At 44.5% G+C, this 72,089-nt stretch overlaps 1 long non-coding RNA gene across 2 annotated transcripts; it reads right to left on the bottom strand.

Annotated features, from left to right (window-relative positions):
- Nucleotides 1–17,470: 17,470 nt before the first annotated feature.
- On the bottom strand, nucleotides 17,471–63,084 carry LOC119509298. Of its 2 annotated transcripts, none has more exons than XR_005211672.1 (5): nucleotides 62,894–63,084; nucleotides 52,677–52,852; nucleotides 32,673–32,860; nucleotides 19,773–19,888; nucleotides 17,471–18,249 (listed from the first exon to the last, which is right to left on the bottom strand). It is a non-coding gene; the product is annotated as an uncharacterized LOC119509298 (long non-coding RNA). The 2 variants fall into 2 exon arrangements; XR_005211671.1 differs by lacking the exon at nucleotides 62,894–63,084 and adding an exon at nucleotides 61,575–61,646.
- Between the last annotated feature and the right edge of the window lie 9,005 nt (nucleotides 63,085–72,089).

The raw sequence follows: 72,089 nt of genomic DNA, 5'->3' as shown, positions 1-72,089 counted from the left end.
TAGAGATGCATTAAAATAATAATGACAATGGTAATGACTATGAGGAAGTGTGTAAGGCAGAGTGCAAGGGGGAGAGACGAGACACAAGAAAGTTCATTGGAGGATTTTTTTAATGGCTGCCTCAGAGACTTGGAGATGCACCCCAAGCCAGGGACATATGCCTCAGAAGTGGACTCCCTGTCTCAGGGATGTTCCCGCTGGGCTAACACCAACCCCTAAGACCTCCCCAAATACTTCACGAATGTTCTGGATTCTATTGGGAGAGTTCGATTACTGTGAAAGGTCAAAGGCCATCCCAAAGGGTCCTGGACCAAACCTGACCCCTGTTTTGACTTGGTGGAAAACCTGACGAGGTCTGTTATTGCATCTTGGGCTGGAATTTACCATTGGAAATGCAGCCTTTGTCACGGGCACAAGGAGAACTGCTTTGCATTTGATGACATTTTCAAAATGGTGTGAAAAAACCTTGACGTTTTTATTAGAAAATCTATAAAGCCCAAACAAATGGTTTCATGCTGCTTCGCCTCATTCTTCACAGGTTCTTCGGCAATCCATCATCCCTTCCACTTCTCCCCTGCCCTCCCACTCCCCTTGAACCCAAGAGCAACAACGTCTTGCCGGTGAACAAAAGGACCACTCAGGGAAGCCCTTTCAACCTTCGTTGTCCTTCGCCTCTCAACTTTTACCCCTTAAATCAACGACAATCCTTCTATTTTCACCGGCTCCCCTCCTGAAAGGCTAAACAATGTTGCCGTCTTCTTCTAGAAACCCTGTCCTTTACCTCTCGTGACACTGAATTACAGAAGCTTGACCTGCCTTCTCTTTAGTAAGGCTGGAACTCTGATCTCCCCTACATTTGCTTTAATTGGATTCAGAGCAAAGCAGCGAATGTGTTCTCTCTTGAAAAAAAAAGAAAAAAAATGAGCTGATGCTCCTTCCTTGGATGGCCACTTTGAATAAAGATCTCATCTATCACCAATTTCAAATAAGGTAACCTTCCTCATTCTTCAAATATAGCATTTCTTCAATTTCAACTCCAGACCATCCAAAACTACTCCATCTTTCTCATTTTGCAACTTCCCACCTATTCCTTCAGTCTTCCCCACACAGACTTTTGACTTTCTCTCACCCACGTCTGCCCCTGTGGTTTCTTCCCTGCTAATTCCTCTCCCCCACCTGCCTCCCACTCAGCCACCCACACAGTAGCTGCCACTCGAGGCTCCCACAGCGTGTGCCTTGCTGCACAAACACTCAACCCTGTCACTCTTTTTGCCATTTTTGAATGAGTCTGGCGCCTCCGCCAACGTCATCGCCGTTTGGTACTTTCTCACTTCTGTGCCTAGCTTCCTCTTGCTTACTTTGATCAATCCTCTTTCTTTTCTCTATTTTCCATTTTATGCTCACCTATGTATTTATTTTTATTCACCCAAGTTTGTTAAGTGGTCATGGTTGGCCACGCAGTGTGTTAACATGGGTTTCGGGCTTTGGGGTCGATAAGGTGCTCGTTCAATTCTTACAATATCTTTGTGAGGTAGGGATGGTGGAAATGGCCTGGCCACTGGCTCCATTTTATGGATGTGCAAATAGAGTCTCAAAGAGGGCAAATTGCTTTCCAAAGGCTCCCCAGCTCATAAAGGGCAGAGGTGAGACCCAGCTCTTCTCATCCACACCCCAACGCCTTTCTACCATATCCCACTGATTCAGATTCTCATAGGCTGCTCTTCTGTATGTTCATTTCTGATTTTTCTGATGTTTTTCTGCTCTTCTGTATGTTCATTTCTGATTTTTGTCTCCTCGTATCTCTCCTCGGGCCTCTGCTTGGCTTGGCTTCACCCACAAAGCTTCCTGTCCTCTTTGTCTTCTGCCCCTGTTCCTTTTGCACGGTAGCTACCAACCAGTAGCACTGCACACAAAGCCAAGAGGGACAAATCAGCCTGGGGAAGTGTGCCATCTCAGGGCCAAATACCCATGAGGCCATGAGCCGCCTTTAGAACTAGATTTTGAGCAGAAACACTGGTGTCAAGAGCCCCCCATCTGCCCTCCACCTTCCCCCCTCCCACCTCCATCCCCACACATACCCATCACACCCCGAGACACTGGCTGCTTGACAGCAGGACCGTCCCTGTGTTCCCAGACTGCCACAGGCTATAAAATCTTGGAGGCTCATCTGTGTTTTGTCTCATCCTCAGTGTGTTCTGTAGCACTCCCTGGGGGCAAATAGATCCTGAAAAGGGGAGAAAATACCCAGCCAGCAGAATTTCTGGCAGCACAAGTGCCTTTACCTGTGCCAATGGCACTGACACCATGTGAGGCAGTCAACAAACGTGCCTTACAGGTGACGGGGAAAGCTGCAAAATAAATTTAAAAAAAAAAAAAACTACTTTGTTATGGGTTTTTTCTTTTGAAATGGAGACTTTCGAGGCCATATTTACAGATTCCCCCTCCAAGAACCAGGACTAGCAGGAAATGCAGCATTGCTGTAAAGGCACAAACTAGCCAGAGGCAGGGGGCAGGCAACGGAATTCCTACAGCCCCTGGGGCCTGGCGGGAGTCCTGTTTGTCCCGTAATCCATCTTCTGTGCCTCCAAGTGTGACAGTCACCAAACATCAGAGCCATGGAGGAAAAGGGGTGCCTCGGCCACCATTGTGGAGCTCCGTGGCCATAGCTGCAAGCGCTCGTGTCTTCTAGGGTAACTTAAGCCAGATATTTGGCTGTTATATTCCGGTTATGGAGTCAGGGTCAAATCAGTCCATCAAACAAGGCTGAGGGGTCCAAGCTGGAAGATGACACTGGGGTAGGAGAGAAGTGGGTAAGCAGGTGGGTCGGGGACTAGCTAGCCAGCTCTCCCGGCACTGAAGCAGCACCCCTCTCTTCCCTCCCAAATCTCTGATGACTAACAGCCTCAACACTGTCAGTAAAAGAGAAAGCCTGGCCCCTTTCTCCTCTTGTCTTCTGCCCTCCCTGAGAGAGCACTCAACTAGGAGTCCACCACAACTGGTTCCTTTCTAGTGGGAGACCACCGGCAAATCACAAACTTTCAGTGCCCCATTTTTCTAAAAAAAAAAAAAAAAAAAGAGGATAATGGTGCCTTCCTCCCAACCTATTCTCCACCTTACCACCACCCTCCATACACACACACTCAAACACACACTCACAAACACACACCCAGAGGCAGCTCAAGAGCTAATGAGAATGCCGAGAGGGCTGTGAACAGCTCTCAGATGAACTGAACCTGAATGTTCGAACACCTTCTGACAATGATCTCCCAGCTATTTAAGGTGATCCTCTACCATCAAAATAAGAAAAAAGTCTCAGGCTCTTCTTGGCTCAAATAAGGGACAGCTTGGCTGCAGCGTGAGTGATGGTGACAGTCTCACCTTTCCTTGGTGGTACAGCTTCCAGGGAAGGAAGTGAGTCAGGCTGCGCATTGTCAGAAGGTGTTCTCTTCCCAGATCGGCCGCCGGTGGGGTCTTGTTCCCAATAGCCACATGGCATAGCGTACAACAGATGGAGACTGGGAATCCTTATGGTCGAACCCCTCTCCTGATTGATTTTATTTTAATCAGCATAGATCCAACAAATGTATGTGTATATATATATATTTCCTTGTGTGTGTGCCCTGAGCACATGCCCCAGATGCTGCATCTCTGCTGCACTGGAGACCTGTATTTTACTCAAGGATGTCCTGCAATAACTTTCCAGGATTCCCAGTGTGCCTGTCAGCTCTCCAAAAGCTCTTTGAGGGCCTCTTGTCATTAGAATTCTTTGAGTTTCCAGCTCCTTCCTTTCAAGCCATCTGGCCTCTGTGCACTGCAGCTGGAGTCCACCCTCCCCCTGCCACACACACCTGAGCCTTTGACAACCCCCACCCGAAGCAAATCCACCCATCAAGAAAACTCAAAATTACAACCAGAAATTTTTTTTTTCCGAAACCTTGAATTAAATCTTTTTTTTTTCTTTTCAACCTCCATTAGGTTTCATGCTTAGCTCCTTCCCCCCTCCCCCCACCCAATTTCATTTTTTATATGATTGAAATACACATGGTTGTATACTGGAGGAAAAAAGTCCTCCTCCATTTAATCATCTTACCCAATTGAGGCCTCACACCTCAGGTGTGTGCTCCTTGTACATTTATAATTGTCATTAACCAAAAAAGCAGAGAAGGTCAGAATGCAGAGGCTTTGGAGAGTCAAAGTTCAGGCAGTTGCACGGAGCTTGAAAGCCCCTGTGTGCTTCTCTCTAGAAGAAGGGGTGGGTACCAACTAGCAAGTCCTCGCTCACCATCATTAACCCTGGCTAGCGGGACATTCTGAGTGACAGAGAGCCCAAGTGAGCGCCACTCACAGGGCAACATAACTGCTGATGGCGTTTGTAGTTTGCAGGGGCCTGGGAGGAGCAAGTACAGAGAAAAGAGAGGGAGACAACGGCCCAGTGAGAGTTGTTGTTGTTCTGAAATTTTGAAGGACATGGCCACAGAGGTGATATCTCCAAGAGACTGAAGCTTGTTTTCGTTTTCTAAAGCTGCCAAAATGCAATAGGCCAGAAGTGGGCTGGCTGTTAACCATGGGAATTTTTCAGTTTACAAGCTGACAGCTCTGAGGCTGTGAAAATATCCAAATCAAGGCATCATCGGGACGATACCTTCTTCCTGAAGGCAGGCTGCGTGGCTCCTCTGCCACATGGTAAGGCATGTGACGGCGTCTGCTGCTCTCTCCCTTCCTTCTGGGTTTTGTTGCTCTCAGCTTCTGGCTTCTATGCCAGTTTGAATATATTGTGTCCTCCAAATGCAATTATCTTTGATGTAATATTGTGTGGGCAGATGTTATCAGCTTTGATTAGATTTCTTTGAGTGTTTCTTTGGAGATGCGCCCCACCCAACTGTAGGTGATAACTCTGATGAGATAACTTCCATGGAGGTGTGGTCCTACTCATTCAGGGTGGGCCTTGATCAGTGGAGCTATATAAATGAGCTGATGGGCAGAGGGAACTCAGTGCAGCTGAGAGTGACATTTTGAAGAGGAGCTACAGCCAAGAAGGACACTTTGAAGAAAGCACAGGAGCTGCAGATGAGAGACAGTTTGAAGACGGCCATTGAAAGCAGACTCTTGCTCCAGAGAAGCTAAGAGAGGACAAATACCCCAAGTGCAACTAAGAGTGACATTCTTGAGGAACTGCAGCCTAGAGAGGAACGTCCTGGGAGAAAGCCATTTTGAAACCAGAACTTTGGAGCAGACGCCAGCCATGTGCCTTCCCAGCTAACAGAGGTTTTCCAGACACCATTGGCCATCCTCCAGTGAAGGTACCTGATTGCTGATGTGTTACTTTGGATGCTTTATGGCCTTAAGATTGTAACTGTGTAACCAAATAAACCCCCTTTTATAAAAGCCAATCCATCTCTGGTGTTTTGCATTCCAGCAGCACTAGCAAACTAGAACACCATCTAAGGCTTTCTTTCTCAGCTTCTGTGCCTTTTCTCTCGATCTTCTGTCTTTTTCTTTGTGTCTTTCTTTGAATGTCATCATCTCTGGAAGGAGAATTAAGACCCAGCCAGAGCATGCCTTAACTGAAACAACCTAATCAAAAGTTCCCACCCACAGTAGGTCCACACCCAGGGGAATGGATGAGCTCTAAGAAAATGATCTTCTAGGGTCCATGGAGCCTCCAAACCATCACACTTATCTTGGGAACCTAGTAGCTCTTTCTCCCTCTTTCTTCATTTTTGTTGTTCTTGTTTCTGCTGCTGTTTGTTCGCTTCTTTTGTTTTGTTTTGTTTTCATTAGAGAAGTTGTAGGTTTACAGAAAAATCATGCAGAAAATAGAGTTCTCATGTAACCCCATCACCCCATTATTAACACTTGCATTAGGGTGGCACATTTTTTTCAACTGATGAAAGAATATTATTAGAATTGTGCTATTAACTATAGCCCATGGTTTATATTAGGGTTCACTGCTTATCTTGCACAGTCCTATGTTTTGTTTTGTTTTGTAAATTTTTATTCTAGTAGCATACATACCACCTAAAATTTCCCCTTTTAACCACATTCACATATATAATTCAGTGCTGTTCACTCCATTCACCATGTTGGGCTACCATATGTGTGCTTCTGTTTTAATTGAAGAAATGCTGAAATTCACTGCCAAAAAGCCCATTTTGTGAAGACAGTGCAAGCAAGAAGGACAGATTCTGGGTTCTTCACGGGGTGATGACTGCAAGCCCATGCTCTAGGGACACAGGGCCCCTGAAGTGGGGTGAATAGTGTCCCCCCAAACTCACGTCCACCCAGGACCTCAGAATGTGACATTATGTGGAAACAGAGTCTGTGCAGAGGTAATTAAGGTCAGGCTTGGGATGGGATCATCCTGGCTTGGTTAGGGTGGCCATAACTCCAATGAGAGCATCCTTGTAAGAGACCGTGAAGGACCCACGGAGACATAGAGGAGAAGGCCTTGTAGAGACAGAGTCAGAGGTGGGAGTGAGGGGCCACAAGCCAAGGAACGCCAGGGGCGACCGGAAGCTGGGAAGGGCAGGGAAGGATCCTCTCCTAGAATCTTCCAAGGGAGCCCAGCCCTGCCAACATCTTGATTTCAAACTTCCGATCTCTCGAACTGCGAGAGGATAAATTTCCGTGGTTTTAAGCCACCCAGTTTGTGGTAATTTGTTTCAGTGCCCCCAGGAAACTAGACAGCAGCTGACCAGTGAAAGCTGAATCCAGACGACACAGATGGTGTCCTGAAACCCCTCACAACGTGTGGCCTAAGGAGATTTACCAAACCAAACATGTTCAGAAACTGCTTTTCAATTCAATGGCACTGCAGCCAGAAAAAGAAAACCCATTCTTAGCTCTCCACTCGTTTACCCCTGCACAGTGGGAGAGAGCCAGGTAGGCAGTGAGGGAGATCAGACCCGACTGCCAATTCAGCCAAGTCAGAGAAGCAGGCTCACCCCACTTCGCCCACAGGGTGTCTGAGCCAGGTGCAAGGGCAGGTGCACGCGCCAACGTCTTTAACTAGTATTTATCAAGGGCCTGCTTCATGCCAAGTTTTAGCATACAGTTTCTCCTTTAGCCTTCCCCACAGCCTGTGTGTTCAGTTTAGAAGCAGGGAAGGTCCAGTGATGGAAAGTAACATGGCCAGAACCACAAAACTGTTCCATGATAGAGCAAGAAGGAAAACAGATCTTCTGACTCAGATTCCAGTAGCCTTGAAAAAAGATGGGGTTTCCCAGCTGGCCAAAGAAAGGAGTGACACTGGACTAAAATGTCCTTTCCCCACAGGTGAGCAGGCATCCCCTTAGACCCACCATCCTATAGCAGCTCTGGAGATACTATTGATCAGGAGGTGAGTAGGAGGCTGAACCGGCCTCTGGACCAAATCATCTCCTGCTGTCCAGGGGGAGATGCCCTTTGACCAAACTTTGCCATGTAGCGAGGCAATCTGAGGAGCCAACCATTGAGCAGCTATTGGGGGTCAGTGCTTCACGTGAATGAAACTAGATCATCCTTACCACAACCCGGAGAGGTCAGGACCACTACTATTCTTGTTTTATAGAAGAGAAGCCCAAAGCACAGCTGTAACTTACTTCCCTCGGGCTCATCAGCCAGCAAGGGGCAGAACAGGTTGGAAGCCCAGGATGGCACAAGGGCCCACGGCCCTTGACCACTGGACCACAACAGACCAACAACCACACTGAACCACTTCGGGAGGGCAGGCTCCTTGAGGAGGGTTCCTTGTTGAAACTATAAAAAAAGAAGCATGAGCTCATCCAAATGGAACATACATATCCTAACCAGGGAATGATCCTGTAGTTTAGGGAAGACACTTGAATCTTTGAAGAGTTCCAGAAGGTCACTGAGGGGCTAAAAGAACATGCTGTGCTAAAAGACACTCCTGCCCCCAATTCAGTGGTGACTATAGTCATTTTTACAACAAATTTACTGGAAATTGCATAAAGAGCAAATTAAAGAAACCAAAAAAGCCACAGCTTTCCAGGTGTTAGGAATATTTCATCTCTCCTCATGGCACCTTATGTTGTTCATAAGAAGGTAGATTTCTAATGCTCACTCACCTTTTCTTCCCCCTAACAGTGAAAGTAAGACTCAAGAAAGCAAATTGCTTGCACAAAATTCAGGCATGATGGGGTGGACAACGGCAAATCATCTCTGTCCTGGTTTTGATGGCTTTCCATGACCTTCCACAAATCCACTCCTCTCCCTGCCCCCTCTACTGCCTCTGTTTTCTCTGAATTGCTTCCCAAATTAAATTTCTGCCTCTCTCCTGTCCCAAGTTCCAGCTATCTTTGGTCACATCTCTCTTTAGTTTGTCTAATTTGTCTAAGGCTTACAAGATCTTTAGTCTTTCTTAAATCTCTAGGCTCCAAGAATCCTCAAGAAACTATGAACCTTTATTCAGAAAAAAGTATGCATAGAAATATCTCCATGGAGGTCTTCAGACAGTTCCTGCAGGTTCACAGACCTCCCGAGACACGTGCATGGATACCTGGCTAAGAACCCCTGCTCTAGATGGTTCCCTGTGCTTCCCCAATAAACTTCAAAAGTCCTTTCTATTCATCCATTTTTTTTTCTCCACAACTGTCCTCTCTCCAATACAAATTTTTATCTCCATTACCTTGATTCAAAGACCTCTGCTTGAGATGGCTTCCTCCTGTTCACGTCCTGCAGTGCTGTTTTATGCCATTTCCTGTCTGAGTATTGTAGATAATCTTTCTCTTTGCCTTCATTTCTCATGAGAATTCTAACTTCTCCATACTCTGTCTATCATACACACTCCAGCTGCCCATGCCTTTACTTTCTATAACTGTGGCTCCTTCACTTAGCCATTCTATATTACAGATGCGCCAAAACGACGAAATCAGTCAATTATATACAAATTTGAGACAAATCACTTTACCAAAAGAGAAGTGCAGGGTTCTTTGGGGGCAAAGAAACCTAAAGTGAGGAGCAAGTGGCTTAGGGGATTTGAGGAAGGGAGGGACAACTGCCCCGAGAATGTAGCATCTCAACCAATACCTGAAGAATGAGCAGGGGGGGTGGTCAGATAAAGGGGGAGGAAGGAGAACAAAACAGGCAGAGCAAAGAGCTTTTTGGAGTCTAGCATTAAAAACAAGCCTGGCGGATGGAGAACCTGAAGAGTCCAACGTGGCGGAGCTCAGAGATCAAGAGGTGACAGGCACAAGCCATCTTTCCAGAAAGCTACGGAAAGAACTACCACAATAGGGCCTGGTAAAGAGTTTTAAGTAGAAGAGAGACTTGGGGGAGGAGTTGAAAGCTTATTTTACCTTTCCTTTTAATTTTTTGGATATGCAATAAATTCAGATGGTTTCAAAAACCAGGAAGTATGAAAAGCTATTCAGAGAAAAGACTTTCCTGCTGCCCAGTTCTCTCTCTGAAATGGATATCTATGTTTCAGTTTCATACATGTCTCTCCTGACTTTCTTTATGCTTATACAAGAAAACATGACTAGAGATTCTTATTTTTCTCTTTAAATATCCAAAAGATATTATATTTTTCCTTCATGTCTTTGGGATAGCTTTTGACCTTTTTGTATATGGTTTATTTAGTATTATTGTGTTTATCAATCTTTTAACAACTGTAGATGTCTCCTCCCCTACCACATAGTAAACTTCGGGGAGGGGGGGGAGAAGCTATGTCTTATTCATTTTTTTGTATAAAGTACATATTCACAGATAAATCTGTTGAATTGGAGTAGGTGACAAAAAAAATCTCTGTTGAACGAATCTGTTGCTATTGAGAAAACAAATGCTTAATCTGACCTATTGTCTTGATTCATCTATCCCACCCACCCTACTTTGGGGAAGGAGAGGGCTGGAGTATTTTAAAACAAATCCAAGTCATCTTGTCATTTCTCCTGTAAATACTTAAGAACACGCCTCTAACCATTAAAGCCTGTGCTTTACAACAACTGCATGCTGACAAAAATAACAGTAGTTCTCTAATAGCATCTAATATCTAATCCACAGTCCAATTTCTTTGATTTTCTCAAAAACGTGTTTATACAGTTGGTTTGTTGGAATCAGGAGCCACACAAAATCCACAGATATTTGGTTTTGGTTGCTATTTCTTAAGTCTCTTCGATTCTATCACAGTCTTCCTCCTCTCCCTCTCCCTCCATCTCTTTTAGGCCTTTGATTTGTTAGAGAAACCAGGTCATTTGTCCTCTACGATGTCTCACATTCTGTATACAGCTGATTGCTTCCTTGCAGTATCGTATAACTTGTTTTCTATTCCCCACAGTTTCCTGAAAACTAGCAAGATTTGTGTTTTGGAGAGTTCATTCTAGCTGCTGTGTGGAGAACTGATGGAAGGGTGGGAGAGTAGCAATCAGAAGGCTGTTTTAGTAATCCAGGCACAAGCTAATAGCTACCTACAATAAGCAATGGCATATCATTTCCACAGCAGGGTGGACGGAGAGAAATGGACCCTGTTCCGGTTTGCTAATGCTGCCGTTATGCGAAACACCAGAAATGGATTGGCTTTTATAAAGGGGGTTTATTTGGTTACAAAGTTATAGGCTGAAGGCCATAAAATGTCCAAGGTAAGGCATCAACAATCGGGTACCTTCACTGGAGGATGGCCAATGGTGTCCGGAAAACCTATTAGCTAGGAAGGCATGTGGTTGGTGTCTGCTGATCCCAGGTTGTGTTCCAGCTCCTCTCTCAGCTCCTGTGCATTCTTCAAAGTTTTTCTCTTGGCTGCAGCACTTCCTTCTGTCTGTGAACTCTTTTATAGGACTCCAGTGATTCAACTAAGCCCCACCCTGAATGGGTGGGGAAACAGCTCCATGGAAATTATCCAAAGTTCTCGCCCACAGTTGACTGAGTCACATCTGCATGGAAACACTCAATCAAAGGATTCCAACCTAATCAACACTAATACCAAAAGAACATGGCGTTCTGGGGGACATAATATATCCAAACTCTGAAGACCGATTCAAGAAATATTTAGGTGATGGCATCAACAAGACTTGCTGACTCATTGGAAAGGAGCCTGCCTCCCACCAGTTCATTTCTTACAGTCCTCCAAACTCTCTGTTATGAATCTGGACCTCTCCATGATACAAAACAAAAAGGCTGTTTTCACCTGGAAAAATATTTATATGTTTACCAACATTCTCCTCACAATGATCATTTATGGCATGTGTAAAGGGCAGACAAAGTTGTATTATTGTTGGTATTAAATTTTATGGCCGTGGCTTTAAAACATAAACAAAAATAATTCCTTAAGTGGTTGAAAATTGTAATGATACTCTCGGGAACAGATTTTACTGCTATGGATACTGTAAAACACAAAGATAGTAAATTTAAATTGCCGTATTAGTATTGGGAATAAATTTTATTGCTCTGGCTGGAACACAAAGAAGCCAGATTCCTAACTCGTCTCTTTTTTCCCAGCTGCAAGTTTATATACAATGACACCGCATCTGGTGTGCAGGGCGGACTGAAGGTCGCCAGAGTGAGACCCGTGTCACGGCGAGCAGCCTGGGCTGGCTGGAGACAGCAGAGAGAGGCACAGACTTACAGGTGTCAGGGAGCGGAGAGAAGCAAAGCCCAGCAGCCAGGTGAGGACAGGAAAAGTGCGGGACGGCAGAAGGGACACCTGGCAGGGCCTGCTACAGAACCTCACTCCCACTGAGATATTTCTGTAGCCCCCAATCTTCAGACCCCCACTGGGCATGAAACCTTGCTTTACCTGGTCCTGCTTTCCATCCGATTCAATAGAACGAGCTCTGGAAGCCCAGGATTGATTCTGGTTTTGGTTCTGTACAGCTTTCTGCTTTGTAGATATGACCTGTCACTCCCTCAGGGCTTTTTCCTCTCCTTCAAGGCCATCATCCACCCAGCCAGATGCCTGGAAGTCACCCTGGAGACCCTGTCCCTTGCCCCTGGACATCCGACAGCCCTGCCCGCTCTGCCTCCCCACGTAGCTCTCAGATCTGCTGCTCTCCCTCCACCCTGGGAACCATTTCAGGCGGCCACCATCTCTCTCTACCACTCTTATCCATGCTCATTGTAATGACAATGGCCACCACTTACTAAGCATGAATAACCAGCCAGCAACTGTGCCAAAACGCCTCACATCAGCATCTCATTCGATTCTCACAACATCCCTATGACGGAGGGCGTGCAAATCTCTTTTTCATAAATGAGGAAACTAAAGTTCAGAGGTTAAATATTAAAAGGTAAATATATTCATGAAAATGGCCAGGCAAACATAGACCAAACATCTTAGATCCTTTCCTGTCCTTCAATGACTCCCTGTTGCTCTCCCTTCCTTCCTTCATTCAACAGAAAGACTCCTTAGTGTGGAACATGAGAGCAGTATCAGTTTCTCCAGATTCTTCCGCCAGAAGTCCATCTAAGCCTAACTCTTTCTAACAGAGTAACCTGCCTCCCCTCCTGGCTCCTACAATTCCCTGGGGACGTCTCTACCAGAGTGCTTATCGTACCACATTTCATCAACTGCCTCCTTGTAGAAGCACCTGGACTGTGGGCAGGGACTGTGTCTTGTGTCTGTGAGCTCCCAGATTCCAGTGGCACTCAATGGACCATCAATGGCCGTTCATCGAATGAATACAGGAAGAAAATACATGAAATAGTGTAAAATACAGTGATTCCAACAATAATTATGAGAACTATGAGAAATAAGCCTTTTGAGTCTCAAAGAAATAAGAAGTCGGGTTTCTTTTCAGTTTGAGAAATCATATGTATATACCGTGTTTCAAATTCAATCTGTAATTACTCACCTGTTCTGATTCTAACTGCCAGTAAAATGTCACCTAGAAATTCATGGAAGGATATAATTTATGGAGACGAAGCAGTTCCTTTCAGAACACGGTAAGCCAATGCCTGCAAAATCACACCCTAGCAACCACACAAATAAATATTGGGAGTAATGTTTACCATGAGACAGCAAACTTGGAAGGCTACAAGTAATAAAGGAAATTAGAAGGTTTAGTAAGTTTGAATCCTCCCAAATGCCAGAGTTGGCGTAACTTTCTGTGAGCTTTTTGTTTGGGGAAAACTCCCAGATTTCCAAGTTATGTGATGTTCTTTTCTTTTCAAAGGCTCGCCACTGATGGTATAAACTCCCAGAGCCACAGAATATGGCACTGGGGAATGTGGAGAGTGGGAGAAGCTGACGTGAGCCAGCCTCTGACCCCAGCCTCGAAGGGCGGGTTCCTGCCACCATTGCTGTTTCCATAGAAACAGCCATCAGATCAGCAAAAACAAGTTAAAGATTCTTCCACTGTTTTGCTTTCTTCTTCCTTTGAGATACGCCTTCAAGGTTTCCCTTGTTAGAGAAAAGGGGCTTGTGGCTGAAATGTTGACTGTTTTAAAAGTTAAATATTCTCCTCAGAGAAATACTCTGTAAACTCTCGATACTCACAGACCTGTTTCTGGGACAGCCATGTATCTATCCTTCTCCGTGAAAAGGGTGTTTGCAGCCTTTGGATTGACAATTGTCTCCTGGAAGAGTCACCCATGGCAGTTGGATAAACTTTATATCGCACACGTTGCTGGGTGCTCACAATGGTCCCGAGCAAACTGAGATGAACGCGTTCCATAAAGCCTGTTTTTATTACATGAGCCTGGGAAGATGAAATCAAAAGGGCTACTGTCGACAAAAACGTCCTCTTTCTATTGGCCCTGTGGTTGCCCTGTTGTATCCTGGATAAAGACTAATTTTGTGCTCGTTTGACAAAGCTGTTTTCTCACCAGGAGGATGCTCAGGCTTTCTCTTTTCCCTCCACAGCAACCTTCTAATTCCACCAAACCCACTGGATTAACAGAAACCTGAATGTAAAATAGCACAAAATTATATCCCTGCGTGATCTTCTCACTATGACACTTTGCAACCTATAATTACATGGATTCCATCAAAATGCCCCCAAAACATTATTTCATTAATTCAAGCCATTTCAGTACTGGTAAATATTTTCTCTTCTTGGGTTTTCTATTATGACTACTTTTCAACAGAGAATTTTAAAGCAGGCAAAGCCCACCCAAATAATCAGAGTACAGAACCCACAGCATAGAGTCAAGATGAAAGGGAAAAAAGGAGGTGGCACAGGAATGGGGGAAAGAGAAAGAGATCAAGGAGAGGGAGATCAGTGGAGATCAAGGTGAATCTCAATGGGCTAGTAGACTGAGGCCGTCTAAAGATCGTCGCTGGAGTCATTTCTCTCTTGCAAAGCTGAGAGCAGGAAATCAGACACGCATGGGGTCTCCAGCCAGACTCAAGGTTGTTTCAAAGGCCAGGGCTGGAGATTTCCCCAGGGCTCCAGGTCAAACCTGCCAAGAGGTTTCCCTCCAGGGACAGAATCCATGGGCCACTACAGATGCACCTTGTGTAGCTAATATAGGAGATGAAAAATAGCCCTACCCTTCTTACTTGGTCCTAAATCTTCTTTCTGGAAAATAGCTTTCTGGGGTTGGAAAAGAGGATTTGGGGGAGGAGGATGAAGCTCCGGCAAAGGCTGAAGATGAACAGTCTCTAGGGGAGGAGAGAGCAGGGCAATATTTACCAAAACATGTTTCTACCGTTGATTCATTTTCCAGGCAGCATGGGGTGAAGAGGAGAGATTTGGGACAGACACAGACCTCAATTCCAGTAGCACTCTTCCATTTAACAGGTGTGACCTGGGGTAAGTCATTTAACTTCCCCAAGCCACCGCTTCCTCTTTTCTAAGTAGGAAATAAAAATAGCTCCTACTTCTTAGAGTTCCTGGAAGAATGAAATGTGATGATGCAGGTAAAATGTTTGGCCATTGCTTGGCACCTATCTGACCCCAAATGAAGGTTAGATCTTATAATTTGAAGCAAATGACACAATTAGAAATAGATCCGATGATTCTATGAGAGTAAGGAAAAGGGGTTAAACCCATTTTTAGGTCCGGACATTTTAACTCTCATTAGCAAATACTCGGACAAGAAGCTTCTCATTGGTGGGTTCACCAGAGAACCAATAGGATATATATTTATAGAGAGAGATTTATTTGAAGGAATTGGCTCAGCCTCCAGGAGCACCTGGCAAGCTTGAAATCTATGGTGCAGGCAAGTGGGCTGGAAACCCAGGCAGGAATTCATGTTGTCTTCTGGAGGCAGATTTCTTTGAGAAATCTCAGTTTTTGCTCTTAAGGCCTCCCAACTGATTGGCTGAGGCTCACCCACATCGCAGAGGGTAATAATTTCCTATACTTGAGTCACTGATCCTAGACGGAAATCACCTTGACAAAATTACCTTCCATCAACCCTGAGAGGAGCGCTCTGTTAAGTAAGCAGGTACTGGAGCGTAGCCACGTTGACAGAGAAGACCAGCCATCGCAGTGGGTACTACTTTTCTGAAACTCTGGAGGTTCTCCTTTCCAGAATGACAAGGGTTTCCTCCTGGAAAATGTCACATCCTGAACCTCGGGGGCAGGTCTGCCAGGAGAAAGGGCCCTGCCCCCACGTCGTGCTGTGCCGGGCGGGACCTGCAGGGCAGGGGGCGCAGTAGGAGCTGATCGCGCTCTGAGACGCACCGGCCCGCTGGTGCTTCCGTGGGCGCCACGCTGTTTGCACAACGACATAACACAGCAGAAAAAATGCCGATTCCCAAGGCACGCTGACGCCCTCGTTCCTGGGGCTTGCATCTGCGAACACCCTCTCCAGCTTCCTTGTTCCCGCGTTTGGTTAGCACCCAGAGCCCTTCCTAGGGGCACCGTCCCCCACCTCGGATGGAGCTCCAGCTCCTTGCTGATTCGCTGTCTAGGAAAGAGAGTCACCCCACGCCTTTGAGGCTGCAGAATCTTTTGCAAATGTCGATTCTTTAGTCCTCTTGCAGGCCCTGGGAAACCAGCTGCGTCCTGGAAAACAATGCCACTCAATCAACAACAGCAGTGCCCCCCACCCCCGAAGTCATCAGAAAGGCTGGTTCAAATGTTGGCCCATACACAAAATAAATTAAAATAACGTGTCTGATAATAATATTAGGCTCCAAAGGACAGGAGGCCTCTAAAATCAGGTGGTAATTGCGCACTTAATAACACACACACACACACACACACACACACATGATTCGAGTGTTGCTAACATGACAAAATTATCCTCCAGACGTGACCTTGAAAGGTTGCCTTGTGTATGCATTCTCCTGCTTCCAAACAGAATGATGTCTAACAAACCCCAGGAGAAGAGGATCTTCCTTAATTTTCAAATCTTAAGAGAAGGAATTCCTTAAGAGACCTCAATAATTCAATTTAATAATCATTATCTGAGTACCAGCTAGCATCAGGCCTCTTCTTAGCACTGGGGATAAGAGCTGGGGAGATACATGACTCATTAATCATTGGTTACTACCCGTCCCAGTCAGGAAGTCATTCTATATGTCTCACCTAAATCTTTCATGCTGCTGTTAATAACCCACTGTCACCTGTTCAGTGCTTGATTAGAGACCTCTCAGGATTCCAGTTCTAATGCTTCTAGGGCCTTTATTAGGTGCCAGGGGCTGGGGGTGGGGCTGACAATGGGCAAGTGTCCCTATTACTTCTGTGCTGCTTCTGTCACCACTGAGATCCTGACTTAAGGTTTCCCACCCACCCCAATGCACAGACGCAACCGTGCACCATTGACTGTATAGAACTTTTAAATTATTACCAGATTTTAAAGGGGAAAAATCTGACATTTATTGGCCTGGTTGGTACAGAAACCTACCTGGGAAAGGAAGACACCCTATTATCTTGATTCCAAAGTTCAACTTGTGGCTCAGTCAGCATTTCAGCATCTCTTTAAACGTATTTAATTTCCTTGCCTCAGCAGTAACTCACGTACCACACCAGTGACCACAACTTTGGTGTCCCAGCACCTAAATCCTATTAGTGTTCGGAAGGCCTCCTGGTTGCAAAATAATGTTCAATCAGTGCAGAGAAATTAATTAAATTAAAATTATGTTTATTGTGATTTAATTAGCTTGATCTAATTACTTTGTTCACTGACTGAGCATTCTGTTGTCACGGCCAGACCCGCTTTCTCACTCGTGGCCTGAATGTTCCCATAGAATTACACCTTTCCTCCGTTCAGCCCAGGGAGCGGGCTGGCGAAGTTTGCCAGAAACTCACAATTTATCACAATCAGTATCATCACAAATTATAGGAAGCATCCAGCAATGTGATAACTTCTAAATGAAGTGTCCGTGAGCGGGTTGCACCGTTGGCCTCGGCTGTTAATCTGTCGTATTTCACAGTCAGCCTGACACCCTGTCCACGGTGCCTTGCCTGCTTTACCTCCAGGAGCTACCAGGAGCTCATTTCTCCTCGGGGTCCCCCAGGGTGGGGTCTGGCTTCTGCACAGTCTGCCATCCTTCCACCTCCCCCAGCCCTCCCTAACCTCCCCGCAAACCCCACTGTAGCCATTCAAGCTGGCGCACCCCCTTCCTTTCCTTCTATGCCAGGGGTCCTTTGCCTGAGGTTCCCAAACTGAACTTCAGCATTTCCTTTGTTGACAAATGTATTAGTGGTACCTGAGACTTTGTCAGCCAACACCCAGATGCTTTCATAATTACACAGAGTTGTTGCAGATATCCTGAAATACCGCTTACTCGACTCTGCTTCCAAACAATGGTAGTGTCAGGCCTCCGTAGATGACAGGTGATCTCAGTCTTTAAATGACAGGCCACTTCCCAGCTCAATGGACAATAGCCTTCTCACCAATGTCCACTCTGACGTCTTTCAAAAATAAAGTCATCCTTGACTTGCCTACATTTTAAATGCCTTGTCTTAACTGAGGGGCTTAAAGCTGCACACATTTGTTTCCTTATGTTTTAGCAAACGTATTCAATATAATCAACTTGCTGCATGATCCTATATATTTTGTTTTTATGATTTAAACCCATTTTTCTGAGAAGGAATCCATCAGCTGTGCCAGACTGCTCTAACGGTGAAGGCCAAAACTTTTTTTGTCCCTGTATCAGTTTCCGAGAGCTGCCGTGACAAACTGCCGCAACATTGGTGGCTTCAGACAACAAAAAATTATTCTCTCACAGATCTGGAGGCGGGGAGTACAACATCAGTTCCCTGGGCTGAAATCCAGGTGTTGGCAAGGCTCTAGGGGGGGAATACTTTTCCTGCCTCTCGCAGCTTCTGGTGATCACTGGGGTTCCTGGGCCGGTGGCCACGTCACAGCCGTCACACCGCCTCCTTCTCTTCCGAGTGTGTGTGATACCCCTCTGTCTTCCTTCTGTAAGGACAATGTGGTGGATGGAATCATGCACCCCAACAAAAAGCATGTTCTTGATCTTAATCAATCCCTATGGGTGTGAAACTTTTGTAAACAGGAACTTTTGAAGATGTATTATCAGTTTGGGCACTTATTGGATTATTTGTATTGTATTATTGTATTGTATTGTAATATTAATTGTATTATTGGAGTCCTTTATAAACAGAACAAATACAGATGCTGACTTTAGAGACAGCTACAGGAAGATGCTGGAAGTCGGTGGAAGACAGAAGGGCAGACACAGAGAGATGTCCCTGTGACTGGAGGCAGAGAAGCAAGCCAAGGAGTCCCCAAGGATTGTGGCAAACAGCACCAGAATGCCACGGACTTTGGGGAGAAAGCATGGCCCTGCCGATGCCTTTGGACTTCTAACCTCCAAAATACTGAGACAAATATTCCCTTTGCTTAAGCCAATGAATTGTGTGGTATTTGTCATAGCAGCTCTAGAAGACTAAGACAGACACTTGTGATTGCATCTAAGTTCTACTGGATAATCAAAAATAATCTCCTCATCTCAGGGTCCTTAACTTCATCCCATCTGCAGAGACCCTTTTTCCAAATAAGGTAACATGCACAGCTTCCAGGGACGAGAACATGCATCTTTGTGGCCACCACTCAGGCCGCTAGAGCCCCCATGCTTACTTCTAGCCTTGAGGGGGATGACATAAGGACCAAAAATAATTTCAAAGATGTAAGAAAACTGGTACCCAGTTAAAATCGCTGTCCATGCCATAATAATTAGATAAATTAATGTCATTGTTGAAGAGAAAGCAAGACCTTCCAAAATGTAAGTTTTCACCGAGACCCTAGGAAAGGGTATAGGCCAGTTTCTTCAACTCCAGGTGAGGAAAACACCTGCTTTTCAGGCCAGGCCCTTAGATGGTGCATGGTTCTTGAGCCTGAAGAGCTCATGAAACTCCTGGGGGGGGGTTTCTGCTTCCCCCTCCTCCAGCCCCTCTTCCTACCCTGAGGGTGCTATATTTATATCTTTGGCAAAGTGTTGAAGGAGGATCTTAAGCCGCTGCCAGAAGTGAAAAAGGGCAGGGACTGGGTCTTTTTCAATTAAATAGAACAAAAGGAAGTGGGTATTAACTTTGGGGTGACATGTTTCGCTTTCTGATTAGAACAAAACCCTTCTGTCAGGTGGTCCAGGCTGAGTCTGTTTGCCAGAAGGAGTTCCACGACAGCCTCCTTGGGACATCATTAAAATGGTGCACGTGCCTTTCCAGCTTCCCACCCCAACTGTGCCTCTTCTGGTGAGATTTCATTCCCAGAGCCCCACCTCTCCCTCCAGCTGTCTCTAATGCTTCTTCTGCAACTGAAACTACTCCAGCCTGTGTCTTTGCCTGCCCTGACCCTTCCTCTTATGATGCCCTCCCAAGCCGTCAACACTTTGGTGAATCCTCTGTGTGTCCCTCCCAGGTGTGACAGCTCCTTCCGCTGACTCACAGCATGCCCTGTTTATGCCTTGCGATGGCACCTACCATGTAGTTGATGGCGTTGGTTTCCTTGTCTCCTTCCTACAAGACAGAGATCTCCTGGAAGGCAGGACTCACTCTTCTGGTGCAGTTTTGAGCACATTGCCTGGTACACAGTAAACCTGCAATAAATATTCATTAACTTGAATGTCTGCCTCACCTGCCCCACAGGTCTGCAGAGAGGCTTAACCCAGAGACTGGGCATGATGCCTTTGGAGATAGCATCAAGACACTTGACAGATGGAAAGCATCAGAATTGCTACAGATAATGTTGCTCTCAACCCAACTCATTTCTCAAGGTCCCTTCCAGGCATGTAATAGTTTCATCTCTTTTAAAATTAGCCTCAGAAATGTGGCATATGACTCTGGGGATGAATCTGGACCAGACACCATGAGAATGAGAACATCTTCTTGACCAAAAGGGGGATGTGAAATGAAACAAAATGAAGTTTCAGTGGCTGAGAGATTTCAAATGCAGTCGAGATGTCACTCTGGTGGGCATTTTTATGTACTATATAGATAAATCTTTTTAGGTTTTAATGTATTGGAATAGCTAGAAGCAAATATCTAAAACTATCAAACTGCAACCCAGGAGCCTTGACTCTTGAAGACGATTGTATAACAATGTAGCTTACAAGGTATGACAATGTGATTGTGAAAGGCCTTGTGGATCACATTCCCTTTATCCAGTTTATGGATGGATGAGTAAAAAGATGAGAACAAAAACTAAATGAAAAATAGGGTGGGATTGGGGGGATGATTTGGGTGTTCTTTTTTACTTTTATTTTTTATTCTTATTTTTACTTTTTCTGGTCCAAGGAAAATGTTCAAAAAATAGATTGGGGTGATGAATGCACCACTATACGATAGTACTGTGAACAATTGAGTGTACACTTTGAATGACTGTATGGTATGTGAATATATCTCAGTAAAATTGAATTAAAAAAAAAAGCCTCAGAGACTGTATGCATACACACACACACACACACACACACACATGAAATGAATAGAAAGCAGTCTGCATTAAATTCAGGGTGTGTGCCAATAAAGGTTGACTGAGCCACTGGGTGGTACTGGGTGCAAACCTTAGTTCCCATGACGAAGCCAGAAGGGACTTAGGTGATTGCCTAGCTTTCTACAGATAAGAAAACAGAGCCATCCAATGTCACATGCCTGTTAGTAGCAAAGAATCCAGAGAACTTGAACCTGGTTCTACTGGCCTCTTGCCCAGTGCTTATGCCATCTAGTAAGCTCTTTCTTAAATCAAGTTCTTCACTTTACTTTGTAAAACTGGCCCAATGTTAAGTTTTCTAAGTCATCAAAGAGTAGAGCACATGACTGCCTCTGCTCTTGTAGTGAGGGGGCAGTTAGAATCCATAAATTAAAATCATTGGAAGCTATTCTACAAAAATTTAGAATATCTTGAAAGTGCTTAATTTTGATTTAGAAACAAGACAGAGAAAGTAATTATTAATTCAAAGTTCAACATATCTGTTTTTTCCAAATATGCAAAAAGCATTTCATCCATGTGGGTCTTTAGTTTTTCATGGTCAATCAAGAGAGGTTAATCAACCTGATGATTTTTGTCTGCCATCTTTAGCCACATATATTCTACAAAATCCCTTTCATTCAAAACCTGCTGGAAACATGATCTGGATAAAATTAAGAACCAGAAAAGTCCAATAAGAGCATCAGAACTGGGAGACTAAAGTGATGTTGCTAAATGAGATGAATCTTCTGGAAAATCAGGAGAGACAGCCAGTTGTCAGGGTCAAGGAGTGTTTGAGCAAGAGAAATGTCAAGTTGGAGGGCAAAGGGCCCCTGATCTCCCCGAGGTCATCGTGGCCACTTTTCACTCAGCCCTCGCCACATGGTGGTTTGTGGAGTCCCTGTGTCCCAGTCCTGTTGGGTCATTTAACATGCACAGCATTTAACTTCTGCTGGCACATGTGTTGCTTGTACTAGCATGATTAGATCCCTCCTGAGAATGAGAATAATTTCTCAAACATTATAATTAAACTGGAGGAAGAGGAAGACGAGATGAGGAAGGGTGTCTTGTTCATTTGTTAGAGCTGCCATAACAAAGTACCACTAACTAGGCCACTTAAAACAACGGAAATGTTTGCTTTTACAGTTCTGGAGGCCAGAAGTTCAAAATCAAGATGTCGGCAGGCCCAGGCTGCCTCCAACGGCTCTAGGGGAGGATCCTTCATTGCCTCTTCCAGCTTCTGGTGGCTCCAGGTGTCGCTTGGCTTGCGGCAGCATCACCTCAGTCTCTGATTCCATCTTCAAGGGTCTGTTTATCCTTCCCTGTCTCTTATAAGGATACCAGTCATTAGATTTAGGGCCCACCCAGATAATCCAGGGAAGACTTCATCTCCTAGATCCTTGACTTATATCTACAAAGACCCTATTTCCAAATAAGGTCACATGCCCAGGTGAAGACGTGCACACTCTCTTGGAAGGGCACAATTCAACCCTATTGCAAAAGGATAGAGAAAGAAGAAGCAAGATCCCCTTTTCCCACAAAAGCTAATCGTACTGTGCACAGATCAATGAAACCTATGAATGAATTACTTATGGAATCAACCTAAAAAAAAAAAGTAAAGAGTTTAACAGTTGCCTTATGATAGGTATTTCTTCTGCCTCTGGTTAGGCATGAGGTCTTTGCATGGACCTCATAAAAGAGCTGATAAGACTTCTTCAGGACTTATTCCACCCACCTTCAAACCTGGTGGTCTTTGGGAAGGATGGACAGGAAATATGGATCACATATAATGAGGGTGAAATCTGTGAGCTGATCACTGAACTGTGACCACTGGTGGCACTAAAAAAGATTCAAAGATCTGGGACCCAAACTTAGCCTCCTGCTGCCTCCCTTCCTGGAATGTCTCTTGTGATTCTTCATCATTAATAAATAAGTAATTTAGATTCATGGCCAAGGTCAGGGGGCCAGTGAAAGGGGACCCTTGTTCTCAATCTTAGGAATTTCTTTTTTTCTTTCATGTTATTTCCCCACCCAACCTCATTTCTAATACCTCACTTTCTCTCTTTTCTTCACTTTTTTAAAAAAAGAATAACACACATTTGCTTTCATAGACATCCAGTTTTATCTTGCCTCACCACCATGAGGTGGGTATCATTACTGCTGTTTCACAGAGAATGAAATGGGGTCTCAAAGAGGTCCTATGAAATCACACAGACATTCAGTTGTGGAGCTGGGAATCAAACACAGGCACTAAATTCCATGCTTATTCCTCTCCCTTAGGATGTCCTTCTTTTCCTCCCTTTCCTCCTTTTCTTCCTATTCCAAGGGCACTTACAGGCTTAGGACATGCACTCATTACTCTAAGGCTTCGCAGCTCTTTGTTTATCAAAACCACCTGGGAAATACATAGCAACATTATTCAAACAGCCAAAAGGCAGAAGCAGCCCAGGTGTCCATCAACAGATGAATGATAAAAAAAATGTGGTGTGGAATATTATTCAGCCATAAAAAGGAAGGAGGTTCTGATACATGTGACAACATGGATAAACCTTGAAGATGCCATGTTAGAATGAGTTAAGCCAGAGCCCAAAAAGACAACTATTGTATGATATCATCTATATGAAATACCTAGAAGAAGAAAATTTCATAAAGATAGAGGGTGATTTACAGGTTATCAAGGGCCAGGGGAGGGGTGGGAGGTAGAGGGTGTTGTTCCTTGATGGGTCAGAATTTCTGTTTGAGGTGATGAAGAAAATGGGATAATGGATACTGTTGACGTTAGCACAATATTGTGTATGTGATTAATACTACTGAACTGTGCAATTGAAAGTGGTTAAAATTGGAAATTTTGAGTCATATATATGATGCTACAATAAAAAGTTAAAATAAAATAAAATAAAAAACAAGACATAAATGAATAAGCAAATGAACCTAAAAATTAGAACTGGAACCCCTATTTAAAAGAAACACACATACACACCCCTGGGAAGCTTTTATGAAGACTGATGGCTACATCCCCCATCTCAGGCCAGTGAAGTCATGGTCCCTGAGGGGAGTGGCTCAGACATCAGCATTTATAAACACTCGCCAGATGATTCCAACATGCAGCCAGGATTGAGAACCACTGCTCTTCTTAGCCATAGAATCCAAGAGCAAATATTCACTCTTCCCAAGCATAATCAAATCTTTGGTGCATCTCTCAGGAAACCTGGTTGACCAACATCAAGGACAAAATGATCAATCAGACTTAACCATGGCAATTTGAGCTGACAGGTGTAACGCCCCCTTCTTTCCAAACCCCACGGAAAGGATCATAGAGTTATACTAAGGAGAAGAAAATATATAGCATTAATGTAAAATAAGGAAAAATGTTACCAATGGAGAAACTTTAAGAAGCATCTACATGGTCTGAGGTAGGTGGAAATAGATGGACAAAAGTACTGGCAACCATAATTCAACACTCACAAAGCAACGGCAGGGAGGAAGTAAGTGGACGAAATCCCCTCCAAAAGATTCTGGGAAATTCTCAAGCTTGAACTGGAAGAGCATGGATCTGTGGAACAGTTAGTGGGCGGCAGAACAGAGCAGTTTGGAAAATACACCAGGGCCTCACAGTCAGAAATGCTGCCCCCTCACCCAGAGGGACTTGGGCATTTGACAATTTGATTATGTATCTTGGTGTGGGTCTACATAGCTTTATCCTGTATGGAATTCGTTGAGCTTCTTGGATATGTATATTCATGTCTTCTGCTAAATTTGGGACATTTTCAACCATTTTTCTTTGCATATTCCCTCTGCCCCTTTCTCTCTTCTTTCAAGATTCCCACAACGCACATATTGGTACACCTGACAGTGTCCCAAGGTCTCTGAGGCTCTGTTCACTTTTCTTCATTCTTGTTTTTTCTGCTCCTCAGATGGAATAATTTCAATTGTTTTATCTTCAAGTTCACTGATTTTTTTTTCTTCTTCCATTTCCAATCTGCTGTTGAAACTCTCTAGGGAAGTTTTTTATTTCTGTTACTATGATCCTCAGTTATGTTTGGTTCCTTTTCATGGTTTCTATCTCTTGATTGATAATTTTTTGTATTCATCTATTGTTTTCCTGATTTCCTTTAACTCTTTGTCCATATTTTCCTTTAGCTTTCCAATCATATTTAAGACCATTTAAAAAAATTTTTGTCTGGGATGTCCAAGCTCTGGTCTTCCTCATTGATGGTTTCTAATTCTTTATCCTGTTCCTTTGCACAAGCCATCATTTCCATTTATTTCTATGTTCTGTAATATTTTGTTGTAGTCGGGAAATTTTTATATTTTAATGTGTTATCTCTGAAATTTAGATGCTGAAGTATCTGCTCCTTAAGCTTGTATCCATCTAGTGTTATGACAAAGATTTACTCGAATGCCAGGAGGAAGGGAGGAAGGAAGGACAGAAGGACGGAAGGAAGGAAGGAAGGAAGGGAGGGAGGGAGGAAGGGAGGAAGAGAAAAAGGATAAAAGAAAAGAAAGACAGAGAGAAAGAAAGGAACATCTTTCTCAGTCTCTGCAGAAGTTTAAATAATAAGTTGACAATAAATCTTAGTAAGTTTAGATAATAGCTTGAGGCACAAATGTAGGTTCCTTCACATTTTTTCTGCACATATGTCTTGTCCTGAGCATGCATGTGTGGAATTCCACCTTTTACAAAGGTCTGAATTTCCCCTTTTCCTAGGAAACTCTTTCCTCCTGGCCCTGGGCACTGTGTTGTATGTCTTACAACCAGCCAACCTTTGCCCCAAGCAGCTACAATTTGACTTTTCTCCTACAGTTTTCTGTAGGAGAGCTCCGTTAGCTGTCTTCTACACACAGGCAAGTTCTAGGATGGCAAGCCTGCGACAAGTATCCTCATTCAATCCTTCAAGCCACCAGCAGAAATGGTGGCACAAATATATACACTCCCAGTATTTGCATGAAAGTTACTCTGCTCCCTTCAAATCCAGAACCAGGGACGCTCACTTGCAATGTGGGCCGGCTCCATGCTGAGCCAGAGAGGGGTAGGGAAGGGGCCAGCCAGGATGCCTTTTTTTCTTGATTTGGCACTTTCCCTGTTACTGCAATCCCTTTATTATTTTCTTGAGCTTTGAGAAAGATGGTATGCCAGCTTTTGTTTGTTAAAGTTTCTGTGGGGAGATAGAGCCCTAGAGTGGTTCACTCCACCATCTTGGTGACCAGAACTCCGACATGCTCTTTTGCAATGTGACCCTGTCCCTCATTCATCAGGAGGAGGAGTCTGTTTCCTCCCATCCTTGAATCTGGGTGGGTGCTGTGACTTCTTTGACCAGTAGAATATGGTAGAAGCAACACTGGGCCAGTTCTGGGCATAGCCTTCAACTGGCCCAGCAGCTCTTGCTTCCTGTCCATCAGAAGCCAGCAGCCAGGTGACAAGTACAACCACCCTGAGGTCACCATGCTGTGAGAAGTTCAAGCCAGTTGAAGGGCCCTGGAGGTGGGACCCCATGGAGAGAGAACTAAAGATGTCAAGAAGCACCAAGGAACCAGCCATGAGAGTGAAGACACCAGTTTGGACATGGACCTACAGCCCAGCTGCACTAACGGTGGCCATGTGACCAGAGACACAACATCCTGCTGAGCCTACTGAGTTCTTGAACCCAAAAATCCTGAGCAAAATAAAATGGTTGTTGCAAGCCGCAAAGTTTCAAGGGTTGTTTGTTACACAGAAATAGGTAACTGGAAGAGGTAGCAGCCAACAGCAGGCCAAGGTGCCTTCCTGAAACAGGTGGGTTGGTGAATGCACACTCCCTGAATGTTGAAATCCCAATTCTTCTTCCCCAACAGAGCTCTCAGAATACAAGTAAGAAATTGGGAGTTTCTCCTCTGGGGAATCTGCCCAGCTTCTCCAACAGCCAGCCCAGACAGACCACCCTGTAGAGAAGCTCATCAGCAAGACCCCACCCACAGGCACACACCTCCCAATCACTTTAGTCCCCCACCCTAAGCATGAGCAAACAACCCAGGATTACTAGACATCTGAAGAAGCCCTTAACATGACAGAAAACAGCCAAACATGCAGAGAAAGGGGGATTTAGAAGAAACCAACTAAGTAGGGAAAAGAAAACTAAAAAACAAAACTATCATTACTATCATCGGAGATGTAAGAGAAGAAATTGCATCTATAAAACAAGAACAGGGAGCTATTAAAAAGAAAAAGTAGTCAAAGAATAGAAAACAGCTTTTAGATATTAAAAATATGACACCAGAAATGAATGACTCAGCAGAAGCATTGGGAAATAAGGTGAAGAAAAGGAAAGCAAAGACAGATGAAAAATAAAGAGAAAAGATGAGGAAATTAGAAGAACAGTACAGGAAATCCAACACCCAAATAATAAAATGTTCCAAAGAGAGGGAACAAAGAAAACGGAGGAGATGAAATCACCAACAAAGCACTTCAAGGAAATTTCCCAAAATTGAAGGATAAGTTTCCAGAGAGAAAGAGTTCACTGAGGCTCAGCAGAATGGACTCACAACCAAATCACAAACTTCACAGCATTGGTGACATGAAGAAGACTCTGCAAGCTTCTAGAAAGAGAAAGGTGACTTCCAAAGAATACGGAATCAAATGACTTGGAACTTCTCAACAGCAAAACAGGAAGCTAGAAGAAAATGGCCTAATGCCTTCCAATTTCTGAAAAATGTTTCCATACTATACTTCTCTACCCAGACAAACTGTGCATCAAGCATACGTGTAGATGGAAGACATTTTAAGACAGATGAGGTCTCCAAAAATTTACCGCCCACTCGCCTTTTCTAAGGAACTCCTGGAGGGTGTGTTTCAGAAAACAAAGGAAAGAACCAAGAAGGAGGAAGATATGAGATCCAGGAAACAGGCTTCAACTCAGTAGAACAATAAAGGGAACTTACAGGACATTAGCAAACGGAGATCTCAAAGGGACAGTGGCCAGTCCACATGTGAGCTCCAAAGTCCATCAGGAGCTCCAGGAGAAACTTTCCCTGGATGATGAAGCCACAGAAGATCTGATGTGAAAAGCACATCTCAAGAGGAGTTCTACAACACCAGCATAGAATTGGGGGATGGTAAATACATGGAAAAAACAACCAACAAACCAACAAGGCAATTATTATCCAGAGCATAACTACACTATAGAAACATCACGTGAATCCCAAACGTAGTTTTAAATTTTCTAGTAGCCACTAGAAAACATCAAACAACACTAAAAAATTATACAATTTTACTAACTTTTTTAAAAGTAAATAACATTTACAAAGAAACAGCAGAAATTAATTTTAATGTATTTAATTTAACCCAATATCTCTAAAATATTATTTCAATGTATAATCAATATAAAATTATTAATGAGATATTTATATTATTTTTTCATACTGAATCTTTGAAATCCAGGGTGTATTTTGCATGTGCAACACACCTCAATTTGCACACTCAATTTTCTCGGAAACCCTTGATTTCAGCTGTATTCGGTTTTCATTAAGTTTACAGTTGAAAAAATGATTCACATGCCTGAGTTGTTCCAAACATACCCAAAAGTTTTCCCAAAACCATCAGTTTTTAAATTTAGATGGAAAACAATTAAAATTTAAATCGTATTAAAAATTAAATCAATGAAGTTTCCATCTCAAGTACCCACACATGGCCTGTGGCCACTGTGTTGGGCAGCAAAGATACAGAGCGATCAAAAGCCATTGGAAAAGGAAAAACAATCATAGTTCCTCCGTTACTACATGGCTCAGCTCTGAACAACATACTCTTGATTATTGACCTAACCAAAATTATATGGACTATATTGGGACAATGGTGAATGGGGATGCTAATTGGGTCAAGGGAGGGAGAGGAAAGAAAGCTAAATCCCCTCCTCCCTTCATGCAAAGTCTGTAGATAGGACCTAAAAATGGAAAAATCAAAAAGTAACAACATAATCCCATTCAATATAAATCTAGAGCACCACAAGAATACATCAATACAGCTTCAAGAACTGCCTCTGAGCTAGGAGAAATGGAAGGGAAGAAGAAAGGGAGATCTGATTTTCTACACAGACCTCAGAATCGTTGACTCTTTAAACTCATGCATGTATGATTTCTGCTTTTTAAAGACATCTTTAGATATGGTCATTGGAAGGTCTTTCCATGGATGTGTAGAACAAGAGTTTTCAATATAACATTGTCAATGTAGGATTGTCATCTTAGAAAGCGGCCCTTTCTCTTTGCCTTAGGGCAGGAGCAGTGGGGTAAAGCTGAGAGACAGCCACGTGGAAAAGGAGAAACACAAACGTGAAAGAGGACGCCAGAGGTGGCAGGCACAGCCTCCTGGCCCAGCAGCAAATCCCACCCTCGATCCCCGCACCCTGAGCAGGGCTTAAACTAAACGGCTTCCCGTGGGGATAGCGGACCTGGGGAAGGGAAAGCACAGTTCTCAGGAGACGACTATTGCACAGACCAGTGAGTGATCAGAGCCTCTCACTTTCCCCACACCTCAGAGCTGGCCCCTCTGCTTGGGTCTGACTGCTGCCCTCATGGTCCCTTCCCAACCCCAATTTCCTGACTCTGTGCCCGGGATTCTGCTGCCTCGTAGAATCTTCTAGAAGGTTCTTCTCCCCTCCCCTCCTCCAGCCGACTGCTCCCAGCCTTCGCAGCTCAGGCAGGAGCTTCTTGCAACATTACTTTGTCCCTGATTCCTCCTGTCCTCACCAACCATCTTCCCTCGAATCTCATTCGGCACATGTGCTATGTCCTACACTGTCTGGGCATTAGTGATTAACTCTTGAATTGCACACTATTATTTCACATACATTTTCCAATGTGCCTTATAAGAACAAGGACAATTCTATATACGTCTGCATGCCTCTATCATAGCTAGCATATCATGGTGTAGGGTTAAAGAGTGTTTGATGAGTGGATGATTGATTGTTGTTGATGCATTTCACAGTGTCTTTTCTCACAGAAGCTATGGCATTTGATAGATAATGATAGATGATTAAATAGATAAATAGGTAAATAGATGATAGGTAGGTATATGATAATAGATAGGTAGATAGATAAATTTTTATACATAGATATTCAGGTGCAGAGTTCAGTTCATCATTTCCTCGATTCGTGGTACATTATCATAACTGGTCATCTCAAGATCTCTCTCCTGTTTTCCTTATTTGCATTTTCCCCCTCTATTCTCCATTCCCATTACCCATCTAATGTATTGTGATTTGCCACTGGAAATGTATATGTCTTAAAAGTGTAATGCTGTCTTTAGGTGTATGTATGTGTATGCGTTCCTTGACATTATTTAAATGGTATCATGCTCTAGATCTTGTTCTGTTTCTTACCATTCCATTCAACACTCTTTCTAAAGAGCAATGTTGCTGTACGTAACTCTCATTCATTGCTCCAAATTGCTGTGTGGTTTTCCCCCTCTAAGCTTTCACCATATTTCTGTATCCATTCCCCAGATGGTCAGTCCCTGTACTCCCTCCCAGTCCCTGGAACCCGAAATCATGCTGTGCAGCAAATGCCCTCCCACACGCTTGTCTCCTTATGGACACGAAGAGTTTCTCGAGCATGTTTTGAGATTACTGTGCCATGGCATAAAAATATATGTATACGATCAGGCTAAGTGCTTTTGAGTTGATGGCTACACCCATCTCACTTCTACCAGCCATGTGTGAGAAATTCACTGCTGTGTAATTTGGAAATGACTGTTACATACAATGGGATAGAAACTGCTCTGGGAGCATATAGAGCACAGAAAGCTGCCCCTTGGGGGTCCATTTACTGGGCCACCTCCCTTTGAGTCGGGTAAGGAAAAAGCTCTGTAAGAGGGGCTACCCACCCCGGCTCCCCATTCTGTGCTCCCAGCTCTTGGCTGTATCAGGGTACAGCTTGTCCAGACAGCAATTTTGCTTCATACCCTCAAAAGGTCCTCTAGCCTGGGAAAAGAAAGAAAGAGGGAGGGAGAACCAAGAAGGTCTTCATTAAGGAACAGTCTTGGCACTCACACACTAAACTCGAGGTAATGTGGTTCTGACGTTGACGTTACCACCTAGTGCCCTGGGATTTCATGAACCCCCTTGCCAGATGCGGCTGAACGAAGCGTGTCTGTCTTTTCCCGCCTGCTTGCTCGTGTTTCATCATCTGGGTTCAGCTGGTCCTAGCAGCGTGGGGTTCTCTTGCTCACCTTTGTCCTGCTCTCCATCTTGGGCTACCTAAGTACTATTCTGCAGCCATCTCAACCCTCCTCAAGTGTGTCTGGTACCTTCCACCCATCCACGTTTGAGCTTGAAGATCAGAAATCTCAGGTACCCTTTGCCCACTTTGCCTCTGCTGGGTGGTGGGAATCACAGCTCAGAAGTGGAGGCAGAGGAAGAAGACAGAGCATGTGGGTTAGAGCACAGCACATGCTCGTTTCTTGGGCCCCTCACCCCCTCCCAACACGCCCCTCTTCTTCTTGTCCCCAATTCCCACCACCTGGGATTCACCTATGAATTGACAGCTCCTGCTCAGTCACATCTGGTTGAAGAGAAAGAAGCAAGGACTTAGGAGACCTAAACTAATGGGCAGCATTTGGCATGGACAATAGAAGCAGCTGCTGTTTATAGTCCTTTTTTAGGGTGGCCCCAAGCTGGACCCCACACCCCCCTCTCCAACTTTCCCCTGTGGGGCATTGTTTTACACAGAACATCTGGAACCTCACAATCTTGCAAAACCCCCCACCCAAAAAACAAAATATATATATATCCCAGAATCTGTGAAACTATTATGGAATCTCTTCCTGGGATAACTTCCTAGCTCGGCTCCTGATTACTGAGAGGCAGGTCCATACAGTTCTCAACTCCTCACTCTCTGCGCCCATGACATGGCAATATAAAGATCAGCCGGTCATCTGTCCAGTAAAAACGTTATCCAACGGAGCCTTTTCCTAAATAACAGCCTCTGAGGTTTTGAAACCCTTCCTGTTTCTTAACTGGGGGGGTGGGGGGGGGTGGGAATCCAGGGAATCAGTTCAAAACCAGCGTCACGCTGCATAGGAGATGAGCAGCAAAGACCTTCCCAGGCCCACCTTGCTTGGTGGTGGAGTCTGGGCTTCTTTCTGGACCCCAGAGTTGCTCTTTCCTGGTCTTGTACCCATAGAAACCAGCACATGCATCATCCTCCCCACCACCACCCTTCCCATACCCAGCCCCGACTGCAGACGCCTGAGCTGGCTCAGTTGGGCAAGGTGGAGCCTAATTATCTCCATTCTGTTTTTTTATTCCCTTCTTTCCTCTCTTGTCCTCTCCCTCCCCACTCCCTCAGAGGACAGCCTTTCCAAGAAATAACACACACGCACACCTGGCACCGTGAGATAGGGAAGCTCACCATGGTTACGGGGCTCCCTTCCCCACTCTGGCAGTGGCTCCTGGGAATAAGTAACTATCTCTAGAACGCCACCGACTCCAGATGTGCAGCCGACTAGTGCCTGGAGACGCGGCTTCCCTGTCTCATTATGCCTGTTTATTCCACAAGTTTCATCTATGCATATCGAGCTTTCAGAAGGAGAGGGGAAAAAGATGGAAAATGGTAATCTTCTTTTTAATATGCTACCGCATGCCAGCCACGAACAGCTGTGCACACACAACACGTTGGACTGGACATAAAATAGAGCCCCAAACCATTTTTAAGCCTTCGTTCCCGGGGCTTACAAAACACATTTACTTGGAGGGAGGTCACACAGTTCTTCCTTCTGCATAAAAAGGTGGCTTTGAAATAGGTACAGCCATCTGGAAACAGCCTCCTCCGCTATTGATATGTAAAATGCACATATTATACCATCTTGTTCAGGACCTTGCAGCAGGAGGCTCAGATGCACACAGGCCCGTAATTGCTTAAATATACAGCCTCCGGTTTTCCATTGCCCTTACCTTGCTCTTAAAAACCATTGCAAGTGAACTAGGTGAGTCTGGACAGTCTGGGGGAGGTGGGCAATTTGCTCGCGGTGCATTTATCTGCGTGCAGGGAGAGTTTCCCGGGTCCACATTTTCAGTCAAGTCATTTGAATGCTCTCCGGTGCTGCTCCAGGCTTTCCAATAAGAAGGAATAAGTCAAGTGCCTGATGGGGAGCAAACAACAAACACGCCACTGAAATGATGATCCCTGTTCATTATTGCCAAGCATTTGCCTCCCTCCCAGGAAGAGTTCAATCCCATCTTTAATAACTGGTTTTATCAGGCATTTAAAGAAAAACGGCAATGGGTCCTCTATGGCTAATTGATCTCCTTGCAGTTTGTGGGAAGAATCTGTAAGTTTATAAGCATTTGTTCCTAGGCATGAGTTTCTCCCTGCTGCCGCCCACCCCAGCCCTCTACCCACAAGGGGCTTTTCACTATAAATTCTTGACCTCTGGAGTTGTTTAACTTTTGTTTGCTTTGTTTCTTCTCTTTTTGTTTATTAGGCTTGCTTTTCACCTCTGCTTTATTTTCTTTTTACAATATGTACACATACATGGCATGTGCAATGTAAATCAACTGCCTTGAAATTTAAAATGGCATCCCAAAGCCAGACACTGTCCCAAAAGAAATCCCAGGGCTCTCTGGAGTAACACAAAGGGTTAAGTTGTTAAACGCCCAAATAGCAGAGCTCCTCCTGTTACAGAGAGAGAGAGAGAGAGAGAGAGAAAGCCAGCACTGGGCTGGAAGGAGGAGACCACTATAGGTCAGCATGTCCTTTACATTGTGAAGAGCTTGAAAGGGGCTAATAAACCCAGCAGCCTATGGCAAAGGTAATTTATTTTATATTCCTAGTCATCACATGCAATCACATGCAATATTTTTTAGAGGGGGAGAGAAAATATAATTCAAAGAAAAATGATAAACAAGAAAAAAAGTGCAATATCTAGTGCCGCTTGCATGTGCCTTTCTCTGCCCCTTTGTGGTGTATTTCACATCCTGTTTGTACACCAACATCTTCAAAGCAGCGTACCTAAGAGGCTGGGGCTGGGGGCGGTGGGAACAGTGGCAGTGCCTAGCCCGGGTTCAGTGTCCATTCTTGGGGCGCAGGGGGGACACAACTACCCCGAGATAACCAACCCACAGGTGTAGGCACACACGCTTCTGCACGCGCATCCTTCCTTCTCAGCCCTGCCCCTTAGCCAGTGCATCCATTTGATTTATGAGTAGGCGCTTGACTGGGAATAATTACAAAGTGGACAGCTCTCCGGCTCATTTCCTGAGCAGAACGTGGAGAACAGCTTCTCTTGAGCACCCATGAGAGCTGGGCGCCCAGAACAGCCTGCTCAGCTCCTGTCTCACACTCGCTGCATTGCACGTGGATGAGCTCATCGGATTGCAGATGAGGTCACTGTGCAGCTTGCCCGGGAGCTGGAAGGGGTTACCATGTGACCTCTCCTGTAAACACGGCCGAGGTCCCCGTGGAGCCTGCTGACAGCTGGGCTCCGCTGCTGGCTGCGGGCCTGGGGGAGCCGCTGCACTCCTGGAGCCTGTCTGTGCTCTTAAAGGAGCCAAATCCCCGTCTGAGCTCTGTCACACTCACCCTGACACCCGGGCACCAGCCTCAGCCGAAAACAACATCCCGGATTGCCGTCTGGTGCTATGACCGGCCTGAATGAGGGCACGGATGGATAAACAGCTCAGCCCTTAAAGAGGAAGTTTCCAAGGCAGACGGACACTGGAATGATTGGTGTGGGTAGGTTACCAGCCCAGTTCTAAACCCCCCTTGCTCTCACCTGGTAAGGGTGAGTCCACTGTTTGGGCATTTCGGCACATCTCCTACTAGTCTCTAAGTTACAAACATGGTTGTAAGATAAGCATTTAAAAAGCCAATAAATACATATTTTAAAGCTTTTCTAAATTATAGAGTCACTGATGCATTTCCAGATGTGGAGCTGTCCTGTTCAGGCATCCCAGTTTCTCACGATTCTCAAGGTCAGAGGAGGGTTATTTCCAGGGTCAAGTGGGGTTCATTAAATTCTCCATCTCTCTCATGCATTTCTCATTTATTCCCAAGCCCCTATGTTGTTCCAACCCCTGGGAAGACCGCAGAAAACATTTCATCGTTGTTACCAGAGCTCACACACTAGCAAACAATCTCACAAATGATTGCAGTAAAGGGTGATACCTGTCATAGAGGGAAATACAGGAGGTTCGAAAGCAGAGGGCACAAGGCCCTCTCCCAGTCCAGGGGCCAGGGAAGGCCTCCCTGAGAACCACACATGTAGGCCAAGACCAACAACAACCAAAGTGAGGGCAGCAGGGAAGGTGCTAGTTTACACTCACAGGGGCTTGCTATGCCTTGGACACTGCAGACACGGGACATACCTTGGAACCACCCCGTGTGGTTAAGTTTGTCATTCTCCCCATTTCACAGGTGCCCACGGAGGCTAAGAGAAGTTAAGCAACTTGCCCAAGGAAGAGGTAGAATTGCGACTTGAATCAAGGAAGTAGACACCTAGAGCCTGCCTTCTAAAATCTCCCCACCCCAGACAGTCAAAGGGTCACCAAAAGTAGCAGAACTTCGTGTCCACACACGTCCTCTGCCCTGCCAGCAACCCAGGGAGCTGAGCGGGCAGCAGGGCAAGACATCGCTGGTAGAAGAAAGCTGGGGGTGCAGACAGCACCCTGGGAAGAGAGAGCGACATATGTGCCCACACACATATGAAAGAGAGAAAAGAGAAGATAAATTCAGCTGGATGGAATATGGATATTGAGAAGAAAGCAGAGAAGTTTATTAAAGCAACTTGGAACTATGCAAGTCACACTAAGGAATTTGAACTTTTTCCTAAGGGCCATGGGAAGTCATTGGAGATCGTGATGCAGATGTATGAGATGATCAGATTTGTTTGTTTGAAATTTCCCTCTGGCAGCCCTGTGGAAAATGAGCTGGAGGACCAGTGAAGGGTTGCAATAATCCAAGTGAGAAATGTTGGCCAAGACCAAGTAGGAGCAGTGGGTTTTGCATCAATGAAGAGATTTGAGGTCTACAGGGAGGTAGAATCAATAAGCCTTGGGGGTCCATTGGACATGGGGTGGTGTGTGAGTGTGGGAGGGGAGGAGGGCAGGAGAGGATGGGAGGTGTCCTGATGGAGCGTGGAGGATACTGGAGGAAGATCAGGTGTGGAGATGCCTGTTAGGTAACTGAGCATGTGGCTCTGAAGCTCAGGAACAAGGTCTGGTCTGAAAATAGAGATTTAGGAGTCATCATTAGATACATTGTATCTTCATTTCCTAGGGCTTCTGTAAGAAAGTACCACAAACAAGGTGACTTTAAACAACGGAAATGTATTGTCAACCAGCTCTAGAGACTAGAAGTCCAAAGTCAAGGTGTCAGCAGGACCAGCCTCCCCCTGACACCTGCCGGGAAGACGCCTTCCTAGCTGCTCCCTACGTTCTGTGGTTTGCCGGCAATCGCCAGCATTCCTTGGCTTGTAGCCACAACACTTCCATCTCTGCCTCTGTTGGCACATGGCCTTCTCCCCTCTGTGTCCGTCCCTTGTCCTCTTCTTATAAGGACACAAGTCAAATTGGGTCAGGGACATGCCCTACCCCAGTTACGACTGCACCTTAATTTAAGTAATTCCATCTGCAATGACTCTCTTTCTGAATAAGGTCATGTTCCGAGTGCTGGGGTTAGGACTTCCAAGCATCTTTTGGGGGGGTTACAAAATGCAACCCATAACACAGGGCAATCGAACTCTGAGAGTCGCAGGACGTGTCCAAGATGCTGCTAATACGTCATTGCTTTAACTTGGGTCTTTCAGATACTCGGGAAAGGGTACAAGCTCCCCACTGGAGGATAAGCTAGAGGAGGACATGGATGTCTTGTTCTCCACTTATTCCCCAGAACATGGCGTATAACCTAGGACACAGGAAATGTTTCATAAATATTGTGGAAAAAAGAACTAAAGGATAACTCTTCCTAAAATAAGGTTGTCAAAGTAATACAGGCACAGGGTTTAAGAAGTTTTAAAACATTTCACCATGAAAAGGAATAGAGTCCTGATGCATATTACAACCTGGGTGAACCTTGAAAACACTATGCTAAGTAAAAGGAGTCAAACACCAGTGGACAAATATTGTATGATTCCTCTTACATGAAATATCTAGAACAGGCAAATTCGTAGAGACAGTAAGTAGATTGGGGGGATTCCAGGATCTGAGGGGACAGAAGAATGAGGAGTCATTGCTTCATGGTTATAGAGTTTCTATTTTGGACAATGAAAAAGTTTGAGTAGTGGGAGGTGGTGATGGCAGCACAATAGTGTAAAAATAATTGGTGCCACCTAATTGTGCATGGCTAAAATGGCATATTTTTTGTTATATACATGCTACCCCACAATAAACTTCTATTTAAGTTGTAAAATATACCAAAAAATTTACTATTTAAATTCTGCCTAAAAAAATTAAACAAAATTCTCTCTGAGGCCCTCTCACTTGGGCCTCCCTAGGTAAGGCAGGAAATGACAGTTTCTGGGTGCAGCCACCTCCAGCCTGGGGCAACTGAGCACACACTTCTGCAGCATCAAGGCTTTTACAGTATTTATGTTCTGTCCTTGGCTACTTTGGGGCATTTCTTGCTTGGTCCATATAGGTGAATCTAAAAATTTAAACCCATACACAACAACCAAAATTCCACTGTTATTGCACAAATATCACTCCCTGTAGCATGAAGTAGCATAACTGAACTCAAAGAAAGTCAGTGCAATAACCAGACTATGTCACTAAGCCTATACGTCAAGGAGAATTTTCCAGGCATCAATATCAAATGCATTCTCTTCTCTTGAATTACATCAGTGGCTCTAAACCATGCCACATTTTAGCTTACTTCATATTTGAACTATGAATTTCTTGTAGAAGTTTTATTTTCCTCAATTTTGGTCGCCTTTGGTTTTGCTTCTCAGCAGAAGACGTATGCATTCATCTTATCATTAAAACCTACCAGGTCCCTAATCAAATATTTGTGCAATGTGACCCCCTTTCTTATTCAAGATGCTATTTATTGGATTTCCTGTTCTAATCTGCACCAATGGTTTTCTGAGACTGCTGCCCAGCTGTCAGCCTGGGGTTCCTTTCCATTGTACTCCTAGAGCCACCGGTTCTAGGATTCTTGTTTTCCTTTTTCTTTGAGTACTTTTTTGTTTGGTTTTTGCTACTACTGTATCCCAGCCATACTGGCATTCTCTCTGACCCTTGACCATACTGAAAATCTTCCTATTTGGTAGCTTTTGCACTGGCTTCTCTGTCTGCTTGCGACGGGCTCCTTCCTCCCTGCCTTGGACCTTTAGCTCTTTCCTTTATATCATTCAAATCTGCTTTAAAGTCGTCTCCTCACTCAGGCCCCCCTGACCTCCAATCTGAAAAAAAGCCTCCTAGTCATTCTCTACGAAAACAGCTTCTTTTATTGCCAAAGAGCACTTCTCAGTTCCCAATATTTTCTGGGTTTATTCATGTATTTATTTTCTGCCCCTCTCCACCAACATGCCAGCTCCACCAGGGCAGGGATTTTTTTCCTGACTTTTCCATCTGGGAACTCCAGCCCCTAGAGCAGTGAGAAGCATCTAGAAGTGGCTCAATAAGCAGGCTGAAAGAACTTTCAGAAGGTCACCTTCACACATACACACGCACGTTTCTTGAAATCCAGCCTTTGACGTGACAGGACAAAAGAAGTCAGAATCTTCATATCTCTCTACTGAAATCTACCTAACCTGATACTATAAGCTCTCAGAGAGAAGAAGAACTATAAATTGGTGTGACAAGATGCTAAAGGACTAGGGGAAATGCTTAAAGAAAAAATAGCAGGCTGTCATCGATTATCTATCAGGTTTTGTTTCTCTGGGCGGGTACACAAGCTGAAAGGTAAAGATATGGTGTTGGTTTTTTGCTACTGGATATATGGAAGACCAGATATTTTGAACATCCTTCCATTGCAAAACACCGAGATGCTGGAGAAATTGCAATATTCAATGAATTGATTAGTTCTCAAGATAATAAAGGAAATACTCAGAAAATGTAAAATAAAACAAAACAAAATAAAATAAACCACGAGCAAAAAAGGTAAGAAAATTCAGGAGTCAGGGCTTCTCAGGAATAAAATGCCAATTCCAGGATTCTAGAGCAGGGGTTGGCAAAATATACCATGAAGTCTCACCACCTGTTTCGGCAAAACAAAGTTTTGTTGGAAAATGGCCATCCCGTTCTTTGATCTGGAATCCATGGCTGCTTTTGCACTATAACAGCAGAGTCAAGTAGCTGCAACAGAGACTGTCTGGCCTGCAAGCCCAAAATATTTATTATCTGGCCCTTTAAGAAAACCCTAAATAGTTATGATGAGAAATAGAGCCTTTAAGTCCTGTACAAAAGGGATGAACCTGAGACTCTGTTAAAGTTTGAATCTTCAAAGTTGTTTACATTCCAGGGAAAGGGTGGATGAGAAAAAAACACCTGCCCACAAAACAGGTCAGTAAGGAAACCTATCTCCACCATAACTCCAGGTGTAAAATAATAATAGTAATAATAATAATAATGATAATGGTGGTCCTTCCCAAGGATTTGTAACTCTGGGCATGCTTTCACATGGGTCTGAGTTTCAAATTTTCACTACCTACCTAATCTTGAAAATCTCAAACTGAGAAAATGAATCAAACTAGCCCCAATTTGGTCATTGCATGTATGCCTGGTAGAGGAAAATGTGAATCCCCTCTGATACAAAGCATTCATAACCTGGTCATGTCAAGGTTCCCACATTTTAAGTTCAATCAAATATAAATTATAAAAAAGAGAAAATTTTCCCAAACCTTAAGGTAGCCAACCACCATAAGCAAGACTCAGCAGAAACAACAAATATGATTTAACCCCCAAGGAGTTCAAATTTAGAATTGTGAGATATAGGCTATAAAATAATTACATACGAAATACTGAAAAAATAAAAGATGATAGAAAAATATGAGTAAGGATAAAGGGACTGTCATAATGGCCAAACACATTTATAGAAATAAAGTTACTTATAATTAAATACATATATAGTAAACTATCTTTCTATATCTATATTATCTCTATATCTGTCTATCTCTAACTCAATTGATCAGTAGATCGATATAGGAATGGATAGATGAAAAAGCAAAATAAATACAGATGAGGAAAGGATTAAGAAACTGAAGATAGATCTGAAGAAAATATTCATAATGCAGCACAAAGAGATAAGAAAATAGAAAAAAGTAAGACAAAGGGAGGATAGAAGGAGAATTTCTGACATTTATCCAATCAGAGTTCCATAGGAGAGAATAAAAAGAATGAGGTAGATATGCAGGCTAAAGCGTGTTAGCTTACTTGTTTCCAGAACTAATGAAAAGCATGCATCCTCAGAGAGAGGAAGTATAAAGATCCCAAGGTAAATTAAAAGGTAATTTTTTTAAAATCATACATACTAGGTCCATCATATGAAACTGTATAACATCAAAGCCAAAGAGAAAATCTTAAAAACAACAAGAAAGAAAAGACAGATTATCTATAACAGAATGACAGTAGTTTAACAGCAGACTTACAACAGAAACAATTAAGGCAAATGACAGTGGAATGATGTCTTCAAAGAGTGAAAGAAAACTTTCAATCTAAAATTGGATCTCCAGAAATATTAGCTTTCAAGAATGATGGTAGTAGAATAAAAACATTTTTAGCTAAACAAAAACTGAGACAGTTTTACACTAACAATCCCTTACCAAACAAACATCTACAGGATGAACAACTGGAAGATGGAAAATGATCCTAAAAGAATGCTCCGGGATAGAAAAAGATATTCTGAGCTGAATAGCTCCGGAAAATAGAGAGGATTTTGAGAGGATATGTGAAGCAAGAGAAGAGAGAGAGACAAGAAAGCTGGCCCAAGGAAAAGACATTGTAGGGATAAAAAGAAATATCTAATGGGATGGTTTATTATGCATTCTGCAGTATGGAATGCATTGTGTATTCTCCTTGCTGACATTCCACAAAATGTGCAGTGAAATATATATTTCTCCGAAGTATTTCATGGAGCTGAATCTATTTCTCAAGATACAATTAAGAGCTTGAAGTAGGCTAAAAGTATATGCATGATAAGAACAGGTCTACATACGGGGTGTTGGTAGGAAAGTGAGCACTCTCTGGATATAGTCCTGAGCTCCCCATTAGGTACAGAACTATGTTCTGGGGGGGGAAATGCAAGTATTATTTCTACAGTGTTCACTTTCCTGGCTTTACTCTCCATATCACTCATCCGTAAGTAAGAAGGATAACTCACCAGGTTGGATTGTGGAATAAAGGAGATGGCCTTCTGGCCTCAGATGAAAAATTAGGTTAGCACCACCATTTCCACCAAGGTCACGTCTCAATTTTTTTATGGCAGATTCCAAGCACAATCTTAGGATAAAAGGGAAACCAGGAAAGGAGCATTTACTGAGTACTCATATGGCTAGGTACTAGATATAGATTTTCCCAAACTCTCCCATATAAGGTATATTTGTCCTACAATTTCTGTGTGAACATTACATGGTTAAAATGGGGCATGGAAAAAGGGAGGGGGCACTGTTTAGTTTCCTGGCTACTAAAACAAATACCATGCAATGGGTTGACTTGAACAACCGGGATTTAATGGTTCATTGTTTTGAGGCTAGGAGACACCCAAAAAATGTCATCAAGGCACATACATTATCTAATTTAATACTCACAAGACTGAATTAAGTGGGTGTTATTTCCATTTTAGATGTGGAAATTACAGGGTTCAGACATGTTAAATGACTTTCCCGAGGTCAGAGAGTAAGTGGAACTTGAGTCTTGGACTGCCTGCCCTTAACTTCTTATCAGTAATCTATGCAGTTGATAATTTTCTGATTTCCTACTCACCAAGTGTTTCAGTTTCCTAGGCTGCTCAAGCAAATGCCATGTAATGGGTCAGGTGAAGCAATGGGAATTTATTTGCTTACAGTTTTCAGGCTAGAAGAAAGTCCATATCAAGGCGTCATCAATGTAATGCTTTCTCCCCAAAGACGGGCATTCTGGGGCTGGCTGCAGGCGATCCTTGGCGAGACCCATGTTAGCATCTCCTGATGTCTTCTGATCTCTGCTTTCTCTTCCAATTTCCGTTGACGTCCAGCCTCTTGCTTCCTGTGGCTTTCTCTCTGCCTGTCTAAATTTCACTCCTCTTATCAAGGACTCCAATGACCGGATTAAGACTCTTCCTGATTGAAGTGGGCCACTCCTTCTTAACTGAAGCCACCTCAGCAAAAAGTCCTACTTTCCATGGGTTCATATCCACAGCAATGGATTAGATTTAAGAACATGTTTTTCTGGGGTACACACAGTTTCAAATAGCCACACCAAGGAAATCGCCACTTGTATCTACAGTACCTAGTCCAAAGCTTAGCACATTATAGCTAATCAAAATGATTTGCTAGATAATTGAAAGACACCATGCTCACTCAGCAAAGTTTTTATTATAGTTTGGCTTTCCATGTTGCTTGCCCACATGGAAAGAATGCATTGGATGAAGAATCCAAGAATCCTATCTCTTGCCAGTTATACCTCAGTACACCTCACTATCAAATAAAATAAAATGGATTCTAATGTATGCATGAAACTTTTGTGAAGTTGGTTAGTGTAAGTCAATCCCTGATGCACTCTGTGTGCTAACAAAATCAAGATTTTTAGCCTGCAGTGCTGTGGGGGATCAAGCCCTAGACAAGGGCAAGTTCACATGATCAGTATCTGTGGAGCTTCGGGAACCAGCCAGACAGCAGCCAGTGACCCCACAAGAATGGGGAGTAAGAAAGAGGAGATCCAAGAGCTGAGGACACCTCACTAGTAGAAGCAAAGCTGGGAGTAAAAAGCAGATCTTTCTGACTCCAAATCCGGCGCTATTCCCTTCCGACATCCCTCCTCTTTAAGATATTTACAGTCTTTATTTTTCTATAATCACTCAAGAAATCCATATCCAATTTAGAAAAATGTTAACATATTAAAGAAGAAAAAAGAAAAAAATTACACATAATCACTCTCCCCAGAGATGATCCATGAATATTTTGGATTATATTTTTTCTGATTTTATTTTCTTATGCATTTATGTATGTTTTAACCCAAAATTTAATTATATGTCTTGTAATCTCCTTTTACCCCTAAGGGAGTGTGACTATTTTGTGACAATTTAGATATATATGTAATAATTTTTAATAATGTTATATTTTATTGCATTAACACACCATAATTTATTTAAACAAAACCTCACTGATGGAAACTGAGCTCAATTCTGGTTTTTACTTTACAATCCAAGTAGTCAATTCTCCTCCTGACCCCAAGCCTGATTCTCACTGGGGGTCTGTCTCAAACACTAATATTTAGTCCCATATTGTTGGCATTTTTGCAATCACACCATGGTGATTTGAAGCTGTATGTACCTATAAAAAACATGTTCTTAAAGTTAAATCGTTCCTGTGGGTGCGAACCCATCTTAAGTAGGACCTTTTGACGAGGCTACTTCAGTTGAAGTGTCGCCCACCTCAATCAGGATGGTTCTTAATCCTATTTCTGGAATCCTTTATAAAGAATGAAATTCAGGCAAAGAGAGAGAAAGCCAAGGAAGCAAGAAGCTGAAAGCAGTGAAACCCAGAAGAGAACAGAAAGATCAGCAGACACTGCCACGCACCTTGACATGTGACAAGCTAAGAACCAAAGATAACCAGCAGCCAGCCCCAGAGCATCACAGTCTTGATGATGCCTTGATTTGGACATTTTTATAGCCTCAAAACCATAAGCAAACAAATTCCCATTGTTTAAGCCAATGTATTTCCTGGTATTTGCTTGAGAAGCTTAAGAAATGAAAACTCATACTCACAGCTCTTTTCTCCACCTCCAAGTTCAGAATCAATTCAAAGTAGACACAGTTGTTCAAAATAGCAACTTCAGTACCAGTAAGTCTGAACTAGAATCACCATTTGGAGATGGCAGCAATGGGATCTTTCAAAGAGCCTCTCCACACCCCAAGGCTAGACCTGGAGACACCCCGAAGGAGAGAGAGTTTGAGTCTGCAGAGCAGACACCACCCAAGCCACCACCCTGCATCTTAGGTGCTACAACACCAGCAGCTTGGCTCTTGGTCCTTCAGGGAATGTGGATTCTTGAACAAGAAGGGCTAAGACGCCCATGCTCTCTTTTCTCATCCTCACCCACTAAGTGACAACTGTGCAAGGTGCAGTACAGGGGTTCCATGGAAGTCATGCCGCGTAGCAACAAGTTTCCCAACACCCGCCCTCATTGCACACACCCCAAGGCCCTGCCTTCTTGTGCTGCTGCTTCTGTTTTTCTTGTCCTCTCCCCAGGTCCTACCACTCCCCTTTGCTTCCCCATATTTCACATTCGTGCTAGAAGGCCAACACCATGTGGCTACAGATTTGCCCTTGGCTGTGGCCGTGCTGCCCACACTCTCAGCTTGGCTCCTTCCAGACCGGCTGACTCAGCCCTGGTCGGGATGGCCAGTCTTCAGAAGGCCCTTTGTTTGGCTGGACATGAGTCATTCTGAGTCATCACAAGGGCTGATGAACTCCGCAGGGACCTCTTTCCTCTCCCCTGTGATCTGAGGCACACGGGTCCCTGCCTCTGTCCCTTATAAGGTGGATAATGAGAGGTCTGGCCACCTTAGTTGCTCCCCAGGGCTCTTCAGCTAATCTAGCCGCCTGTGCCCGCCCTCCCTCCCTCCTGCCTGGCCATAGGCACGCCCGCCTTGGAGCTGTGCCGCAGCCGGCGTGGTTGGCGGGCTCGGAGGGACCTGGTTTAAATCCGACTCTCCCATGGGGCTGTGTGACCTTGGAGAAGGCACCTCACTTCTCTGAACCATGGTGTGCTCATGTGCAAAAGGAAGGCAGCAAGCCGCTTTCGTAGATTGTGGAAGTCGGTGTGGCAGGCAAGCCTTCGAGGTGCTACACCCCTGCCCCCCCCCGGACCCCCACCCCACTGCACGTGCTCACGCGCCGTCACACGCAGGAGGTCTCCCTGCCTCTGCATTACTCCTTCGTCATGTCTGCACTTCCCCCCTCTTTTCCCTGGGTCCATCAAGTTCAGACTTCCTGACACCCTCTCTTGGTGAGGGGCCCGCCTCTATGACCCCCGCATTCAGAGCCTCCCCACCTGTCTGCACCATGTCTCCATGAGCTCCTCCAGGGCAGGAGGTTTGAGTGTTTGCTCCCCAGCTCTGAGCTCCAGGCATGTGGATCTGACTCTAAAGAAAGGTGAGGGGGATGGGATCGGAGAAGTGTCCCAAGGGCAGCGATCCTGAGTTCTGGAAATCGATGCAACTCTTCCTTCTCCATTGCAACTCTTCCTTCTCCATGTGGCTAACTCTCCAAACATAACACCCCACCTTGGAGAACTGAAAGCAGCCCTTTGAAAGGACTCTGACAAAGCCATGGCCACTCAGCAGGAAGCTGGCTGTAGCTCTGGGCCCTGGATTTCAGATTTCGGAGAATTTGGAGGCTGGCTTGTCTGGCCTGGAGCCTCCCGTCTTGCGTGCACACAATCCATAGCCTCTCCAACACCAACAACACCAGAAAGACAATGCCAGTTTGTTCCAAAGAGAGGAATTCTAAGCAATGCTTATTTCCTGAATGACCTAAGAATATTCTTTTTTCCTGAAAACATGGGCAGTCTGAGCGGGATTTATTCAAAAACATCTTTTCCCTCCAGTTCCAAATTAATAGAGCTTCATTGTTAACCCCTGACCAGTGTGTGATAGCGATGTCAGAAGTAGGTTTGGTCCCACCACCTCCTAGGAGGATGCAAATTCAAGCATAAAAGCCAGAAATGAGAATGCAGGGAAAGCCGCCAAGTGCACGCACACTGTTTTCAATGCAACCTGTAGGTTTAATTTCTACCTCCAATCACTCTCAGTGTGCAAATGATTTGGCTTGTACCATGTAGACTTTTTTTTTTTTTTTTAAGCTCGTCTCTCAGGCTAAGGAGGAAAACACTGCGGTCTTTTATAAGAGAAAGAGTCTCCTGAGGAAATAATGAAGGCCCCAATTGCTCAAGTCTTTCAAAAGAAACTGCACAAAGCACTCCTGAAAATACTGTGGGGAATAATTTTGTGTTCACTGGGGAATTGGTGAGATGATCTAATAGTCCTTTGCCCTCACTCTAATTTCTATGATTCATGTGTGACTTATTTAATTGTTATCATCTATTGCAAATATATAAAAGAATGCTTTTATTCCTTTTAAAAAAATCAGAATTCAAATCATCTTAATATCGCACCAAGTTTCTACACTCATCATCCTTCAAAACACTGACATATTAACTTTTTGACCTACCCTGAACCCTTCCCACTACCTCCCCTGATACAAAAAGTACATCTGTCACCCAGCCCTGCACAGCACAGTGGGGAGTCTCCACCCAACAGGGCGTGGAAAACAGGTTTGGGAGAACTAAGGCTTAAGTGAAGTCCCCAAGGAATTCCAATCTGTTGCTGGCTGCTAATTCAGAAGCTGCCTGGGGGGCTAGGTGTAAGTAACTACAGCAAGGAAAACTTATCCTCACCAACATTTAGCATTTATCACAGTCAGAAAACCACCTGTCACTTGGGAGAGATTCAAAAGAATTTTGAGCAGTAATTAAAGCAATAATGAACAAAAACATATTGCGAATTGGTACCCAAACCCCAGGCAGATGTGTTATTTAAACTGGGGGTTTGATCTGTGCTATTAATTTGGAATAAAAATAACAGACAACAAAACATATACTAAACCAAGATCCTGCCTGCCCCGGTGTTTTGTTTCTTTACAAGTCCTTGACAGTTGTGGTTAGTTGCCCCGATCACAAGCGGCTGCTGATGTTTCTCGAAAAGCCAGGGGTGTCTGCTGATATATCAGAACAGAGCTGGCAGCCAATCAGACCCAAGCGAATGCCTGGATCTTTGCAAATATCCCTGAATGACAGTGGAAGGAGAGAGATGAGCAGCGTGAGCTGGACGGGTTTCCCTCCTCCCAGGCTGTTTAGTCTCATAAATTGCTCTGCGTGAGGGCTCTCCCAAGCCGAGGTCTTTTCACCCTGCAAAGCCTGAGCAGATCTTTTAACCCCAGAGGAATACACACCAGAGGACGTGGAACTGTCCAGCAGATACTCCAGGCAGATGTTTCACTGAAAAACTTCTGAAAACACGTTTCTCCAACTGCCAGCAGAATTGCAATTAAACCCGGAAACGTACGTGGAAGGGGCTGCTGGCAGGGAGGGGTCAGTTTCAACTTGGAAGTTCTGTTCCATTTGGTGGCTACTGGTTTGCTTTAAGGCTCTGATTCTGTCTCTTTAAACTCCTTTGTAGTCTTCAGAGAGAAATCGTGTTCTTAAGAGGGTGAGGGAAAGGGCAGTGGGGTTGTGAACTGAAGGACAGAGGGTCAAAGCAATTTCGTGGGATGCATGTGTTCATAACATTGTATTAAACATTACTCTTAAGAAATTCAGAATTCAGTTGACAGATCTATGCAAATACATGACAAATGGAAAAAGACAAGCTAGCATTCCGTTTCAGAAGTTGAAAGCATCACTTTGATTTGCAAAGATCTAATCTACCTCTTTTACCACAAGGAAAAAACTGCAAAGAAAAGAGCCTCAAACGTCACGAAATAAAACCTGCCAATGTACTATTGGCATATATTTTAATTCTTGAACAATTACCCTGCCATATACATTTAATCTTGTATTTTACATATTGACACACTAAATTTTGAAGCGGAAAGAGAAAACGGCAAATGTAAACACCCTGAAAAGCAGAGCTGACTGTAAAATGTAGTCTCCTTTACTAGGATACGCTCAGGGAAACTGGAGAACACAAGATATTGTTGGCTGATCTCAAGTGGCTTCATGTCAATCTCAAGGACTCTGAATGTACACTTTCTGGCCCTGAGAAAGTTTCTCTGGAAAAAGACTCTTTTCTATATTTAGGAGACCATCTCTAGAATAGCACTGATATGAATTCATAGCTGAGAGTGAACTTTATGTGGATGCAAACATATTATTTCCCCGCTCAATCCCTTTCAATATCTCCCTGTTGCCTTTCAAATTAATTACAGTCTGTCACTCAAGAGGGCCCGAATATGGCCCCAGGCAACTTTGCTGGGCTCACCTTCCATTACACTGCAAACTTTGTGCCAGCCGTGGAGAAAACTCTGGACGCCTCACAAAACTGACTTGTTTTTCCATCTCTGTGCTTTTGCTCACTGTTTCCTCCTCTTGAAATGCCCTTCCCAACTTCCTCCATCCCAGTTGAAGCCTCATCCAAAGGCCATTTCCTGAGGCCCATGGCCATGTTTATTCATTTTTGCAGCCCCAGCTTCTAAAGCAAAATGCCTGGCAAGAGGTAGAGACTCCATATGCATTAAATGAATGAATTTTCTTGTCCTTTTCAAAAATTCATTTTTTAATTAAGCCTTTTCTGATCCCTCCCTCTTCTGGACCCTCATTGCTGGAATTCTTTTGTGGGGAGTCCCATATTCGATATTAAAGTTACTTGTCTACTTCTCCTCTCTCTTATCTGCCCCCCCACCCCCACCCCGGATTGTAGGCTCCCTGTCTCACTCACTGTCCTTGCTTAGATGGCCAGAGCTACTATGACAAATACCACAGATGGGTTGGCTTAAACAACAGGAATTTATTGTCTCTTGTTTTGGAGGCTGACATCCAACATTCAGGTATACACAGGCCATGCGTTCTCCTGGAGTCTTCAACATTCTGGTGCAGGTTTGCTGCAAGACTTAGGGTTCCTTGACTTGTAGATGCGTCTCTGGCTCCATCACACGGCAATCTCTCTCCTTCTATGGCTTCCCCCAACTTCTGCTCAGTTGTCTGGATATGAGGACTTCTGCCATATTGAATTAAGGCCCATCCTCATTCAGTTTGGTCTCACTTAACTAATAACATCTCCAAAGGTCCTATTTGCAAATGGGTTCACACCCACAGGGCCCCAGGTTAGGGCTTGAGCATGTCTCTTTGAGGAAAATGATTCAACTCCTAACAGTCTTCTAAAGCTATTAACCCATTACCTTCCAAGTACCTTTGCTCAGCCATGTTTAACAATAACAATAATACATCTAACATTTAAATAGTGCAGAAAATTTTCATAAGCACTTTCACATTCCTTATGTCATCTCATCCTTACGATAAGTAAATAACATAGGAAGGGCCTCCATTTATAGGTAATAAGTAACATTTATTGAGGGCTTTCTTGACACCAACCATGTTAACTACATAACCTCATTTAGTTCTCACAGCCCATGAGGACAGTCCTGCCTTGTCCTCATCTTACAGAGGAAGAATTGGGGTCTAGAGAGCCTAAGTAAGTGGTCCAAGCCTAAGTAAGTGGTCCAAGGGCACGCAGCTGGTAGCAGCTAAGCGGGCATGCTGGCTCTGTGTGATCTTGCTGTGGAGTGTTTGCACACAGTTGTGGCCCCGCGGGAAGCATAGAGAGGCCTTCTCCAAACCTTAGAGCCATCCAGTTCAGCTCTTCCCTCCAAACTCATCAGCCTTTTCTGCCCTCTCTAGAAAGGACCCTGCAACCAAGAGCTGAATCTCGGTAGGCAGGAGGGCATAGCGGTTGAGAGCGCAGATTCTGGAACCCAGCTTCCCAGGTGCAAAGTCGAGCTCTACTGCTTATGAGTGGTGTGGCACCGTGCCCTCTGGTTCATTTCACTACGCCTCGTACCCTTAGCTGTAAAATGGGGCATTGTGTTCATATGTGCTCATAAGTGAGGGCATGGGGAACGTTGCATGCTTTATGCCCACTTGGTCCCTTGCACCATTCAGTGGAGATTCTGAGGCCAATGGATGGACCACAGAGGCTTTGCTTGGGCCTCCAGGCCCTTGTGTGCTAGGACCACCCCTAAACAGAGACTGATTTCCTTCCTCACCTCCAGGCCGTCTTAGCCCCAGAACGATGACTTGGTGGTCACTCTACCATCCAGCCAGCCTCACGTGTGAGTAAAGACAGCCAACAAGGGTGGAAGGTGTAGCTCGCTCCATGGAAGTTCTGGGAGGGAGGCAGGCCAGGAGGTCTAAATCCTGGTCTCATCTTACCCTGGCCTGTCTCCCTCCCAGAACTCGCTCCAGGCCTGAGAGGAATACACTAACAACCACGCAGATGCTCATTTTGCCCCAATCCCACACATGGTCCTCCAGATGGCCTGACACTCTATACTACCCCGTTTTCCATTTGTGTGCACTTAACCCAACTAAAAGCCCACCAAGAGTGCCCATTTGCATGAGCTCCCAGCCCCCAATCTGTCCATATCTCTCCACTCCCTGCTCTCTGCTTCTCTGTTTCCTTCTGTTTCTCTCTCTATCCCTTCCTCCTTCAGTCTCTCTCTCTCTCTCTCTCCATCTCTCCTTCCATCTGTCTCTCTGCATCTAGTTCTTTTCCTCTCTCTCTCCTGCCCTCTCTTTCTCTCACACATGCCCCCCACACACCTGCACACACACACGTACACATACACACAAAACCCAACTTGCCATGCTGACTGGGGTCCCGAGTGAGCCCGCCTCACCCTTACTGGCAGAGGTGAACAGGTGTAGGCAAAAAAGGACACACATCACACCTGCCCATTAAGCTCAGCTGCTTGCTGTGTGAAAATCTACCCAGATGTTCAGGGATGGGCCGACCTGGCTGGATCAGGCCACCCCCCAGCTGTCTCTCCAAAGTGGGCTCAGGGAACAAGTGCTCCTTCTGTCCTTGGTGGATGAGCATGTCCCCCGGAATGTCCCGGCAGCAGGTGTGGGCCTCCACAGGGGACTGTCCGCAGCACGTGTCTAGAACTATCTGTACTGCAGCTGGTCAGCTATTTTTACAAAATTCCAATCACACAGCAAAAGGACAAAAACTGCCGAAGGAGGAGCTAGGTGGTGTGGCAGCGCCAGTGTAGCCGGAGACGATCTGGAAACATCTTCAGGCTGGACACGCCATAATAGGAAAGAAATATTACCCGAGACGAAGGTGCCTCTATTAATATATTGCTTTCGATTTCAAGTAGTCTGCCAACTGGAACACGGCCCATCAGGAGGGAAAGCTGGATGTTGAGGGAGGGCAGGGCAGGAATATTTTTAAGGGTCGGCTGAGCTCCAAGCCTGTGTATATCATTGTGTTCACTTGACAGTTATTGCAGGGGCACCGTGTTGAAAGCCTGGTGCTAGACGCAGAGAATGTCCCTCTCAGCCTCACCGAGCTTCCAGTTGAGAGGAGAATAAGGGCAAGTGAAAAAGAAATTACAGCCTTGGGTGCTGAGTGTCACGAACAAGAAAGCCCAGGTGCTGAGAGCAGAGAGCAGGGTGGCCGATGTCATCTGGTGGCCAGGCAGGGCCTCCCACGGGAGGGGCCCCCGAAGCTGAGACCTGACTGATGAGTAGAGGCTAACAAGCCCAAGAAAGGAAGAAGTATTCCGGGGAAAAAGGACAGGAAGTGCAAAGGCTGGAGTGGGGGACATTGGAGTAGGGGGAGAAGCTGGATGATACAGGGTCCGAAGAGCCCGGTTCAGGAATCTGGGCCTCAACCTCAGGTCAGTGGACCATTACTAAAGAGCTTGAAGTGGGACACAATGTCATCAGGACGGCATTTCAGAAACATCACTCTGCTGCTGTGTAAAGAATGGAGGCAAGCAGGCCCACGGGGAGGTCTTTGCAGTCAGTACAGTGGAGAGAAAGAACGAATTGAGCCAATTCAGAGGCAGATCAATAGGACCTGATGGTTGACTCCACGTGGGGATGTTTGGGAGAAAGGACCAAGGAGGCGGCTCTGCCCTTGGTTGGAATGGAGGGGCCGTTTCCTCGGGAAGGGAAGGAGGGTGGAGCTGGCGGGGCAGTGACGAGACCCACTAGGGAGGTGCTGGCTTTTAAGATGCCCTAGGGTGGCCCCATGATCAGCCTCCTCTTGTCCTCACCCTCTTGTAATCCCTTCCCTCTGAGTGGGGGCAGAACCTGTGACCTGCTTCTAATCAGTGGAAAAGGAGGCCACTCCCGTGGTTGCATTACATTCTATAGGCCCCGTCTGAGCAGACTGCAACTAGAGATGCTTTTTTGGGCTTGATGAAGTTAGTAGCCACATCAGGGGAGCCTCCAGGGCCTGAGGACAGCAAAAAGCCAGCAAAAAGCCAGGGCCCCCGGGCCGATGGTGACAAGGAACATAACCTTGCCAGTAGCCTGAGTGAGCCAGGAAGTGGATTCTTGCCAGTTGTGGTTGAACCTTGGCCACAGCCTTGCAAGACCCAGAGCAGAGCACCGAGCACAGGCCCCTGACCCATGGAAATCATGAGATAATAAGCATGTGCTGGATTAAGCTAAATTTGCGGTAATTTGTCACAGCAAGAGACAACTAATATGACATCTGATTGGAGACAGCAAACAAGGGGTTGCATATTTGGGTCCAGACTTTGGAGCAGTGGTCAGGCCTGGAGATACCCGTTTGGCAATTGTGAGCCAAAGCCATGGGAGAAACCTGAGGACCCACCAAGATGTAGCCAATGAGGAGGAGTCACAAAGGATCCTGAGAAAGCACCCAGTGAGGCTGGAGAAAACCTGGGAATATGACTGAGTTGATGAGAGCCACCACTTATTAAGAATTTTTCCCATGGAAAGCCCTGTTCTAAGTGGAGTACAGATATTACCTCAGTTATTCTTACGCCATCCCTGTGAGGTATGTACTATTATGTTAGCATCCTCAGGTTACAGATCAGGCCCAGAGAGAATAAGTAACTTGCCCAAAGTCACACAGCTAGCAAATGGCAAAGCAAGGATTCAGACTGAGACAGCTGGCCCCAGGGCCCATGTTCTTACCTGTTCATGCTAAATTCCCTCTCTCTGTTAGGAGGAAAAAGAAACCCAACACAAACCGGCTTAAACATAAAAGGGGATTTACTGGCTCACCATAGCTAAAAAGATGAGGGATGGAACATATTTCAGGCACATCTGTCAGGGATTGGAGCAATGCCCACTTCTTCCTTCCTCTCGCCATCTCCCAGCTCAGCTTTCCTCTGTGTTGGCTTTATTCACAGATGAGCTCTATCGACTTGATAGCAAACATGACTCCCAGCAGGTCTCGCCTAAAGGTAAAGGTGTAATGTTTAGAGGAGGGTCCGTTTCTCATAGCTTGCCCACCCTAAACCTTCCCTCTCTCCCAAATTTAGAATTAATCGATGAATGGGTACAGTAGACAGCCAGAGGGAGATCAATGTGTGAGATTTAAAGAAGAAGAGGAAAATCAAAGAGAAGACATGACATACGCGTTTGGCAAAAATGGGCTTCCAAATATTGCACCCAAGAATAAAACTAGATCCAATCACAGGCAACACTGGACAACTGGCAGCTGTTGCAGCGGGCACTGCCTGCCCAGTTAAGCTTGCCACGTGGCATCATAATGCACCTTCTCTGCAGGGGGAGAGAAGGGAGCTGAGCCACATGTGTTTTTCCCAAACCCACCTACCAGATGAGTCACCTCGCCATCCCCCTTCTCATTACTCCACCCTCCCCAGAGAAGAATGAAGGAGGAAAAGGAAAGCCCCAGATCCACATTTATGAGAGTGATTGAAATTGAAAAACCTGACAATACCAACTGCATGTTCAGGAGGTGGAACAACTGAAAGTCTTGTATGTTGCTGATGAGAATGCAAAATAGTACAGCCACTTTGGAAGACAGTTTCTTATGGAGCTGAATATATTCTTACCATATGACCCAACAAACTCACTCTTAAGTGTTTCCCCAAGAGAAAGGAAGACATATGTCCACACAAAGATCTGAACGTGTATATATTTATGGAAGTTTTCTTCATAGTCGCCCAGAACTGAAAACCATCCCAATGCCTCATCAACTATGAATGATCAAACAAAGTCTAGTCTATTCACACAATGGGATACTACTCGGCAATAAAAAGGAACACATTTCAAAAAAAATGTTCAAAAATGGATTGGGGTGACGAATGCACAAATGTATGATGGAACAGTTGATTGTACACCATAGATGATTGTATGGTGTGGGAATATGTCTCAATAAAACTGAATTAAAAAAAAAAGGAACACATTATATCCAACAAATGGCTGAATCTCAAAAGCTTTGTGCTAAGTGTAAGGAGCCAGTCTTGGAGGGCTACATACTCTGTTATACCATTTACATGATATTCTGTTAATGGCAAAATTATAGGAACAAGAACCAGATCAGTGGTTGCCAGGGGCTAGTGTGGAGGGAAGGGTTGAATACAAAGAGAGAGGAGGGAATTTGGAAGTGATGGAAGTATTCAATATCTTGTTAGTGATGAAGGTGACATGACTATATACATTTGTTAAAACTCATAAAGATTTCCACCCCATAAGGATGAATTTTACTGTTTGTAAATTAAACCTCAGTAAACCTAAAGCAAAAAGCCAGGTGTGTTCTGCTGCAGCAGTAGGTCTCAAACTTCAGCATGCATCTGAATCCCTTGGAAAGTGTGTTAAAACACAGATGGCTGGGCCCCACCCCTGACCTTCTGATTGAGTGGATCTGCAGTAGGGCCTGAGAATTTACATTTCTAACAAGTTCTCAGGTGGTGCTGATTCCACTCATCCAGGGATTACACTTTGAGAACCGCTGCTCCATTGAAAATCCCCCCACCTGGAACCTGTAGGAGCAGGACACAAGCCTTCCTCCCAGCCTGTCCAGAGCAGGTGGCAGGTAGCTGAGGAGAACAGCCTTTTCATGATGGCCACCAGTAAGGTAGGTGTTCTGGTTTGCTAATGCTGCCATCATGCAAAATACCAGAAATGGGTTGGCTTTTATAAAGGGGATTTATTAAGTTACAAACTTACAGTCCTAAGGCCAGAAAAATGTCCAAACTAAGGCACCAGCAAAAGGATAACCTTCACTGAAGAACAGCCAATGGTGCCTGGAACACCTTTGTCAGCTGGGAAGGCACGTGGCTGGCGTCTGCTGGTCCCAGGTTGTGTTTCAGCTCCTCTGTCAGCTTTTGTGTGTCCTTCCTTAGCTTAGCATCTCCAAATGTCCTTCTGTCTGCAACTCCAAGCATCTCTGAGCATCTCGAAGCGTCCCAAGCATCTGGGCCCAGAGATTCTTTAAAAGGACTCCAGTAAACTAATCAAAACCCACCCTGAATGGGTACAGCCAAATCTCCATGGAAACATTCAATCAAGAAGTCATTCCCTAATCAAAAAGATTAAACAATCTGCCCCCATAAGATTGCATTAAAGAATATGGCTTTTTCTGGGAGACATAATATATACAAACTGGCACAGTAGGCAAAATTTCCAAAATGAAAAGAGGGATTTGTTACTCCAAAGGAGGAGGATCAGAAGGTAAGTAACTAGAAACACCACTTACTTTGGAAAACTGTCAGAGAAGTCAAAGGAAGTGAAGAATGAAGTGGTGAGTTTGTCAAATGCTCAAATAAGAAAGATAAGGACTAAAATGTGTTCCCTGGATTTAGTAACATGAAGGTCAATGATGACCTTGAGAATAGCCAAGAGCCAAAGTGTTGCCCGTGGTGGAACCAGATTGCACCAGAGTCAGGATCAGTGAATAAGGTGGGAAAATAAATGCAGGAGTTGACACAATCCACTCAATAAATGTGGTAGATATATGGGAAAGTGCAATCAAGGGTTTGGGGAGAAGGAGCTGCATTTCTTTTTTAACATGGGAAATACTCGGAGGAAAAGGAATCAGTATATAATAAGAAGCTGAATATACGGGAGAAAGAGTATGGTCATTGAGTGAGGACCTTGATAAGGCAGGTGTTATTTAGGGTTCTCCAGAGAAACAGAGCCAACAGAATATGTATATATAAATATTAAGAGATTTATTATAGGAATTGGCTCATGTGAACATGGGGATTGGTGAATTCGAATTCCATAAGGCAGACTGCAAGGTGGAAACACCGGTGAAGGACAAGTTGAATTCCCCAGGCAAGCTGGCTGACTTCTGAAATCCTTAGTTCTGAAATCCTCAGTTCTAGTTTTTAAGACCTCCAACTGATTAGATGAGACTCCCCTCATTGCTGAGGGCAATCTCCTTTGTTAATTGTAGATGCAATCAGCCATAAATGCAATCAACTAACTGTAGATGCAAATCCATCTATTGAAATAATTTCATAGGAACAATCAAGCCAGGGCACACTTGACCAAACAACTGAACACCATAACCTGGTCAAGTTGACACATGGGATTAACCATCACAGCAGCCAAGGGTGATATTCTGAGCAGAACAAGTAACCACTGAGATGCACAAGGCAGATGGGCACAAGGAACAAAGACAAGGGGTGCCGCTGTAGGCAGGTTTGTAAGTTTGGGGACAGAAATTTAGAGTTCCCATCTGATGGCTTCTCTTTCTTCTGGGGAGGAAGTGACAAGCCAATCCATGAAGGCACTAAAACATTGGTTTGGGAATTCAGTCTCCAGAGCCAGGGTTCAAACTCGTTGTATAGCACTGGAAGAACAACTCTAATGCTAAGTGAGTAGTTATAAAATGCAAATATTAATAGTGTCTTTTGCAGTGTAAAAGTGCTTAGAATTATGCCTGAAACAAGCACATGCTGAGTGTGAGGAGTTTGAGGAATGATGAAAATATCTAAAGTAGAACTAATAACCACAAAATGCTCAAGCCACAGCTGTGAAAGTTTAACTCTACCAAAGGAAATAAAACCTTTGTTTATCCAGTCTGCTCTGGTTCCCAGCTATCTGCTGAACATCTCCATTGGCTCTCTTCAAACTCAGATCATTTTTCCTGGAAAGGGACTCAAAAGTCCTAGATTCTATTATTCCCTGTGCCGCCACCAGTTTTGGGAAATTTTGTGATTCATAGGCAAGGCCATTGTTAGAGTCACCTTTAAAGTTCCGTCAAGTCCCAACAAGTTGGTGTTTTAGAGACTCAGAGCTGAGTCACTCACCCACAGTTGGCACCTTCAAATGGATCAATTGTGCAAGACAGAGCCTCTGCATAGAAAGGGTAGTGGTTGCTAGACTTAGTTAATGTAGGGAGACCAAAGGTGACTTTCCTCCCTGCTCAGACACCAGCCGCCAGCCAAGACCGTGTGTCATAGATGCTATTTCCATCCCATACCATAAATGAAAAAGAGAGAGGATTTTTCCCCCAATGCCTCTCTTCTTCTATTCTATGTGCCAAGGCTGAGCTTGCATTTCCAAAGAAGTTTTTTCCCCTCCTTGCATTCTTTGGATAAAGGTAAGTAAGAGAGCTGTCCCAGTTGTGGGCCCTAATTTAATCACAGGACAAGCAGAACTGCTCCAGTTTTTTTTGTTCCTTTCCCAATAGGCAGTTTCCCAGCTTCTGTGTGTGTGTGTGCGTGTGTGTGTGTGTGTGCTTCTTTTTGACTTTTTTCTTAGGAACTAACCAAAAGACAGTTATCATATTTCATCAGTTCTATGGTGGACATTTTCCCCACATTTTAACATCTCTGAAATGGTGTATATTTTATGGTCGATGGCTTTGTGTAATGGTTAAATTGACCCATCTTAAAATCACTGTGCCTCTGTTTTGATGAGCTACAGTAATTTGGTCATTGTCCTTTGATGAACACCACCTAGGGGCAGGGTCTTTACAGAAGGGTCTCCTCTAAGTCTATTCCCAGCCATGTACATTTGACATTTTATACCCGTATGTTGGTGATTGAATCAAGACATACTCAAGCCCTAAGCTCCAGTCCTGTGGCTGTGGGTTCATTTGTAAATAGGTTCTTCAAAGATCCTATAAAGATGAGTCCAAGCGGAATCAGGGTGGGCCTTAATGCATATGACCAAAGTCCTTATAAGGACAAGAAATCCAGACAGATACAGATGTCAGAGCAGAAGTGGATGCCACAGCAGAAGACAGAGAGGGAGACCAATAGCCATGTGTGGGAAGCAGAGATGGATGGCCAGCGAGCCACCACCAGAAGGCCACAGACGTCAGATGACAGGATCCTGCCAATCCCTGGGTCTGGGACTTCTAGCCTCCCAAACTGTTGTGTAAGCCGACCAGTGTGGGGTATTTGTTATAGCAGCCCTGGTAAACTAAGACTCCAGGAACACAAGCATCGTGCAGATTCAGTGACTCATTCAAGGCCACATGTGGTTAGTGAGTAGCACAGTGAGGTGTTGCAAAGTCATGCGGCTTCCTGAAGTATATGAACTGCATCATAGTCATCTGCCAGCCATCTTCACGAACAGCAAAGAGGAGAAGAGCAAGGTCAACAAGAGGAAACCAGCTTAAATTATATCATTGTAACGTGTCGGTACATAAGGATGGCCATCTACAGAGAAATCGGCCAACCAGCTGTGGCACAAAGCTACCATAAGACCTGTTATCTTCCCTGGGCCTCAGTGTCCTCATCTTAAATACGATCACTGTAACAACATCCGGAACTGTGCCAAGCATTTTTTTTTAATTCAATTCTATTGAGATATATTACATACTGTACAATCATCCACAGTGTAAATCAGCTGCTCAAAGTACCATCATATAGCTGTGCACTCATCACTACAATCAATTTTGGGACATTTTCCTTACCCGCCTCCCAAAAATAAAAAGAATAAAAATAAAAGTAAAAAAGAACACCTAAAGCATCCCATTCCCCCATCCCACCCTATTTTTCATTTAATTTTTGTCCCCATTTTTCTACTCATCTGTCCATACACTGGATAAAGGGAGTGTGAGCCACAGGGTTTTCACAATCACACAGTCACACCATGTAAGCTACATAGTTATACAGTCGTCTTCAAGAATCAAGGGCACTGGGTTGCAGTTCAACAGTTTCAGGTATTTCCTTCTAGCTATTCCAATACACAAAAAACTAAAGAGGGATATCTACAGAGTGCATAAGAATGCCCTCCAGAGTGACCTCTTGGCTCCATTTGAAATCTCTCAGCCACTGAAACTTTATTTTGTTTCATTTTTTTTCCCCCTTTTGGTCAAGAAGGTGTCCTCAATCCCACAATGCCTGGTCCAGGCTCATCCCTGGGAGTCATGTCTCACGTTGCCAGGGAGATTTACACCCTTAGGAGTCATGTCCCACATAGTGAGGAGGGCAGAGAGTTCACCTGCCAAGTGTGTGCCAAGCATTTTAACACATGGTCTTACTTAATTCTCACCATAGCCCAACAAAGTAAGTATCATTTTCCTTAATAGACAATGTTGCTTGGAATATGTAAATACCTTGCCCAAGATTACAGATCTAGCAAGGATCAGAATTGAGGTCAACCTCACCTGTCTGGCTCCAGGGAGTTCTTAACCCCCGTGGATTCTGTCCCCATCTGTCAAGGGAAGATATTAGACCACAGGCCCCCTGAGATCCTGTCCCTAAAAGGGAAGGCTTCTGCCTTTGCAAATACACACATACTGGTACTAAGCTTGGTGATCACACTCTAAGAGGAGGTGTTTAATGGTGATTTGGGCCTAATTGTGCTATCTCAAATCAAGAAAAGAAAAACTTTTGAGAACTGCATTAAGGTAGAAGTGAGGAATCATGTTCCAGAAGTAGGTCAGGGAGAACCCGGTGAGGACAAGAGAGGGAAAGCTGCATGTTCTGAGAAGAGGGGCGAGATGGAAGAGGCAGAGGACATGAGCTACGCTGTTCAATCCTGGGCACCAACCCAGAGTGACTCAGAGCAGATGGCAAGTTTGATCTTGATAGCCAAGAATATTCCATGGAGGGTTTCCATGTCAGTGAGAAATAAACCATCTATCTCAGGACTCTGGTGAGTTGGTTTTAAAAAACAAAACAAAACAAAACAAAAATACACTAACCCTTTCAGATATCAAACGACAATGCCATATCCTTCCTCAAACCTGTAAATAAACATCTGTGCCCCCTAATTTTAATTGCAATAAAGAAACAGATGACTCGGGAAGTCATTGCTTGGCCTTCAGGTGACATTCACATAGCCCAAAATGTTTATTCATGTCAGGGCTCAAATATCTGAATCACAGAATATTGTGCAGCACAAGACAATCATGTGCTGATGTGCAGCTCCGGCGTTCCTGGGAAGTGTTTCCCATATGGATTCTAAGGAGCTCTTTCCCCGGCAACGGGGCTGAGGCAGAACAGTGCAGAGAAGTGAAGCCCCAGCTCGGGGGCTTCTGGCTGCCACCCTGCCGCCTGTGGAGACGAGCAGCATCCTGACGAGACTGTTTTCACAGGGACAGGAATGAAACGCCATGTTCACAGGAATCAGGAAGGACCCAATAGTCAACCCGTCTCAACTCTTGTTTGTGTGGGTGTTGTGGGCAGAGATGAGAAGGAAGATGGGGCAAGCCTGTCTCATCTGGGTACCGTGGAGGCCGGGCAAGAGTCGACACTGGTTTCAAGATTCGTCAGAGAAACAAACAAAGGAAAGTATTCTCTGAAAAAAAGAGCAAAAGTCCCGACTCAGAATGACAAGACGATCTCATCTAATAAATCCTGTCTCCTTCCGTCAGCCGGCATACATCTAAGAGTCAGCCAACCACCACCATGCTGTCAGGGTATTTTAGTAACGCAGTGTATACAGAATGATGGGGGGGGGGGGCCTAGGGGTTCTAGGGGTTCTAGGGGTTCACGCCACCTCCCTCTGTCTGTTTCCTTACTCCAACATGAAGCTCTTGAAATAGGTGTTTCCTAAGGTTCACATCTGTGCAAGTTTCTGTTTATTTCCCATCTATCATTTCTAACAATAAAGTGGATGCAACACATACAAAAATTCATGAAATGGAAATTTGGGGTTGTATGTATGTTACTGGAATAAGAAGTTTTTTTAAAAAATTCATGAAACTGTGTAACACAAATACTGAACCCAAAATTAACTATTGTGCTATAGTTAATAGCACAATTATAAAAATGTGCTTTCATCAATTGTAACAAATGTTCCACATTAATGCAAGGTGTTATAATGAGGTAGTATATGGGAACCCTGAATTTTCTGCATGATTTTTCTGTAAACCCACCACTTCTCTAATTTAAAAAAATTCATGAAATGGAAACAAATCTAATCACCCACAATCCTACCACCCTTACCTAGGCAGTTTAAAATATATATATTTAAAAGTTTTTAATCTTTCAGGGTAACAAAGCATAACTAGTTCTGAAAAGTACTAAGACATTCTAACTGGTTTTCCTTTTCAGAAAAAAAAATCCTTAATACATTTGATTTTTTTTCCATGCTTAAGTCCTTATTTTTGCTAAACACCAAGGACCGGTTTATGTAGTGATCATTCCTGATTAGCATCCTTGGTGAACCATACAATCCCACAAAACAGCCATTGGTCACAAAAAACCAAGGGTCTTTACTTACTCAAACCCAGCAAAACACCTACACATGCATGCACGTGTGCGTACGTGCACACCCACACATACACACACATGCACACACCTACACACAAAGAAGCTGTTTTAATGAGCACAGGCCTATTAAATTGTAACAGGAGTGTGTTTTGCAACAAATTTTTTTTGGAGACTGTAATAGAACCAGGGTCTTGCAAAGTAACCACATCCTCTCTTTTCAGCTGCTTCTGCCTTCCTGCCAGCCAGCTACCACTGGCATCCATGCTTTGAGAGTGAGCCCAGAACAAGGGGTTAAGTGAAATAGCTTCTCCCACCCTGCCCTGCCTGTGGATTTCTTTCTGAGAAGTTCTGCTTAACAGCACTCAATCCACATTTCCAAAAAGAAGATGAGAAACACCTCTTCACAGCCGCTCCCCCATTCTCGCGGTTTCTTCAAAGAGGGTTGCAAGCTGGAAATACTCTCCAGGGATCAGACCGTCGATGGCTCATTTTCTACAGCTCTAACATGACAAATACTGCAGTGACTCACCGCTAGCTGCGAGAGAAGCATCAGTCACCTGCGGGTAATTGGCAGGATGGCTTCCAAGCAGCACCATTGTTTGCTTTTGGATTTAAAGCACCAGCTTCCCCTTTCGAGACCTGGGCGGAGGGCGTGGCAGCTGCACAGAGACACGTTTATGTTACGACCAATATATCTTTAGAAACCAACAATAGCGAGAAGAGAAAGAGTCTTACAGTTTTACTTTAAGAGGAAGGGGTCACAAGATTCTTCAGTTCTGAGTTGGTACAACCAGGAATCACCAAGAGCTTTCTAAAGAGACAGCGAGGGCTGAAAGGGACATGGCCATCTCAGGACCAAACTGCATGAAAGTATTGCAGAGAATAACGGCAGCCCAGCACCAACAAGTTCCCCAAGTGAGGCAGCAGGAATGAAAAATGATCCCACCAATGGTATGTGGAAAAGTGCCTACCTACTATGTGCAGGAAAAGATGATTGGTGAATGGGCCCAGAACACCCCTAGTGATTTTCAAAGGCACAGCAGCCTGTACTGAATCTCAACAGTCAACTGCTGGAGTTCCCACCTCTCAGCTTTTGCCTCAGCCAGACAAATGCTCCGCTTTACCCTGGGGAACTCTCCCTTGACCACTGTCACCTCCTCTCACCAAAACTCAGCCTCTGCCTTATCACTTCCTTTGCATTGTTACCAAGGCTGCAAAAATGTAAGAGAAGAAGTGAGTCCCACTGCCCTGGCTGGGCCATTGGCACTTCCTCCAAACTCCCCAGTGACATCGTTTTTGCAAAGTTAAGGAGGGATGAGCCAGGATGACACAGAGACTCACATTCAGGCCAGGGCTGACCCAAGAAAGGGTATGACAGGAGAAAACATCCCCAAAGCCACCAGGAGTGCCACTTAACCTCGGATGTGTTCAGAGTGGATTTTAATGGCTGCAATTTTAGAAGACGGCATTGAAAAGACACCAAGGCAGGTGGCTACACACAATTTTCACATCCATCGTCCCATTTGCTCCTCACGAGTTTGTGAATATCAATAGTCCCGTTCTACAGACGAAGCCTCACCTCCTTCCTTTCCTCAACTGTCCACTGCAGCAAAGCCTTCCCTGACCACTCAATCTAGAATGTCAACACCACACCCCGCCGGAATCTTTCCAACCCCCCATCCTGCTTTACTGGTTCACTTCAGCACTGTATCACTCTCTGACATGCTATTTTACTTACTTCCCTTTTTATTGTCTCTCTCTAAGCAGTGAGCTCCATGAAGACAGGGCTATGTCAGCTTTGCTCCCTGCTGAAGCCCCAGCACCCAGGATGCAGTAGATGCTCAGTACCTATTTGTCGAATGAATGAAGCAACCGAAGCTCTGGAGGTTGACTCCAGCCCCAGGCTATTGAAAGGCAGAACCGGAAGTGGAACTCAAATCCTCCCAGGGCAAACCTTTCTCCAGCACCATGTGGCCCCCTTCATGTCAGAAGTAAAAGCCGCTACATCAGCTGGCATCAGGGGGACTGGAGACCACCGAACAAAATTAGGACCCAAAGGAGAGCACATGCTGTCCTCATTTCCTTTGGGAAAGCCTAGAATAGCAAAGACATGTTGAGGGACCCATGAGAAAACAGAAAAGTGACAGCTGACTCCAGGCTGGAGAAAGAAGAAAAACATACAGGAAGATGACACAATGAAAATACAAACAGAGCTTGGAAGCTTAGTCCATCCCCAGGGCTTTCTGTAGCAGGAGAGGGAGAAAGGAAAAATTAATATCCCTGCCTAGAGAGTCAAGAAAGGAGCAAGAACAACCAATGTATATGGGAGTAAACTTTTAAACACCCTAAAGGGCTCTGTGTGGTGGGGTAGGGGACCGGGGGTTGGGGTGAGAGCATTGCAATGGGAGAGATCTTAAACCAGAAAGGAGAAGGAAGAGAAGGAAGGAGTGGCCTAAAGGAGAGCCAGGAAAACTGGCTAGAGGTTTCCAGCCATGTGGAATAGAAGAGGGAACTCAGAGGCTCTCCAAACAAAAGTAACACATACAACTAGAATCGGTCAGGACCCACAGACCAAGGAAGTGAGGCTGGGCTTGAATGGCAGTGGGTTTCCAGAAACTATGGCTAGAATCTTCCCTTTTCCAATACCAGTAATTATAGGAAGGGGCAGGAAGCCCCGAGCAGCTCCTCTTGGAGTATATACACCCGGGATCCTTAGAGAAGGATACAACCGATTCAAAAAATATCATTGTGTGCTTGCATCCCACCCCTTGAGGTTCAAAACCAGGTCCTGGGGGAAGACACACAGGCCTGGTCAGGTGTCTTCTTAGGAAAACACTTCGGGGTAAATGATGGTCCAGGAAGTACATGGCAGATGAGGGATAATAACTCCAAGCCGAGTCAGGGACCAGGTCCCTCCCCACCCCCCACCCCCCAACCAGGCTGAATTTTTTGCTGCAGAGCAGCTTCTGGAGGGTGGTCTCAGACGAGAACCAAGATGCAGGAGGAGATTTGCAGAGAGGTGCTGAGCCTCGGCCTCAGTGTGAATGACCAGAAGGGAGGCTGACTTTCCTGGAAGCCTATAAAAGGCTTTTTCAGACCCTCCCATAGCAGTTAGTCCTCTAGGCTTAAGTAGCTACTTAATTAAAAATAATCCATGTGGGTGAAATGACATGATGTCTGGGATTTAAGATTCTCTAGCAAACAAAACAAGGTGTGTGTGTGTGTGTGTGTGTGGCATGTGTCTGTAAGAAACATGATGGGAAAAATGTACATATTGAGGCTGGGGGAGAGTTACATGGAGATGTACTATTCCCGGAGATCTCAAAGTGAAGTTTCCAGACTAGCAACATCAGTATCTGGGAACTCTGTCTAACAAGTTGCAAATTCTCGGGCTTGATCAGACCCAAGGTCTACTAAATACAAAAAACTCCGGGGGTGGGGCCCAGCAGTCTGTTTTAACAAACCCTTAAGAAGGAATCTGGTCCACGACCCCAAAGCACGTTCCAATCTGAGACCCTTAGACCATTCGCCCCCCTTTTGTGTACTGGCGATGGGAGATGATTTCCATAATAAAGAGTTGTGAAAGCCACCCCTATAGGCATCTTGGTTGTCGAGTTGTTTATTTCTTCCATCACTTGTCTTCAATCGCTCTTTAACTATTGTTTTGATCTTTTCCTGGAGCCAGAACAAAAAAGCCAGGAAGCAGATGCGACTTCGACTGCTACTCTCCCTCTCTCTCTCTCTCTCTCTCTTCCCTCCCCAGCTTGCAAATGTAAACTTCCTGTTGGAGCCGCCGGGGTGGCCGCTCACCCCACTCCCACCTGAGGAACTGGGGCTGCCGAGTGGGGCCGCAGCGGCTCCCCTCCCAGAGGGGCAGGCCGGATTTCCGAAGACGCCCTGCTTGCGGGGTGCCCCGCCGAGAGCTCGGGCCCAGACGGCACCGCCACGCGGGGCTCCCGAGTAAACTTCATCCTGGATGGATGTTCAAAACTGCAGTGCACGAGGCCTGGGGCCCCTGCTCTTTCCCGTGGGTCCCTTTCAGAAGTTTCGAAAAGAAGGAGAAGGGGCGAGGAGAGTCGAGAGCCGGGACAGAGGGCGGTCCCCTCTCCCGCTCTGGGGTCCCGTCCAGCTCGGGGTCGTGGGTGCAGATGCGAGGCTCCGGGAAGGCTGCAGGAGGGAAAGGGTTAAGAGGCAGGGGGCACCCCCACCCCCACACCATCCAGCGTTCCCTCCCTCCCCTGCCCGCGCGCCTGCCCCCTTTGTGTGCAGTAAAACAATCCCTTTGTCCCCTCTTTAAGACATTAGCCTCAGGGGCCATTATGGGGAAAGAAAGGTAGCCCGGATCTTTTATCTGCGAGAATCCATTAGGCGTGGCCTCTGTGCAGCGGGCAGCTCGGTTCTGGGCCGCTCCACGAGGGAGACTTGGGGGGAGGGAGCCCTCACAAGCCCAGGACACGGCCGCACCTGTAAATCCCATCTCCCACCCCCATCCCCCACCCCGGGGAACTGGAAGTCAGGGGGGTGGAGAGAAAGAGGCGCCTTTACTCGAGTTAAAATAGTAGAGCCACAGCATTCCATACCCAGACCCCCCAAAGCCCCGGTTTGCACATCTTCCTGCCCTTCCAGCATCCCTTCCCGGGAAGGAGGGGTCCACTTTTGACAGAGCGATGGGCACTGCGCCTCCCATTCGGCTTCGTCAACACACAAGTCTGCGCGCGTTTCCCCCTCCGGGCTGGAGGCCCCGGGGCCGGGAGGGCAGGCGTGCAGCTGCGCCCTGTCCGCGCCAGAAGAAGCGCGTCCGTCCGGGCGTCCGCGTGTCGGTGGGCCCGTGGGTGCCCGGCTGTCGCGAGGCCCTAGCCCGCGGCGGGAGAGGCGCTCGGCGGGCAGGAGCCCCCTTCCGCGAGTTTGCTGGTTTTCCACCCGGTAAAAGAGGGCTTTACCACTTTTCTTAGAAGCTGTTTTGCAAAATGCCGTCTAGGAATCACTGGAGAAGGCCACAGGAGGTTTCGTGTGCTTCAGCAGAAAGTAATCTAACACCGATGAATTATTTACGTCTTCCCCCAGAACCTGTCGCTCCAAGTACCCCGCGTTACCTGGTCTCCCGGTCACCACGGTCGGGAAAGGAACGTGGGTAGACCCAAGGCCCGGGCCACCCGACGGCGGCTCTGAGCTCTGGGTCTTTAGGGGCTGGAGCAGGGGGACGAGGGAGGTGGTTGGCTATAGCCTTGGCAGGGCCCTGGGAAGGTCCGGGGTGATATTTTCAGACGCTTAGGGGGAGGGTTAGTCTCTTTTCAAATTGCCAACAGTTCAGACTGTTAAAAGGAGCAAAAAAAAAAAAAAAAAAAAAAAGAAAGAAAGAAACATTGAAACAAAGCAAAACTTTTTTCTTTAAGTTCTCGGTTGTATCCAAGCCAGACACAGAGTATCAAGTCTGTTCATCTCCTGCTTGAAGTCTCTGTGGAATGACCTTCTTTGGATCTTCTCCTGCTCTTTTAGCATGAATGTAAATATTTTCTCCACTTACCATATGTCCCCCACGCACTTCCACAGACCCCACCGCCACTGTCCTGCTGGGCTCCTTGCAAGGGGAAAGCAGTGGCCTCCTCGCAGCCACAGGGACGGGGGAGGAGGGAGCAGTGTTGTTTAAGGGACAATGTCACTTTCCTCTTCGTCAAGATTCTTTGTCAATTGCTGGGGAAATAATTGACCTCAAGCTACTTCAGTCACAACCAATAGAAAAATGGGATGGTGATGTGTCCAGCTGCTAAGGGCAGGCAGGCGAGCAGGCTGGGAAAACAGAGGTGGCAGGGGACAGAGCTGACATGAGAAATATGTAAAGCTTCATGTTAGAATTCTTGCAAAAGAGAGGATCTCACTTTAAAAAGGGAAAAAATAGAATTCTGCTCCTTTGCCATGTCTCCAAGTTTGTGGTCCTTAATTTAGGTCTTCCGGATAGCTTAAAAGGAGAATTCTTACCCAGAAACTCTTTAAAGCAGCTGCCTGTCTTTTTCGTTTTCTGACCCTGTCCTTCAACTCGGACAATGGTATTTTTTTCCCAGTATCCTCCACTTAATCAGCAGCCAGAGTGATTCAGCTCTGTCCCACTCAGGGGTCCAGGAAGTGATTTGAGAGTTTAAGGGGTATTGTTTGCAGGGAGACGGGGGTGGGGGGGTGGGGGGGGTGGGGGGGTGTTGTTTGTAAGCAGGGGGAAAAAGTGGCAGGAGGGAAAGGGGGGCATTAGCAGGAGTGAGAGGGTCAGTGAAGGGAAAGCCAAGGGGAAATTCAGCAACTGCCTGAATTGGTTCCCTTGGAGAGATAATGGTTAAGAGCGGCTTGTTAAAACAAATCTCATATTTCAGACCACAAGATGTCCCATTTATACAGCTGATCCTGTTCCAGGTTGGACCAATCAGGCAAAAATCAATAAGGACATTTGACGCCACCAATGTGGCAACAAGCAAGAACAATGTCAAACAGCAGCTCAGCTAGGCCTCAAACATGAGCTTTTAGCCTGAACTCTGTGGAGAAAAGAGGACTTTGAGGGAAAAATCCAGATGCTACAAAAGCAGCCCAACAGCTTCTGTGGGGCACATTTTCTCCTCTAACATGGGACTAAACCATCTTGGGGGATTTGTCAGTGCTGAAAAAAGAACCACAGGCCCAGGCTTAGCATAAAAGCACAAAGGGTGAGGGGAAGTGTCAGTATCGTACAATCGCCTTTTACCTGGGTGGAAGAGGTTATCATAGCTCGCGACTGAGCCTAAATCTTCTTCAAGGAATTGCAAGGAGTGATTTGTATGTGTGCAAGTCATCTTGAAAAGAAAACAAATGGCAAATACTCGGTGTCACTGTAGAAATTTCCTGGGTAACCTGATGCAGTTTTCTCTAACAGAATTTTTCTCCAGTAGAAACTTTTGTGTCTGCTCTGGGTAATCTGACTAATGGGCACATTTCCAAATTTCTCCAACCTCACCCAGGTCTAAGATCCTCTACAAGGTTCATTCCAGTCACAGCACAGTCAGTAGCCAGTTTCTGCTTCTCACAGAATTATGGACTCCAACCGAGTGGTATTTATTTAAAGAAAGAAACTATTGCTGAAGGATTTCTATAATTTCCACAGCTGTCTGAAGCTGCTTACCCCTATTTCATTCACAGCTAGAGAGATTTTTACAGTTAATGTCCTTGAAAAGAGTTGGATCTGGATGGTTTTTCTTCTGGTTGAATTTAGAACTTTCATCCTAGAATTAAACAATTGATCAATCATGTAATATTCCTGTTATGCCTAATAAGGCTCTCCAAGTTTACCTATTGGTTCAAAGATGAAGGCTTTGAGTTGGTTGTCTGGGATTGGTAACGGATTTGCATGGAACCCTCCAGGTTCTCTTTCTTGGTCTCCCTTATGACCCCTGGCACTCATTTGCAAGGTGGGAAACCAAGAGTGGGGTGAACTCTCTAGCTGCGGTGGTTAGTAAGCCTAATTGGCTTACATGAGGATGAAACTGATGCCTCAGCCTTACCAGTCCCACATTAAACCTAACTAAGTACTTTTGAGTGGACATGGCTCTTTCTTGGAACACATTTATAATGTGGTTAACTTAAATATGGTTCTAATGAAATACTGCTCCACCCCTGAAATGCTCTGGATAAATCAGAGGAAATCAAGACAAGATGCCAGTCACAATTTTAGATTTACTAAAATCAAATGCTTCTAAAGTGTATGTCTTTTATTCTGCAATTAATTTAGGTTTAAACATCTTATATGTCTTATGTGTCTTATGACTCTACATAAAAAAATAAAAAGCATGCCTAGGAAACAAGCTGATAAAAAAGAAATCAAATAGCTTATGTAGTCTTTAGATGGTAGGATTACTGGTGAATGTTTTATTCGTCATCTTGATTTTCCAAAATGTCATTGAATGGTTATAATTCCTTTTTTCATTTCACTTTTTATTTTGAAATTATTTCAAACTTACAAGATAGTTGCAAAAACAATACGAACTGCATGTAGAGCACTCCACCATACTCCCACCCACATCCCCCTAGATCGACCAGTTTTAACATTTTACCACCTTTGCTGTACCACTGTATCATCTATCTATCTCGCTTCTGAACATCTGCAAGCAGGTTGCACACATCATACTCCTTGAGCACATAATACTTTCATGGATGTTTCTACAAACAAGGGTATTCACTTATGTAATCACCGTAAGTGCAGTTATCAAGTTCAAGAAATTTAATGTTCACATAAAGCCTACATTCTATATTCCAATTTTCTCTTACGTCTCAGTAATGTCCTTTTGAGCCTTTTCTCCTCCCTTGTTAGAGTGCATCCAGTATCATGTATTGCACTTAGTTGTCATTATCTCTTTAGTTTCTATTTCTTTTTTTTAAATTCTGGAAACATATACTATGTAAGCTTTCCAATTTCAAACACTCCCAAGCCTACTATTCAGTGGGATGTATCACATTTACAATGTTGGAGTATCCTCACCATTATCCATTACTAGAACTTTCCCTTCAACCTAAACAGAAACCCTACGCTCATTTTGCATTAACTCCCCATTGCCCATGCCCCTAATACCCGATAACCTGTACTCTACATTTTGTCTCTATGAGCTTGCATTTTCTCTGATGTTTTCTTTATGTTTACCATGGCACTTAAATTTAACATCCTAAATCTATAGCAATCTTGTTTGCTTTGATACCAACTTAACAGCTTCAATAGCCTAAATAAACTATGTTCCTATACCCCTCTACCCCTCCACCTTTATGTAGTTCTTGTAACAAATTACATAGTTATACATTATGAGTACAAAACCACAGATTTATCATTACATTTTATCCACTTGCCTTTTGGATCCTGTAGGAAGTAAAAAGTGGAGTTACAAATCAAAAATTCAATAGTACTGGTATTTATATTTACCTATGTCATTATCTTTACCAGAGATCTCTATTTCTTCATATAGCTTCAGTCAACTGTCTAGTGTCCTTTCCTTTCCTTTCTTTTCTTTTCTTTTTTTTTAAATTTTATTTTGAAATAAATTCAAATTTACAGGAACAATTGCAAAAACAATACAAACCCCATACACTGAGCTCCAGCATACCCTGATCCCCCTCCCCCAAAACCCCATCCACCAACTTTAACATCCTGTCACACCACCATTTCTTTCTTTCCCTCCCTCCCTCCTTCCCCCCTTATCTGTCATCCATCATCTATTGCTCTGTCCTCTGAACATATGAGAGCAAGCTGCACATATCTTTGAACAAGCAATATAATTCACACATACATTTCCCATGGACAAGAACATTCTTTTATGCAATCCCATTAAGCGCAGCTGAGAAGTTCAGGAAATTCAACATTGATACAAAGCTTACATTCTATATTTCCTTTTTTTTATATATCCCATCTGTGTCCCTTTGAGCCTCCTCTCCTCCATCCTCAGATCCCATCCAGGATAATCCTTGGCATTTAATTGTCATCTATTTAGACTGCCATTTTTTTCAATTGTAGAAACATATATACAGCCTAAATCTTCCCATTCCACCCCCTCCCTAGCATTCCATTAGTGGGATTAATCACATTTAGAATGTTGCAATGCCATCACCTTCCCACCATGCATTACTAGAAATTTCCCTTCACCCCAAACAGAAACCCTACACTCATTTCTTAACTCCCCATTGTTCCTTCCTCTGCTTCACGGAACCCCTACTCTACTTTTCATCTCCATGGTCATATTCTTTGTTACTTTCTTTGTGTTTACCATGGGGCTTAAATTTAACATCTTAAATCTATAACAGTCTTGTTTTTCTTTGATACCAACTTAACTTCAATAGGACACGTAAACTATGTTCCTATACTCCATCATTCCCCCACCTTTATGTAGTTCTTGTCAAAAATTACATATTTTATATTGAGTCCAAAACGACTGATTTATCATTACAGTTTATGTATTTTAGATCCTCTAGGAAGTAAATAGTGGAGTTACAAATCAAAAATACAGTAGTATTGGTATTTATATTTACCATGTGATCTTTACTGGAAATCTTTATTTCTTCATGTAGTTTCAGTCAATTGTTTAGTGTTCCTTCCTTTCAGCCTGCTCAACTCCCTTTAGCATTTCTTATAGGACTGATCTACTGGTGATGAAGTCCCTCAGCTTTTTTCTCTGTCAGCAGGGCTCCCTTTAGTATCTGAAGTAGGGCAGGTCTTTTATTAGCAAAACCTCTCAGCATTTGTTTGTCTGTGAAAAATTTAAGCTCTCCCTCAAATTTGAAGGAGAGTTTTGCTGGATAAAGTATTCTTGGTTGGAAACATTTCTCTCTCAGAATTTTAAATATGTCATGCCACTGCCTTCTCACCTCCATGGTGGCCGCTGAGTAGTCATTACTTAGTCTTACGTTGTTTCCTTTGTATGTGGTGAATTGCTTTTCTCTTGCTGCTTTCAGAACTTGCTCCTTCTCTTCAGTATTTGACAGTCTGATCAGAATATGTCGTCGGAGTGGGTTTATTTGGATTTATTCTATTTGGAGTTTGCTGGGCATTTATGCTTTGTGTATTTATATTGTGTAGAAGGTTTGGGAAGTTTTCCCCAACAATTTCTTTGAATACTCTTTCTAGACCTTTATCTTTCTCTTCCCCTTCTGGGACACCAATGAGTCTTAAATTTGGATGTTTTATTTTATCTATCATATCCCTGAGATCCATTTTGATTTTTTTGATTTTTTTCCCCATTCTTTCTTTTGTTCTTTTGTTTTCTGTTCTGTGGCCTCAAAGATGCTGAGTCTTCATTCAACTTCCTCTAATCCTGTATTAGGAGTATCCAGAGTCTTTTTAATTTGGCCAACAGTTCCTTTTATTTCCATAAGGTCTTCTATTTTTTAATTTACTTTTGCAATTTCTTCTTTATGCTCTTCTAGGTTCTTCTTTATGTTCTTTATATCCTGTGCCATGCTCTTCTTCATGTCCTTTATATCCTGTGCCATGCTCTCCTTGTCTGACTTTAGTTCTTTGATTAATTGCGCCAAGTACTGTGTCTCTTTTGAT

Source organism: Choloepus didactylus, chromosome 14 (assembly GCF_015220235.1).
Source record: "Choloepus didactylus isolate mChoDid1 chromosome 14, mChoDid1.pri, whole genome shotgun sequence".
Classification (NCBI taxonomy): Eukaryota; Metazoa; Chordata; class Mammalia; order Pilosa; family Megalonychidae; genus Choloepus; species Choloepus didactylus.
The sequence above is the reverse complement of the archived record's forward strand: the minus strand, read 5'-3'. Positions and strand labels throughout refer to the sequence as shown.